Raw genomic sequence first — 72,089 nt, forward strand, 5'->3', positions numbered from 1 at the left:
ACCACACTCTTTTATGATTATGGATACTAAGGCTGTGTGTACATCTGGAAAAGGCAGTGTAAGATGACTGCAGTGTGCCTTGCTGGATTTCTGCTGTTATATCACAATAATCTGTGAATAAGAGGAGATGCAGAATCAGCTCACAGAATCCTGTCAGCACTAACAGCAACACTGTGTGTGCCTCTGTTTAAAGTAAAGGAGATTCATGGTTAAACACCTGGCATTCTTTTGTGGCTCATTTCACAGGCCAATCCACTGAATCTCTCTATCCAGGATTGTGTAGCTGCCTGGAGTTGTAGAACGATACTGCTGGGTGGCTTAACTCTGTGCAGAGTATTAAGTGAAAGAAGAGGCTGAAAATAAGGCATGTGTCACCCACTCATTTATTCTTCAACAGTTTTGCTCTGTGAAGAGTGGTGTGCCAGTCCCTACCCCTAATCACCTGTACAGTTTGGTCTGGGTCTATTTTTAAGGCTTGAAATACAAAGTTCTGCCTCTGTTTTGGCAGATGAACATTACAGCAGAAGTCAAAACAGATGTGTATACAAGTTAATGGTGGCACTCACCAAAGTCAGTTTAAGCCTTCTATAACTCATATAGACCAATGGTTGCCATGTTGAGCAGAGACATCCTGAGAGTGGCAGATTCTGTGTTCCTGTCTGCTTTTAATGATTAGTCAGATTCTGACCTGTATGTCCTGTATCTTTGAGAAACCTCAAAGGTGGCGATTTAAATCCTACGCTAAATATGCCAAGATAAAAATGGTCCTTAACTTTCAGGGTTTTGTACTTTAGAACAGGTTGGACTTAATGCTATAAACTTCTAAAGACACTGAAGAAGTTTTGGGTGAATCTAGGAAGCATGATATTTACTTTTATTACCTACTTCCTTCACTAACTACTCCAGTTACATTTTTGATGTGCCCCTATCCATGCCTTCAGGTTTAGATATTTGCCAAAAAAGAGAGGAAGCGTGATAGAAAAGGAACTTGCTGTGGCATTTCAGGGTTTTTTATTACTGAACTAATTCCTCCTGTTTGAGACATGTCCTTTGTCAGACGCACAGTAATGACAGCATATTTTCTGTTTACATCAAATTCCTAACAGTGAGAGAAGAACTAGTGATGCAGCCCCATTTCTTAATTTAGTTGTAGATTTGGAACACTCCAGACTTCAACATGCCTTACATCTAGGGGCTGGGGTTGATCTGCTTTCAAGATAAAGATTTTTTTCATATAGATGTTTTTCAAGATAAACATCTTTCTTTGCCATGATACCCTTGGGAATTCAAATTTGTTTCTAGTTATTTATAAAAGCTCCAGATAGGTAACAACTGTTGTAGACAAAACTGCACCTGCTTTGTAAATACAGTTCAATGTAATAGCTATGAAAATATTTTGTGGCAATCCACTATTTCATCCTTCTGTAAAAATACAGCAAGTTTACAATCCCTCATGCATTAAAATCTTTTTTTTCAGGGCCCCTCCTTATTGTGATTTTGTAAGAAAATAATCTGTGCTCTCAACAGAGCTGTTCATAAGTGAAAAGGTGCCAGTAAAAGATCAGATGGTTGTTAGAGACACCCAGAATAATTCTTCCCAGCCTTATTAAAAATTACAAAAAACAGGTTTTTGTTTGCTTGGAAAAACAGATCAAACTGTGAATGCAGACAGAAGATCAAACAGATCCTAGGCTGCTCCTTCCCCTAAAGGAGTTAATCCACGTTCTTTCATTAAAAAAGTTAAAAGCAAAAAGGCCTAATTCTTATCTGCAGAGACTCACAGGGTGCTGGTGGGAAAGCAACACCACGTGGCACAGGAAGACATTGCCCCTCTCTGCAAGCTCTGTGCTCTGTGCTGGCAGAGCAGGGGGTGAAACATCTCTAGGTATGGCTTAGGAGAAGATGTAACCTTGTTAGACCTGAGCACTTCTACCTCGGATCCAAAGTGCTCACAGCACATGGAGAGATGCTGAGCCATTAGAGTGGAGGGATCAGTCTGGGCTGTGCCTGCTGCTTCCAGGGCACTGCTGTGGGCAAAAGCTGAATTTGATTTCCAAATCCAGCATTAACACTTCCACATCATAATAGCCAGGGCTGAACACAGATTCAGGCCCTTGCTGGGCCAGTTTTGGTACCTACTGTGAAAGGAGAATTCCAAGTCATTCTCAGACAGGGAAGCTGTAGCTGCTGTTCGTCTTTCTATCCTTGCTAATCACCTTCAGTGTCTCTGTGACCAGAGTCGGGAATTTGGGGAGTTTATCCAATTTCCAAGCAGATGCACAGCAGTCTAGCATTATCTTCCCCAGGGATCTCTTACCTCTAGACATGTCAAATTTAAGTATGTGAGACAATAAGAAAACAACAGCTGCAGACCCCCTTATTAAAGATCCACAACTACCAGATTTTATTATTTTGGCTTGGCTTGGGAGTAGGTGCTTACTGGAAATGTAGGCTATAACTCAAGGGAGAAAATGAAAACAATCCTAGTCTCTCCCCATCTCCCTCTCCTTTTGGACCCCCCACCCCCCAAAAAAAAAAATGTTTGGAAATATTGCCAAGGTTCTGCTTAAAAGGGCTCCATGGTGCTATGAATTTGAATGTCAGCAGATAATTAGTAGATTTAATTACATGCAGAGAACAAATATATCAGAGTAGCACATAAGCAGAGTGAGATTCTGTGTTGCTGATACAGAAAACTGCCTGTGGATGTTATTTGAGGAGGTGGATACTGAGTCAGAAAGGTTTGCAATAGGAATATGAGGAGAGTGGAGAAAACAGGGTGTTGAAATGCTACCCAAAGAGAAAGAGGAATGGAGTTCAGCTTTCACTGACAAAAAAACCAAAATGCTAGAAAAGTCAGATTGTAAGAAGAGGAAGAGGAATCTATGTCCCTTGAAGAGCCCCAAATGCTGAAGTTTTTTAGGAGTGTAAGGAGGGATGGGATCTGTCAGAGCAGAAAAACAAATAGGGTTGGGAAAATATGCTCAGAACTCACTTATACTGGATGGCCCTTTAAAAGTAGTTAATACCTCCTTGTTCTCCCCTTTTTTCTGTCTGATCTGTCTTTTAGATGAAATAGTATATCCCATATTCATTAAAGCCTATTAAATAGCTTGAAGATTAAGGATGTGAATAAGGTGTAGCTGTAATTAACTTTACAGGCATATAAAAGATGCAAGAAGAGAATACATCAAATTGCAGGAGCTGCAGGGAGAAGAAAAAAGTACAGGTTGCAGAACATTTTTCTGCTTCATTATTGACAGCATTTCAATAAAGAATTGCTAAAAAATCTTCTTAAGATTAAAAGCTGGTTCTTCCCTGGATCTTCACAGCCTGAACTTTCTGGAAAATTACTTATAACGAGAAGATAAATTAACAGCACGTAAAGTCTACAGTAAATAAACATTTACCAGTGGCATTATAGTACACTAGATTTACTTTTTTCAAAGTAAACCTGTGGAAAACACTTCAGCTGTTAAGCCAGAGGATAAAAAAGTTAAGCAGTTTAAAGTCTTGAGAAAGCAGCTGTTAAACTCTATAAAGAAGAATTTGTAGGCTAGATATAATTGAAATATTTTTTTTGTGCATGAGGGAAATACCTTAAAAAATTACCCTGCTATAATCAATGGATATTTATATCTCACATAATTCACTTTGCTTTCAATTGAGCTCTTGGAATGGTGTTTCTACAGGTTGGGCAGCTGTACTCTGTTTGGGAAAATGTATGTGAATTATCCAGACACCAAGGCTTTTTGAGAGTTGTTGCTCCCAAATCCTAGTGACATTTCAGCAGTCAGATGTAATTATACACTATGGAAATCCATTCCCTATTTTTAAGGTGCTTTCAAGTAGTGAAATCCAAGAATAATTAATTATGGTCTGTTTGCTTTCCATGTTTCACTAAATTTTTTTCTTCTCTCTTGTAAATTATTGGTTCTCCAGATTTCAGTTTGGAAACAAACACATTCTGTTACCTTAGAAACTTGCAAAGATATTTTAAGGTTATTTGTGGTTATGCCTGTTACAAACATCTAAAACATCCCAAGATTGACTTAATTCATAAATATATATATGGGGGGGAAGATAATATGCATCTTTATAAACACATATATGTGCAAACATATTTAGAATTGAGTTTGAGGATATTTCTGTTTTGGGGCAGAAAGCACCCAATTTTTTTATCACAAATTCCCATGCCCAGTTAAAATGTAGCATCTGAGATAATCATTTAGAAACTCTTTTAAGAGAAATATCACATAGTGATGGGGCTTACAGATTTTAATCTTTGAAAAAACATCAGATGTCCATTCTGATAAAAGGTGTGAGTTGACACAATCCAGGCAGGTGCAATGAAAAATAATGTCCCATGTTGGTGTAAAAGGAAAACCAGAAGGGGGGAAAAAACCTCAACATGTAGATGAGAGAGATATTTTATCAATTTCCTCCTCCTTAGTCATGGATTTAATGTGAAGAACATGTCAACAGGCAAAATACTTTTTTGCAAGAAAAGTGATTTCCCTATCATTTAAATAATAGGGAGAATTTTAAGTAAAGAATGAAATTGTCTAGCTTCAGAGGACATTGTGTATGTGTCTACTATTTATGACAATGAATATAGTGCAGGAAAGGAACACAAGGCCAGGAGAAAATAATGTTCTTTGTACACACAAGAGCTTAGTATTTCTTCTCACACAAAATATAGTACTTCCCTAAAAAGAGAAATTAGCCACTCCACATGTGTGAAAAATGAGTGTACAGATGCACTTAGTGTATAATAAATGATCACACATGGTTTGAATGGCAATACAGAAAAGGAAACCTGCCCAGGAAAAAAAAAGAAAACTCATTTTAAGAACTGTATTCTGGCTATTTTGAATAAAATAATCACTCAGCCTAAGAAAGCAAAAATCATGTATTAAAGCCAGTCAAATGAAACCATTTTAGAGACACTTTAGGAATCTGATAATTTCTGCCTTTGGAAATCAGTACAGAGAAATGTTTGGTCCTTTCTCTGCTGTTCTAAAGGCTCCCCTGCATATATATGTTGGCTGACAGAAAATTGGGCTGTTTCCTTTTTCTACTGATGTTGAGTGGCAAGACCCAACTCAAAGAAGTGTCAGCACTAGCAGAGGCAAGGTACAAGGTCTCATTGCTAAATGACAGCAGACTCCACAGCCCTGGCTGGTGCTTCTTTCACCTTGTACCTCAGACCTCCTGAGACTGGGATGACAGCCTTCTTTTGGTAGCTGGGGACAGCACTGACACCTCCTGTGCATTCACACACTTCTCTATTGTGCTGAACACATGGTGTCTTCATTTCTACTAGCACTGGCCCTCCCAAATGGGGAGCAGATGCTGCAAAGGAAGGTTTAGGAACAGCAGCAAATTACACATATTTTGCTGGCATTAAACAGCAATGCTCCCAAAAGCAGCTTGAAGAAGAAGGTGTAAGAATATGCAATACATGACAGCTCACAGAGTCTGTGATGTAGCCAAAATGTCTCCCTGACTTTGAGGAGAAGAGATAATGTTGCGGTTTGTGGTCAAAATATAAAGCAGTGGTAATATTGCGTCTCATTTCGACCAACAGTGATGTGTTGTGGTACAATGCAGCACTTCCAGAGGAATATTTCACTATAAGTCTGTGGAAATTTGGGTGAGATGTAAAGAGGGCTGGATTTAGCAGGGACAATGAGAACCAGGGTGTGTTTCTGGCTGTGAAGCTGTTAGGCTGGCATTTGTATTTTGCCCTGGGGTTTCATGCAAAATCTGTAATTTGAACAGAAGAAGCTGTTAAGTCTCCTCAGATGTTTGGGATCCTGGTTTGGGATAAACATCTGCTGCTCCATTCCTCTCCGGTTATGCTGATATTATTTCAGTGACTAATAGGATGTTGTCAGCTCTAGTGGCAATAAATCAGCTTCAGATCAGGCTGAGTGGGAAATGCAGGTTCAGCAAAGAGCACCAGAGCAACGGGGCATTTCTGCCTGCTTCAACACCAAGTGTCCTATTCAGTAAAAGAAAAGCAGCCACCTTGACCTAGCAATGTGGATTGGTTGGGAAAGCAGGAGTCCACTCCAAGGATGAAGTTTCCAAGATCAGAGCCTGTGAAATCATGCTAAATCAACATAACTTTATCATGGAAAACTCAGCCTGAGGGTGGGGTTATTTTTTATTGTTCCACTCACTACAAGCTGCTTTTATCAGTTTGCTACACTGAACTTGAAAGAATTTTGACTTCCCCACAAGTTTAATTTCCAGGGGTTTCTCCTGATCTCCACACACATTCCTGGGGCTATGCCTATCTCCCACCAGTAATGATGCACTGTGTGCAATGATAGGCACATTCATGGAGTGCAGGGAGCTCAGGATTCAAAGGGAAGAAAATAGATCTGCTGTTCCCCCCTGCTCCCCCTCCACTCCCTGCCCGTGCTTAATTCCAGCAGCTCAAAGAATGCAACATCAATGACTCCAGTGGTGTTACAGGTCTCTGGTGCACATCCCCTGTCTCAGCTCTAGCAGTTTCTCACCCAGAAGTCTTGATTTATTCTGAAACTAAGGTTTTGGATACTGGTGATATTAGTAAAATTATTTCAGTAAAATTGGATAAAATACCAATCTGTGTTGGTTTTCATGTAATATTTTAACACAGATTTTTATTGTAAATAGCAGGAGAGCTTCTCTCTAAAAAAAATCTATTATCCACAGTCACTGTCCTTGTAAAAAAAAAAAAAAATAAAATTACCAGACTATTCACTGCAATCTAGCAAAGAGTTGGAATACTCTTCCAACAAAGAATGTAATTTATTTGAGAATAAAATAAACAAGTCACAGGCATGTAAAAGATTCAGTAGCAATTTCAGAAGGAAAGACAAAGCACATAATTTCAGCTTTCATGTACCATTCTGATAATGCTAAAATCTTTTCTTTGAATGATTTCATGCAGATGAATGTATGAAAGGATAATTAGACAAATGGTTTGACAGACTTGAAAACATTTTGGTCATCCTAATCCAAGATATGACATTTTAACTTTGAGGAAAAAAATATCATTTTGGCTCCTTTCTCTGATTTGGGATAACAATAGCATTTGGAGGCTGGAATTCCTTGTAGAATGAAAATGTGACTCCCTAATCAGCTCTGATTTTCAAAGGCAAAGTAAATAGTAATTATCTTAATTTAGAGCACAAAAATAATGCTAAATACATGGAAAATCTTACTCCTGACAATGTTGACTGATATGCAGAGATGTGATGGAGTATCTAGTGACAGGAGTTTCTAAAATGAATTTTAAGAAACATATTAGTGAATCCAGATACAGTTAATTTTCTCCCAGATTTAAGAGGACAGTCTATGTGACCTCTTGATGTCCTTGCTTTTTTTCTTTTCTGTGACTAACCATTGCCACTGCCACAATTGTTGCATGACAAAATCAGGTTGGAAGGGAAGTATATGTAACAAAAGCAAAAACAATTGTAAGGATTCAGGGAAGTGCTCTTTAATGACTTTTTTGGGCATAGTTTTTCACTATGCTAATCAAATTAATTGAAGGTTTTGTTGTTGTTGTTGTTGGGTTGGGTTTTTTTTTTCCTTTTTTGTTTATTTGGTTTTGGTTTTTTTTTTCTTGCAATCAGTTAAAGAGCAAGAGAGCAAGGAAAGCAATCAGATTTACAGCGTTGCCTTTCTGGTTAGACATCTGTGTTCCAGCCTCTTTCACATTCAGGATATTGATATTGGTAAAATTGATAATGAATTATGCTCCTTGCAGCTGTAGTTAATTAAATTGGCCACTCTTTTGTCTTCAGCACAGGCAGCTGGGGATTTTAACTACTTAAATTGTTGAATCCTACTTTGAGAAAATTCTGCTGTGAGACAGTCATGCAACTCCTATCACAAAGATCCTGCATTATTTCAAGCTGTTAACCACTCTTCAGATGCGTGGAAAATTTTTAAAATAATTAGAAGTATTTTTAAATACAATCTTTTTGTGGAATATAGAGTGTCACAAAAGCAAATCAGGTCTTCCTCAAGCTGTGTTTCTGGTGAAATAGTGCTAAAAAGGACACATTGTCTCCTCTTATCTGGCAGTCAGGAAGTTCTTGGATCTTTAGGTACTACTGTAAAGCAGTCAGAGCATTAGGCATACTCATGGTCTCACCTTTCCTTGGGAGCAATATGATGGAAATCCAGAGGAGTGTGGTGAGAGGCTGCTGTGACTGAAGCACATTCAGGACTAAGTCTGTCTGACAACCATGCTTGGAGAAAAGCTTTTCTTTCTGCTCTCCTATGTGAGACACAGCCCTGCTCTGAAGGAAAAAGTGCTTCTAAACACATGGGAGAACAGGTAGCAATTGGTGCTCCTCTGTATCTGCTGCCTGCTTTGGAGGTAGCTGAGTAACCCCACTACACAAAACCAAGGCATGCAAAAGAAGTCACTTTCACAGCTCACCCTATTTAATCCTCATCTGTTGCCATAATACCAACCAACATGCAGGGATTCTTCTCAAGAACTACAGTACAACTAAACTGGACGAGAAAAAGACAAAAATGTGATGTGTCCCTCTGGACTTCGCAGACAAGGTAATAAAATGCAGAAAGATTGGAAAGTACAGGAGAGCAGTGAGGCAGCATTGCTGGCTATAATCAAGCCAGGCTAGCAAAGTGACACTGGTTTGATTTGACAGGGGTTGGTCACACAGCATCAAGGCCTTTGCTGCTCCTGGCACTGCCCCAGCAGCAAGTTCCAGCTGTGCCCAGAAAGGTTTGGATGCTTTTAAAAGATACTCCACTGATGGTCCAGCAGCCAGCAGAATGGGTGTGAGCAAGGAGCTGGGAGGTGATGCAGCTGGGACAATGGAACCTAAGGGACATTGCAGACCACATGGCCTCGTGATCAGCAGTCAGAGCTGAGAAGATGAAGTAATGAAGAAAATGAAGTAATGAAGAAGATTAAGTGATGCCATTTGCCTTCCCAAGTAGCCATCATGCATTATAGAGAACCCTGCTTTCCTGGAGATCATGGAAGCTGCCCATGGGAAGTGGGAATGAATTGCTTGTTTTGTTTTATTTGTGTCCACAGCTTTTGCTTTACTTTCTAAACTGTTTATCTCAACACAGAAGGGGTTTTTGCACTTTTACTGCCCTGATTCCCTTCTGCATTCTACTGGGGGGAGTGAGCAAACAGCTGTGTGGATTTAAATTGTCAGCATCCTAGATACATTTAGGGATTTTAAGTTTTTTAAAGAAATGGCAGTTCAGCTCTTCAAAACTCATTAAATAATTTACACTTTTCAATGGCATTTCAGTCAGAATGAAATACTATACATGTAGAAAATGATCCTTTAAAAATTGAATAAAGTATGAAAACCATTTATTTTAAAGTTGCTGCTTATAGGAATAGGAATTTCTTTTCTGACCCTCATTTGGGCATTGATCAGACAAGAAATAGGAGGGTTTTCTGTCATCACTTCAATAACTTTCAATAAAAATAACATTTTCCAAACAAAGTCCAATTTCTACTAAGGTAGACTTATAATTATCCAAAATGAATTTACTACAAAACAAAGCAGTACATTTTTTCCACCAAAATATAAGTACCACTCTACAAAAAAGCAAAATTACAGCATTGCTGACTTTTAAGGTAAGCTTATATAATAATTAGAGATACAACATTCTGTGATGGTATTGCAGTTCTCATAGGGATTTTTATTTGATTAATAAAGACTTACTTAACCTATTTTGCTGTTGCTGCCTATTCTCTCTACATAATTAAATTGTTAGACTCTGCTTTGCAAAATTGGAAATTTTTGCAGTTCCATTCATCTTGGGTAAAGTATGTTTTTCAGGAGTTTTGTCCCAGTTCATCTCCCACTGACAATGTTGCTAGGGCAGTGGACTAGGATTGGGAATGGGGTGAAGTTTTGCCATCCCTGTGGTCAGGACCTCTAAGAATAAACTGAGCCCAAGTGACTGATTTGTTTTCTCCACATGGGGAGACCTCATGTTCTGTTTCTCTAAGTTTAGCTTAGATGAAGGCAGCCTTTCAAATGTGAGATCTACATCTCCTGTGGGAAAAAGCATCACACAGAGTGGCATTTGTTCTGCACCTGTATGTCACACCTCACTGTCTAATTCTACAGTGGTGGGAATACAGAGGAAGAAGGTGTAAGTGGTATGTGTTCCTTTTTCTGTACTTTGTACATCCACAGTGATGGAGACAACCTGTCTCTGTCCTCATCCTGCTCACTCACATGCTGTTTGACAGTTCTCTGCACAGACTTTCCCCATCTCTTTTCTCTTTTAGCCATATGTGATGCTAGAATCCTTCATCTGTTCCATTTACTACTGTTTTATGTGTGTGTGTGTATATATATATATATATATATTTATATATATATATATATATATACACACACACATCTATGTATGTATGCATGTATGTGTGTATATGCACACACATCATCTTTTAAAATTGGAAATCTCTCCACAAACCTCTTAAAATAACTTGACTGGTTACCCAAACCAGCTGTTTTGATCTACTTACCAAAGAATACATATAACAAATTGACAGATAATTTAACTTTTAGCAAATGAACTTTGTATTTTTTGCTTTTCAGGTTTTGCTTTACAGGTTTTGCTGGTAACAGTTTTATGTTAAAATGCTTCAATCAGAAAATAAAATGACAACTAGTTAACTGTTTTCAGTAAGGGTAGAAAATTGGACAGAATTTTCATATTGAATCAGGGCTACTGAACAAAAACTCAGTGTGTATATGCACCAAAGTTAGTCTTCAAATGTATGTTCAATAAGTTGTCTGTAGAGACAGGGACTATCAAATGTCCTTGCCATAAGCTTGTATGAAAACATTCTCCTGAGTGCAAAGAATATGAAGAGCTAAACACTTCTCAAAACACTACCGACAGAGCACAATACTCTGCAAGGAATATTGATAGTCAAATGAGAACTTTAAGCTTCCTGGTGCCAAAAAAATTAAAAATCCAACACCTTTGACACATAGTTCGAGTAATTTTAAAGAGAAGAAAATGCAGGCAAGTTTTATTTTCTACTGAGAGCAAACCTCCCTTTATTTGTTCATTGTAGAGCCTCACTGAATTTTTTCTTTATCACTGTTCCCTCCCAGAACATTTAAACTTATTTCTGCATGGCTCTGCATATGCAACAGATGTAAATGCAGAAGGAAGTCCTTATCAAAATGCACTCTGGGCTCCTTAGCACATTCCTTGAATCTCAGTGCTAACTTCATTTCAGCAGTTTTCAAGTCTATTTTTACAAATTTCAAGTAAGAAAAGCTGAAAGGCTTCTTCTCATGCACATTGAGGATCCTCAGTCCTCTCCTATGGATTAGCATTATTTTCATATGTCTAAAAAAACACTTTTGGACTGGGCAGCAACAACTGTTCATTGCCTCATGGCATAAATTTTTCATTGAGAAGGAAACACATTTTGGCACTTCAAAACTCATTAAATAATTAATGTGTTTCAACTGCACTAAAAAAAAAAGAAACAGAACTAATTACCAATATCTGCCTAGTGAACCTTATACACTTATAAGACTTAGTCTACAAGGACTAATAATTATTTTACAGCAGCCTAGCACCTACCTTCAAATAAGCTAAGATGCAATTGTGAATAGTTTTTAAGGCTTAACTCTTATGTTCAAGCACTGAGAACTCCTACAGTCTCAGTCTTCTCCTGCATCCAGCAATAGCAGTTTAGGATTTCTAATCACCTGGCACTGTTGCCAGGTGTTTTGGTCTCCAGGAAAAGAAGTCAGGTCCAGTGTAGCCAAAAGAGTTTCAATAAACTCAGTCGGTCATAGTAGAAAATGAAAGTGACCACCACAACCCATCATAGATCCAGCCATGCAGAACAGGAGCATTTGCAAGACTAGGAGGAAATAGAAAGTGTGGAGAAAAATCTGCAGGAAGGGCAGAGAAATCTTCTCAGGTGATTATCCACAGAAAATATTTTTTCTTGCCAGCACAGAGCAGGGATGTATTGAGCTTTTGGTACCAAGCTCATATTTCTTGCCAATATCAGTGTTTTTAATCCATGAATCACAGGGAAAATGAGTAGGAAATTCTCCTTGCAAAGAGACATAGCAGACTGAGTTTGAGTTTTCAAGTCTGGGAGGGAATGTTGAAATGTATGCAATGGGTGACTGCTTACAGCTTTTTCTATAAATAAATCCTGCATGATGGCAGATGCTTCAGGCACCTGAAGTATGTTTCTCATTGGCTTGTGGAGTTTTTTTCATTAATGAGAATAAAGGTGTGGAAAAATGAATGAGATACATTCTTTCACATGTATAAAAATATTATTTTAAAGATGGTGCTTAATGCAACCCAGTAAGAAAGCTTGTTTTGCAGAGTCCACCTTGCCACCGTCAATAAAAGCCAGGTCATAACTAACCTGCTGCACCAGAGCTCCTTGGACTTGGATTTCCTGCTTGGGAGAAAGGGGCACAATTACCTAGTGATCTGTAAGAACATAAATGTTTGAAGTCACGGGCACCTAACTTACCACTATCTCCTCACCCCACATAGTTATTTACAGTAGCATAACTTTCAAGATTAAAATTTTAGGTATAATTTCTGGTGAGGTGTTTAGTGTGAGCCAACTTATATCCAGTGCCTTATGCAAATAAAAAAGATGCTATGAGATGGGGCAGACAAATGAACACTGTTTGGACAGGATGCTACAGATCTGTTGAATATCTCAAGGTAATTAACAGTCAAGGGATCATCAGAAAAATACCTTTGAAAATGCCTTCAGGAAAAAGTTGTCACATTTCTGTTTCTTCCCCAAAGTAAGCTTCCTTTTTCTTTTCCTGCTACACCTAAACAAGAGCTGCAGCAACAAGGCCTGCAGTGACAAGCACTGCAATTTTCATTGCAGTGACAATCATGGCACTGGGCTGTAAACTGCTCCAGAGAATCCACACCACCACAGATGGGATAAATGGCCTTGGTTTGTCTCTCAGAAGAGCAAGGAGAAGATGGAAGGGACTTTTCTCAAGAACTGCACCCATCATCACAGTTCCTTTTCAAATAAATCTGGACTGCAGCAGGATTTATAGTGTCCCTGAGAGCTCAGGGAATCAATACAGGCAGCAGGAAAAGGCAAAGGCAAACTGCTGAAGCTTCTTAAATGAGAATTGATTTTTATCCATTGTCCATTCCCATGGCAAAGGAACAAGCTTATCACTTCATACCAATAATAGAAGGGAGACTAATTCTCTGTCTCAGGAAAGGACAGGAGCTCAGTAGAGGTCACCAAGATCAACACAGTATTAAAGAAATCTTTTTTTACTTGACTTCTTGACAAAGCAAGTGGACTTGGTCTACTCAGCTGTCTGTCTTTCCTCCAACTTTGCTGCCAGAGGCTGCAAGGAAACCAGGGTGCATGATCAAGGGAAAAAAACCCAACCACGTTCATGCATTTCTCAGGAACAATGGAAGTTTGCAACATCTTGCAGGGAAAGAGCTCTGTCTCTCCTGGGAGAAGCCCTGGAAGCAGCAACATCTCCATGTTTGGCACCAGGCAACACCATGGGTATCAGAGCTCTGTGGGTTCCCAGATACCCCACCTTGAAACCGCCTCAGCAGCTCCTCTGAAAGATGATTCCTCAGCCAGCTCCCTCTGACTGATTCTGCCATATGATGAGCAGCCTAGATGGGGGAAAAAAATATTTTACTTCTTTAGGGCAGAAAGATGAAGCACAAGCAAGAAACAAGCTCAAGCAAGAAATACACCATTTCATTTGTGCCTTTGAATAAGCACCACACAGACCTAAAACTCATTGTATTTTCCCATAATATCACACCAACTGTTATGACTAAAACAAAAACCATCAGTCCAGCTTTGCTGGTGAACAATTAAAGATGCTTAGTTTCTTTAATGCCTTCTGCAGTAGGAAAAATATATTCAAATACACACATATTTACTTACCAATTTATTCACAAGGGTATTTCACAAGCATGGAAAGGAGCTGATTTCACTACAGCAGAAGGTAACAGGACTAAAATATCTTGTTTATCTCCACTGCATTTGATCTGTGGTGTGGTGTGTGCAGAGAGGCAGGTGGTCCAAGCCGTGCTGATGTGGAACTGAGGCTAAGCAGAAGCTTAATGACATTCCTGAGCCTGCTAAATGTGTGTCAGTCCAAAACTCATCAGAGAAGTCATCTGAAGCCCAGAAGTCAGGTGGTGTTCATTCACAGTCAGTGTGCTGGTGTGCTTCTCTCCTACCACAGCGGTCTTTGGGTGTGGTGAAACTGGGGGTCTCATTCCTGAAGAGACAATGCAAAAGCAGCAAGGGAGAAGGGCACTCTGTCTGTACAGCTGTACTGTAAATATGTAGAGCTGGAAGTGTTGTACATGGTTTCCAGACTGGCTGCAGAAAGCACTTGTTGAGGAGGACAGAAGACACTGTTCTAGTGAAGAGGATTTCTCAACATTTTCAGTAATAGTGTGATTTGTAACACACTTTCAGCCCCACTTTCCTTCTTCATGGTCATCAATATCTTGGTCTGTCAGCTGGGAGCAACCAGCATGTTCAGCCTAACTCTGAGTACTTTGAGGTCTTCCTTTGGAGCTCCCAAATCCCTTTTGTTTTGATTTCTGAGTTTGTTAAATTTTAAAGGAAAGGAAATATGCCGGTGTAAATTGTTCCTTCTCTTAAATCTCTTCTCATTAAAAGGTATGGCTAGGGATGTATTAAAAATCTCATATTTTTTATAACCCATTCCTTTGGCAAAAAAAGCATGTAGACACTACTGTGGGATTTGGTGAGGGGGTTGTTTCTTGGGGGGAAGAATCATCCTGGAAAGCATGTTTCATCAGTACCCATGACAGGGAGAAAAATATTTTGGATGGGAGATAAATTTGTCATGAAGTTGTCACAGCTGACAGATCTTTTTGTTGATATTACTTTATCTAGTCTGGTAGCATCTTGTCACAGAAGTGTGTTTCTCATAGTTGTTTACAAAAAGGTTTTCTGTCCTATAAAATAATTAGAAGCAATCACAGCCTAGCTTTGTGACTACAGGTAAGGAGGAGGATCCAAGACACAGCTTTCATGACAGAAGGAGAAGAAGATAATTAAAATTAACTATAAAATTTCTAAGTTAATTCTACAACTTGATTGTTCTTCCCATATCACAGGAGTAGTATGGACCCAGCAGTTTTGGTCACAGCCTTTTCTTTGCATTTGTTCAATGAACTAATACAATGTCACATAATTGGCAGATTTGATTACATGATGATGATAATTGATATATTCAGCACAAACAGTTCATAAACTGCCAGAAAATCAACCAATTCATTAAAAATCAACATGCCTGCCCCCAGAGATCAAGATACTGGGTTATGTTGACTAAAATAAATACAACTAGTAATTTGATTAGACAACATATTATATGGAATTAAGGAAAAAAAAAAAAAAAAAGAAATGGCTTCAAGTGAGGCATACATATTTAAAGCCAGGAGGAAGAATTTTCATCAGTTAAGCTTAACTGAAAGATAAATGATACTCCTTTGAAGTATGGGATCACAACAAGACATTTCAACACAGGGGAAAGATTTAAATGTTTTATGGGCATAGTACCACACAGTGCCTGATTGGAGATTCCTTTGTTAGCAACAAAACATACATCAATTAATTCCAAATATTTTTAGGGGATGATGAAGTGCTGCTGTATTTCTTTTGATACCTTTGTGGACTCTGCGTGTTCAGATGTCATCTCTGGTAAACACAGAGGCTGGGGGATGAGCCAAACTCAAGAATAAGGATCCCTACACTGCTCATGGGATTGGTGCTGGCAGCATGTTTGAAAAGAGTCAGTTCACGACAACGCCTTTGCAGACTCTTGGCAGAACTGCTCATGGCAGCAGGATCTTGCCCAATGCATTGCTCATTAAATCTCTTATGTTTAAGCCCAAATATGTGTTCAGTATCAAGGGGTACAATTAAAGTCCACTAAAATATAAAATAAAAAGCTGGCACTGTGGGGTCAATGAAATTGCATTTGTCATGGTCCTTAGTATACAGAGGAAGTTGCAAAGTATTCGTCTGCATCACTGCACACACATCTCACTACTACTGCATGAAAACTACTGCATGAAGGACACATTACAGCATGCCATGGTTTCTTTTCGTACCTTAGACAAATTGTTGACCTAAATGTATGCCAGCACTCCATGAGCAGCATTTTTCTTCTGGGGCTGTTCTAACTCTGTACATAGGGAAACATATCAGTTACTCCAAGGGAGGGGAAGAGGTTGTGCCCTATGCCAAAGGATACCAGGGATGAATGGTTTTACTTGCTCACCAACAACCTTCCTAGAATGTAAAACAAGTTTTGAGCACACTTTTGATTTGGGATACAGGTCTGCTTACCAGGATCAAAGTTTTGACACCTGATTGTGCAGCAGTTTGACTGTTCCCCCTTATGCTCTTGGTGCATTCTGAATTAAAGTATTGTATCACTTGTTTTATGCATGAGCTGAGAATTTTGATCCAGTATGCACTGAAAGCCTTTGACTGATCTATCAAATTAATTACTCCTGAAATACTGACATCAGAGGAAGCAGGCCCTGGCACTGCAAGGATAATAGTCACTGCCTTGAAAAGCCAGGAGCAGTATTTGAGTGGGGATTTTTGTCTTTTCTTTTTTTACAACTTTCTGGTTTGCTCTGGTGTCTGTGAGAATGCAAAGAAGCACTGGTTTGCTTAGAAATCATTTATATGAAGACAAATTAATGTACATTGTAACTGAGAGAAGTGAAAGCTTAGGCAAAGTTACAAAAAAGATGATGGCAGTGATAGAGAAGACATCAGAACCACATGCAAAACACCAAATTTTTTCCAATAAACAGATAATTTCTTCCTTCAGAACAAGAATTGGTACTCATTTCTCACTCATCCCTCTCTCTTTTTATGTTAAAATGCTTTTCACAAAGCTAAATTAATAAAGACAAAAATCTGTTTTATGACGACTGTCAGAAATAGGAAATGACACATCACATATATGTTTTCCAGATTTAAACCTGTATGTGCTTCCAGCCTCCTTGATCCAGTTATTTATTGTACTCACAAATCAGGTCTATATATAACTTATATTTGGCTGGACAGCTAACACCTGCTTAGAAAACAAAGATTTATACTTTCTTACCCTTTCAACATTTCCAACAATAAATTCTTCTCTTTATTACAATTCAGAAACCACTGAGAAGACAGGCTATCACAAATTTCAGGCCCCCTGTAGAAATTTAACTTTCTTTGTATGTTCAGTTGTTTTTAAATTGTACAGTCTAAGTGAAAAGGCTCAGCAACTGAAGAGGGAATGTTTGCAATGCAAATAAAACAGGAAAAGTAAAAGTTGCAAATACAATTTTGGTGCTAGAATTTCTGAAAGTAACTGGCTACCTGATTCTAGTAGCATTTATGCATGATAGGGAGCATCTTTTCCAGATGTGATTAGTGATCATTTAAATTTGCATCTGTGTGACTTTCTTTGAATAGCTTGGGCACAGCTGGAAAAAATATTCGTTGTCAATGTCCCCCCTGGCCCTAAATACAAATGTGCAACAGCTCTTCATTAAAGGACACAGAAACATGAATAATCCCTAGAATTTCCCAGTGTATGACATATTTTTGTTCTTACCAAAAACTGCAAAGATTCCTGCAGCACAGGAAAAAGGATGAAAGCTAATTTCCCACTGGAGTCCTACCTTTACCAATTTGGCTTCTGTGAAGTGAAGAGGAAGCAAGGGTCTTGCAGACGGCTTTTCTCTTCTCTGCCCTCCTTCTAAATGTATTTGAGGCTTACCTCCTTGTCAATCTCTTGTCATCCCTTGACATTTTTGTTCTTGGAAAGTACAGCTAAAGTTAATTAACTAGCAATACTGATAACATTATTATAATTGTGCCTACTGTTTAACACCTGCATTGTCACATAAGCAAGAACTATATTGTTCAGGACAGTGCAGAGATACTCCAAAAGATGGTACTCACTTCAAAAATGTATGAGGATGAAAAGGGAAAAAAGAAGGGAGAGGGAAGGTATGCACAGCATTTATAATCTAGCCAGCATGTAGTGCAATTGAAACTATTAAAATGGAAATCATATGAGAACTCACACCACAACACAGAAAGGGTCAGAGGTCAAATTTTGAAAATCCTAATTCAGAAAGGAGACAAGTCTTGCAGACCAGAGGCTTCTGCAGAAGCTGAGCTAAGCTTTTATGGAATGTAATTTTTGTCAGTGTTCAGGAGGGCAGCTGGGTTTAGCAGCTTGGGACATCAATCTTTGGTCCCCCAGCCAGATACACACTGGTGAGAGGGAAACACAGCTTGTGCATTGACAAGTACTCCAAGGTGGTTGACAGTACATGTGGGAATATGCTTCCATTTTAAACACCAGCACTTCTGGCCAAGCAGTGAGAATGCATTCCCCCTCCTATCCCTAACTAGTGAGCTGCAGGACTCCTAGTGCTCCATCACCTCTGTGTGGATACCTGTGGAATCATGATCAGGAGTGCAGTGATCAAGTGATGCCTCTCTAGGAGGGACTGAATAAAGAGCAATGTAGGAAGTGTTTTTGTAAAACCATCAGAAGTGTATTCTTATCCTGAATATGGTAAATACAGCATCTTACAACCAAGTCATAAAAAAAAACCCAAAAACAAATATACGCTTCTTCCATGTGTTGGTACCTTTCTAACAAAATTTTATTTGCACTTCCTGATGCATCTTGATTTGAGTAGCATAAAAATATAAAAACATAAGTGTGAATGAAATTCATGAAGTCCTACAGCATTAGTATCCTTTAAGTTACTTGATACATATTTAATGTGGAAAGATCTTACAATTATTTTTAAGCATTACTTAGATCCATGCACACCTGTCTCTGCAGTTCTTCACCTTCCAGGAAGAATAAAATAAGTTGACATCCTCTATTCAGTCTGTGTTGTTATAGTAAATAATAATAAACTTGAGACCCAGGGACTCCTAGCATAGGAAACAAAAAGAAACTTACCCTGTAAGTTTGGATCATTCCTTGCAGTTAGCAGAGATAACTTTGTATTCTGGGTTCAAGTGCTTTTCTTCTTCTTCAGGACTCCCTTGTAGGAGGACACTGAAGGAGTATGGGATCTGTAAAGACAACATTGATGACATGATTTGAATCAAAATAAGGATATAAGTAAATACCTAAAAGATCCTGGTATCACCAATCCTATCAGCACAAAGGAAAGTTTTTATGGGAGGAGGAGGAGAATGATGCTACTGGGATTTTATGAAGTTTGTGGACATAGAGAATGCATTTGTCCCCCATGTAGCTGTTATGACCCTGCTTGGCAGGCAGGAAGAGTCATTCAGGTGGGAAGAATAAAGAGGGTGCATTCCAAATCCATCTCCAGGGCTGAGGAGGAGGAGATGTGCAGCTGACACTCATCCTGCTCTTGGGGTGACAACAGAGGGGAAGAGAATGGGGGAGAGAGAGGGAACTGGGCACACTCTGAAAAAAGGTGGCACAAGCACTGCAAACTTTTGAGGCTGTTGATATGTTACTGCACAGAGTTAAAATCAAAGCAAAGATGTCAGATCTGTGTACTGACCATTACCATTGTAGAGGTATCATTTTTAAATGCCTTTTTTCCCTACTGGCTTTTCATTTGCAGAGAAGGACCAGAAAAAAGTCTCAGCCACATGTCTGTCAAATCAGCACTTCCTCCCCTTCCCTGTGCAGCTTATCAATATCAATTCTGAGTCTCGTTATCTGTGTGCATTGCTTGAGATAAGGTTTCAAATAGGGACTCAGGTGCTGTAGTCACACAAATCCCTTCCCTGTGGTTTGATCTCCACAGGGAAGTCACCAGGAGCTGTATGAGGACATTAATATGAAATCAAACAGTTTCTGTGCATGTGACAGAAAGATCTGAGAAGTGACTTCCCCCCAAGACAAATGACCAACATTGAGCAGCTGGCTGTATGGGTGAGAAAGCACAATTACCACATATTTGTATACATAACAAAGGTCTCAAATAATTAAAAACACTGCAGACACACCTGCTCACAAGATTGTGGATCACACACCAAATCAACACCAAGCTTCTGGACAAAAAGCTCACAGATTTCTCCATTCTCTACCAGGAGCCTCATGGCCGATTCAGGGATTTTGACATATTTTGAAAGATGTTGCAACACAAAGATTATTCTCAAGCAAGCGGTTCCATAGCAATCTGCTTCTGATGACTTGTACTTAAATATGCATGGTTTTTTTTTCTTTTCCTATCTCATCCTCTTCTGCTTTCCTTCTTCCTACCATGATGCATAGTCTTGTCCTCTAAATTCAAAGTTCTGCAGGTACTGCTGCCTGAAAACAAAGGATAGAGCCCTACATGATAATAACAGCACAACAATGCTGTATTAAGTGAGATGAAAAATTTCTAAAGTGACCTGTTGGAAAATGCTGATAACTCAGAATAAAAATATCCTGCAGGTAAATGCTGTTTTCGTTCAAATTCTCAATGGATAGATATTATTAAGTCTTACTATCAGAATATTGACATGTTCATTGCAAAATGTCAAAATATCTTTTGTTTTTCCTGTTTTTTATGAAATAACAGAATAGGGGTTTAACTGCTCTGAACTTATTGAAATTAGATGCTCTGTATGGCAAAAAGAAAAGATTTCTGCATGTTTTGTTTGCAAGTTATTCTGAGATTTTCATCCCAGTTTAAGGCAATGTAGAATTCTGAAATTTCAGTCTCTCAGATAGCAATTTCTTTTTCCAGCCCCATGTAGATATTGGAGAAAGAAGACAAGGCAGCAGAGCCAAAGGAAAAAAAAAGAAAAAAATAGAAAGAAAGATAAAATACAATCATTGGTAACTATAAAAACAACTGGCTGAGAAACAACTAGTAGCTTTTCTGATGCACTGTGCAAATAAGAAACTTTGTGACAGTAATTTTATTAAATGTAAATTTTGATATATTACCTGATTTGGCTGGCATTACTGTGAGATTCTAAATGTAGCTACTGAATCTCTGTGTTAATTTACTTTTTATTCTTTTAATGCATTGAATATTCCTATTTTAGACCTCACACAATTTTATCATAATTTTTTCAATTGTTAGCATGGTAAGATTTGCATGCTCTTAAATACAGAATTACGGAGCTGGCACTAGCAGAGACTGTTGCAGATGCAAATGTCACTATCAAACCTCTGCTCATAAGCTTTTCCAAACAAGACAGCAAGGAGTAGTTTATTCCTATATCTGAAAGCAAAAGGTCTGAGGAAGACCCTTAGGCTTGGTGGCTAAAAGAGGCAAAAAGTTTTTTTTCCCCTGGATTTGAGTCTGTAATAGTTTATTCACACAGCCAGGCGATGAACCACAGAGACCTGACAGTCACTTGTTCAGTGAATGGAGAATTGCTCCTCTATTTCATACTTCCATTTCTGACAAAATATCCTTCATACTGAACTAAGTGTGAGGAACCAGAGAAATTCCTGTGAATTAAGGGTTTGAAGCTGTTGAAAAGAAACAAAACAGTGATAGTGGGTATAAACCAGTGGCAGAAACTCTCTCTCCCAGCTACTGTCTTTTCATTGCCCATAAAACTGTATTTAAAATTCTAAGAATATGTTCCAATTGTCCTAGGAACTAGAAAACTCAGTGATTAAACCCTAGAGCTAATTGGGTTATTTAATCATGAATATAAACTATTTCTAGTTTCAACTCACAGAACTGAGTAACTATTTTTGGAGAAAATAGGAGAAAGGAAAGGCAGATGAGTTTGTCTTGCTAGACTTGTAAGCTGAGCATAAGCTTCCTTGTGAAGAAATAGGGAAAAATTCTTTCCCTGCTTTTAGCTTCTCAACAATATTCAAAATGTTATATTTAGAATATTAGCTAGAGAAAGGCACAAAAGACAGGGAGCACAGACACTCTGCTGAGAAGCAATAATCACAAATATCAGTATCATCTCATCTCCTGCAAGAAGCCTGGCATGGGCCACCCTTCTCTCCCCAGTCCTTGCCAACACAAAGTTGTACCAGTGCTCAACAGCAAGCACACTGCCACAGCTCCCTCCTTTTATAAATAAACACATCTATGGAAAGTCACAACAAATTAGGAACTTCTTATTTCTGTTCATTGAGCTTGATGGAATCAATAGTCAGCAGGGAACTGGCAATGGATTTATTAAGGCAGCTCTCAAGGACTCAGTCATAGGAGTGAGAAGTCATCCACTGGCCTCATTTCACTGTAAACAGGAAACTGGGCTAAAATAAATCTCATTTCAAGTGAAAATAATGGATAATACTCACCTTACATTGCACTCTTTTGCCACCTAAAGCAGCTGAGCTTTTCCCTAAATAATTCATGAAAGGCTGTTCAATGACCAATGTCTGAAAACTGTATTGTCTTGTCTTGTGGAAAGAAACTAAAATAAAGTCTGTGGCCATTCATGCTTATTTTTTGCCTGTCTGAAGAACATCAATCCATTTAAGTAGATTTTCTTTTGATGGAAACCAGTGTGTTTCATCTAACATATTAAAAATTCAGACACCTGCAAAGAAGGTGTTTGTCCTTTTCTCTTGATGTGTAAGTGCATAACGCTAGAGCTTAATATTTATTAGAAATATTCAATCAGTCTTCTGAGTCTGCAGTTCTCTGGCTATGTCACATATTAACAGGTCTGGGAATAAAAGTCAAACACAGCACCAGATGTGAAATATTATAGTGCTGTAAAATGATAAAGGATAGATAGAACTTCTCACTTTATTACTATCATAACAAACTTTTTTACTGAGGAAGCCACAAACAAACAGAAGAATCTATTGTGCTGGGCACCATTCAGGTTCTTAACTGGGAAATAAATCTTACCCCAAATATTTTTCAATCCATGGCCTTGTAGGAACGCTCTTTCTGACCTTTTTCTTGGAGCAGCTCCACTGACAGCAGTGCTGTCACAATGATAAAGTTGTGCTTGTATGCGCTGCAGAATTGGAGCTTTAAAAGATGAAACAGGAAAAAGGGTCACAGCCTACAGGGATCTGTATTCTCCATCATATTTAATGGTTAGGAAACCAAGGCAGAGTTAACTTTGGACCACCATGGTCAGAGGTCATCATTAGCCCCGGCAATAACTGGCAGACATTTTTTGGCATTTTTGGCAGGGAGACCAAAGGGTTTGGTAGACAAAATGCTGCTTTGGTAATCCTATAAATTTTTTAATTATTATAAAAATAATTAAATTTTGTATTAATGCCTCATTAGGTTTTAGTCATAAAAGCAAATTAAGGCAATTTCTCAGCAGAAATGTGAGTACTTTACTGGAAAGGTAATAATCCAAATGTTGTTCTCAATAACTAACAATCACTTGAAGCTGCTATTCCCACACCAACAGACTTTGGGATAAGAAAAAAATAATCTAAATAGAATCATTTTAACTATGAAATGTCACCCAATCTCCAGGTTGTCCAAAGGCATTTTTTAACAGGATAATAATAATAGTACAATTTAAACTACATTCTAGAAACAGAGTAAATTACTAGTTTTTGTCTGAGTGTTTAAATTACGAATTTGAAACATTAAAAATTAACCAGTGAAGGCAATGTAAATAACTGAATGGAGCATTTGAAGGGGTTAAGGAACTTGAACTCTGGTCCCAGCTCACTGATGTATTTAATCTTCCTGTGGCACCTGAGTGAACAGCTCTTGAATTTAGAAGGTATTTTCTGAAGCTTCCACATCACTGTGGCTTGAACCAGGCAGGAATAAAAATTAGTGTCTAGGAAAACCCAGAACCAAGAGAAAACATCTGTGTCATCATTTTTTGTTTTGTCTCTAATAATGGCATCTGATAATTAAGGTCTGCTAGGTCCAGTAGAGTTGGTCTCCAAAATAGGAAGGCTTTAGTGGGAAATGCAATGGGGCATCACTGTAAGGTCATAGTGAAGTTCATGCCCATGGGAAGAGCAGGAAGGATTGTCTCACTGAGGTACCATGAAACACCTTATTTAGACATGAGTCTGGGCATAAGTTTCATGTTGTTTGAAACCATCTACCAGAATCAGTAGAAAAGGTCTTTGATGGGGTCCATTCTTTAATGGCTGAGACACTTTTTAGGTCAAAATGTCCTACATGGTAGCATGTAGGTCAGAGGAGGATATTTTCCCCGGTTCCTGTCTCCTTTTAGGGATTCCAATGCCTTGCAATGGGAAGGGGCTGCCCCCTCACACAACTCTTTCCCCATTAATTGCAGGCATGGAGACATGCTGGAGACAAAATTTTTCAGAAAGCATGAATCCTTCATTAACAGCTTTCACAGCCACACCTCCTGAGAAAGCTACATTCCCTTGCCAGCTTGTGCTTGCATCTTGCAATTAGACTGACTGGAATTCTCTCCATTAAAAGAATATGCAAATGGCACCAGGCACAAAGATAGAATGACAGTGGATTCCTCATTCTATCTGGAAATGAGTCTGAATGGCAGTGACAGGTAATTCCAGAAGTGGGAGGATTTGAATTAAATGAAAAGTGAAAATGAGCAATCCAGTCAGAGCAATGTCAATAGTGTTACATAATTTCATAGTTGGTTTATCCTAGTCTGCCCCTAGTTTGCATGGACCCACTAAAAGGCTAAATCTAAAGGCCTGTCCCTGCACTGTGGAATTACTGGAGACACAAGAACGTTCTCTGTTGCTGCTGTTTTTCACTGCTCTCTGCATAGTGCAATGTCTTACATGTGGTTCAAGAATTATAGATTAGGTGTCAGTAAATGGGGTAAAAAATGGTTTTGAATTGAACATTTCTTTTATAAATGTGATTTCAGATGAAGGTATATTGCAAGCTGCCACACAACACATTCAGCAAGTACTGCCTTGCTATCATAATACATTATTCTGCCTCCAAATTTGATTTGTGTGAGGAGGGAACCAGGAGAGACTCTCCTAAAATATATTGTTGACTCATTTTGCCATTGAATTCCAACATACCAAGGTTGCATCACTAAACAATGTTTATTTGCATAACCTTTTAGAGGTTATGCAACTATTATGTTTCATTGCACAGACTCTACTTCTTCCAGCAAAGTTTATATTTATTCAAATTTTATTGTATCAATGTTTTGTCTTCTAAGAAAAATGTTCACAGTACAATCTCGGACTCCTGATTTCACATTTCACATTAAGTTATGCTGTTTTAAGAGCATTTCCATTTCTCTGGCTTCTTATCAAATACTTAGTGCCTCATTCCATAATGCCTTTGAAAACTCTGCACCTTGGATTCTTAAATTTATTTACTCTGATCCTTTATAATTTGCACTGCACAATACTGGAGTCAAAACTGGTAAAAGCAGAAAAGAGGGGTACTTCACTCATCTTTTTTTTTTTTGTATGTATGTTATAATTACTCATTGTTAGGTCAAGCAGTGCACAGTATAGAAACACAGGATGATAACATAGACTCATAAAATGGATTGGGTTGCAATAGATCTTAAATACCAGTCAGATCCAACCCCCAGCCATGGGCAGGGACATGCTCCACTAGATCAGGTTGCTCAAAGCCCCATTCAACCGAGTCCTGAACACTGCCAGGGATGGGGCATGCACAGCTTCTCTGGGCAACCTGTGCCAGTGCCTCAGCAGCCTGACAGCAAAGATTTTTTTCTTACAACTAATCTAAACCTACCCACTTTCAGCTTGAATCCATTCCTCCCTCCTCCTGTCACTTGTAAAAAGCCCCTCTTTGTTTTTCTTGTAGGCTCCCTTCAAGTACTGGAAAGCTGCAGTTATATCACCCCAAAACCTTCTCTTCTCCAGAATGAACAATTCCAATTCTTTCAGCCTTTCCTGTCCATCTCTCTGAGCATGTCCATGTCCATTCTCTGGACTTACTCCAATAGATCCATGTCCTTCCTGTGCTGGGACCCCAGAGCTGAATGCAGCCCTGCAGGTGAGGTGTCAGCAGAGCAGAGGAGCACAATCTCCTCCCTGGCCCTGCTGGCCACTCCCGGCTTTGAATGTAACCCAGGATGCAATTTGCTTTCTGGGCTCTATATACATATGTATATATCTATAATGTATCTTTGTAGGCAATTCTTCTGTAGTTCTTGAACTATTTTCTTATCTAAATAGGCTTCTGATGAGATATACACAGTAACTCTATTTTATGGAATGCTTAGCAATGCTTGGTATTTCATTCCCAGAGGGAAGGGGAAGAAGATGCATTCAAAATTTTAAAGGCCTCTGGGAGCTAAGATTATTTAAAACATAATCTCTAGGAACACAAGCTTTTCTGAGTGCAGAAATCCATAATGGTGGGCTCAGAATTACTGGACTGAAACATCCATTTTCGACTTTTTGGATTCCATTAATATTTCTTATTTATTGTATATTGACCCTGTTTTGAATTCAATTTATTTGTGTTTATTTTATTGAATGGCTTTGAAAAGTTAAACAGATAATGATACTGTTACAGCTTAACAATGAGTTCTGCACAGAAAATAAAACTTTAAATTTCACTTGTCACTTGTTTTACAGTGTTTATCTCAGACCTACTACCCTTGACCTTCCTGCCACATATTTCCTTGTGTTTGCTTTAAGCAAAAAGCATTCAAGAGCTCATGAAGATGTGTGCTTGGTGAGTTGATTATAAAGAATTTCAAGTATGTCCAATGAAGCTCTTGCATTCAGCCTGTGTCAGGGCTATGGGCAGGATTAAATAGAGGGAAGAAATGGGAAAAAAAAAAAAAAAAACAAACAAACAGAGAATCTCAAATCTACTTTAGCTTAAGCACTTAGCCTGCAGAGTACTTAAAGGCCAATGTTTACATGTTATTCATTGCAGAAGCAGAGGTTTAGAGCTTTACAAAGACAATTGTATACACTATGTTCCGATTCAGGAAAAAAAAGGGTTATTAATGTTTAGAAGATACTTATTCATCTCTGTGTGAATCATCAGATGGCTTGATTCTGCAGTTCTTATCCTTGCCTAGCAGGAGACTCAACGTACAAAGTCTAGAAGGTGGATTGAATCAAATGGAACTAATTGTGCTCTGAAAATGGATGTTTATTGAACTTTTTTGGTCTGCCTCACAGCTTCAGACAAACAGGAATTCTTGGCTATGAATAACAAACTTACCTTATGAAGGAGGCATTCAAAACACTAAGTTGCTTTTTGGGAAGAACTTTGGAAACAGTGAAAAATATTTAGGTTGATATTTCCTGCAATAAGTTATTAAGTGATTGACTTGAGGATCCAAAGCAAACGCTCGTTGATAGCTGGGATTAAAAAAAAAATCATTTTTAAATAACTGCATTTCTCCTTTCTATCCAAAATGTTGTTAATGCTTCAGTCCAGTCCTGATTTGGCAGGAATTGAGGGATGACTATATTCTTTGAAGGAAAACTTAGGACTTCCACTGATGATATACTATAAATACATTAACAGCTCTTTCTAATCCTAGGCCCAAAAGCACAATTGTAACCCCCTCCTGCAGGTTTTTCTCTGGATGTCTTCCTGGTTTTTTTCCTGGAAGCTGATCAATGTGACCTTGCCAAATTGGACACAACCTAGACATTGTTGAAGCCTGGATTGTCAATACATGAATTTCACTACACATTCCATGCAGTCAAACCACACAAGCTCCATGCCTGTTTGTCCTAAATTTCTACCATTCCTAATCTATCTGGGCCACCAGATACCTGTAAATCCTCCAGACCAGTGCCCCGCATGGATTGCATGAGGATTAATATTAAAGTCCTGTAGTCCTCCAAAATTCATGCATTGCATGCCTCTCTGTTACACAAATAATTCTTAAGTCTGACAACTTTGTTTATTCTCTCAGGGCAAAATTGACAAGGAGATCAAACAAGGGGCTGTATGAACTTGTTCTGCTAATTCAGATACAAGGCACTCAGCTAACATTTCTGTAATGCTTTTTTTGTTTAAAAGTATTTGTGAAAGAAGAGAAAACCAAGTTTGCATAGCCTTCAAAAGATCAGAGCTTAATTTAGATACAAGATCAGATTAAATTCAAATGGCAAAATTCATATTGACAAAAACAGAGAATGTATTCCAAGGAAATAAATGTTGACTTCTCCCCACCACACACACCTTTGTAAGACACAATTTTGTTGAAACTAAGCTTCTAAATTCTCTAATTCATTTGCAGCCACATTTCAATTTGTACATATTAAGAAATATGTTTTATTAAGATTTGTATATTATGAAATGTATTGGGTATAACTAGGATGGGGGTCAACCTTCCTCACAGTTCCTTTGCAGTGCTGTGCTGTGTATTTGCAGCTAGCAAAGTCTTGATAACACACCAATGTTTTGGCTATTGCTAAGCATTTCTCCCACATCTTCATGGTTGTTTCTCCAAAGCCCCCCAGCCCCCAGCTCCAACACCTGGGGCTGGGCAAGAGGCTGGGAAGGGGCACAGCCAAGAGAGTCGTCCTAAACTGACCAAAGGGATATTCAACACCATTTAACTGTTCTGAGACATTTTGAGAAATATCACTGAAGGAAGATGAAAGAGGGTTTTTGAATAGAGTAGACAGAGAGAGGAGGGAAGTAGCCACTGAAGCCAGCAGAGGAAAAGCTGCTCGCAAAGAGTCACAGGCTCTGGTGCTGGGCATTATTTGAGTGCAGCTGCATTCTGTGTGGTTTTGTATGTGTTCCTTGTTCAACACAGTAAGATCATCCACTCCTTTCCTCATGGTGCTGCCAGAATTAAATTTTTTGCTGCTGATGATGTTTGAGCATGCTGAGCTTTTGTGTACCCAAAATAATCCAAATCTCTGGGACAAAATCCGTGAAAAAGGAGCTTATCAACTAACAAAGAAATGAAATTTTTAGTCTGTTACTTTTGAAAATTCAACTTGAGTCATCTTCAGCAACCAAGTTTGGTCTTTGTCAACAGAACTTTTCATGCAATTCCTCTGTACTCCAGACACAGTATTCATCTCCAGCTTGGAGGCTGATTTTTAGCATTTTTTAGTATTGTCTAAAAAGCTGTCATATTCTGTGAAAGCAGCAGCTTTTAAAGCTGCTTCTTTATCCAAGAGGATCTTTTATGCAGGAAAAAGACTCTTTCTTTCTGCCATGAATTGCATTGGTGCTATGCCCTGCTTTCTCCCAGCTGCTTAGGATATAAATACTTATTAGTAGCTCCATTTTAATGAAACACAAGTAGGAACCTTCTTTCGTGCCAGAATTTAAAAAGCTCATTTATCATGGTTAATCTCAGCAGGTGGAAAGCAGTGCTTGTGCTCTGTAACTCTTGCCACAACTTGAGTCATGGTGTTGGGCAGGTGAGCAACCTGTCTTTGAAGATCACCATTTGCAGTAGATGGTGTCAAACATGTGGATGGGCAAAGCCAGCCAAGCCCTAAAGGTCCAGGCAGTTGTTGGGAAAACAGTGCTTTTGCAAAGCACTTCTATCGATAAACCCTGAAAGAGTTTTTTCTCAGTTCTTGGCTTTCAGCATATTTCTCTGTCTCCCTGGATTGTAGCTCCACTTCAAGGCTGTTTGAACCCAACAGCTGGGCTTTTTTGTGTTTGGGGATTTTTTCTGCATTTTTTGCCCCTCTGTGTAATTCCAACAGGCTGGTTTCAAAGAAAGGCATCTGTTACCTTCAGTGCAGAGCTGTTGCAAAGCAAAATAACTGCCATTCTGTGCCTTTGGAATAGTTTTTCTTTGGATTACCTGCGACTTTTATGAGTCAGGATATGGGACTTGCCATATCCCAGCTGCTCATGAGGCTTCCATTTCTTCTGCTGCAAGATTAGCTGAAATAAAATAAACTTAAACTCAGCCTGACTGCAGAGGAATATGCACATCAGAATTAGGAGCTGCAGTGTCATGTAATGCCTGATGGTTCCCTATACCATTTCTCATTGTGGAAGTACTTAACTGGGAAAATGCAGGAATGTTGGCAGGGCTGGACAGAGAGAGGTCATTAAAACATTTCTACTTTACAAAAGAATGCTAACATACCATCCTTGGCATACATGGCTAAATTTTTTTCACTCAGACTGAATTTAAAATATCCATTTTCTTTGCAGTTTTCAATGCAGGAACTGAAATTTATTTCTCATTTGATTATTTTCTTTTTTACTTAGATACAGGTATTTGCTAGCTATGGTCCATGGTTCACCTAGTCAGTCTCTGGAGAATGTCTGGTCCATCTGTTTGGGCTTATGGCTCTAAGTGTAATTTTTCTGAGGCCGAGAAATATAATTTGTATCGTATCCTGCACAATAGAGACTTTTCTCTATGCCTGAAGTCATCAAATGTGAGAGCAAAATAAATGTATAAATATTCAGTATGTTCCTAAAAATATGTGCTGTGAAGAAACCTGTGAGGGACATATTCCACCTTGAGCCTGCTCTGAGCAGTCTTTCTTCCACCCTTGACAGGTTTTAACACTTCCCTTTAAGCTCCTTCATCTACCTTCCAGTCACTGAGTAAACACCTGCAACCTCAGCTGTCACTCAGGGAAAGCCCTTCATGGGACAGGTGAGAAAAATAATTTCTGCTTCTGAGCACTGTTGTTCTTCACATTGCAATGGTAGAGAAATGATTGCTGTAGGTGTTGCCCTACTTGTCAGAGCTGCTACTTTGCCCACTTTATTGGGCAAGTTGAAAACTGAATTGGGAACATAAGAAGGAGCAGTAGCTGGGTGAGAGCTTCTTCAGGTCTGGCTTGAGTGCTGAAGGAGCTCTGTTTGTGAGGTTGGTCTTTGTGCATCAGATATATGGAGAAACAGTGCAAGATTTGCACAAAGGGTCTTTTACACATTTTAATCTCTAAAATACCAGCTTGTGTGCAGTGCACTGAGGTGTCTTTATCTGTTAATATAGTCTCATGCAGTTCACAGCTGTTTGATCAAAGCAGTGTCTCAATACAGCTGAGCAAAATGAGCCAACGCCAGAACAGAGAGGAGCAATCTATATTATTGAACTCTGTCTTTTGTAGTAACAGAGGAAGGGCAACCCAGTAGTACCACTCCTTCCCAATGGCCTCCCTCCATTCTTCAATTCCCAGCCACAAAAACATTTTGGTTTCTTTAGCTTTTTTCTCAGTCCTATTCACTCTATTAATTCTTCATGCCCTTCTGCATGGATATATAAGGGAAAATGTACTATTGAGTTTCATTTTATCCTCTCATATTTCATGTTTCAGTTTCTTCTCTTGGGAAGATCCTAATGTTTGATGCTAGAGGGAGCTCAAAACCAGTATGAAATCTCATCTGGGTTAGTGGATAAGAATCTAAATAGGTTGACAGAGTATGGAATGTTACACAGAAAATTTGTTCTTTTCTGTTCTGGTTTTTTTTTGTTGTTGTTGGGTTTTTTGTGGGGTTGTTTTTTTTTTTTTTTGGGGGGGTGGCTTTTTGGGGTTTTTTTTTCTGCATCTCTTACAAGGAGGGAAAAAGAAGTCTAACCTTGATGGGATTTTTTTTTTCCAGTAATTAATTTTCCCTGATACTTGTATGATGTACATCAAGCTTTTGTTATTTTCAAGTGAAATGTTTGGATTTAAGTTTCTGGACCATCTCACAGTGAATAATTTCCAGCTCAATTTCTGATCTTTTTGCACTAGTACAGGCAGTCTTAAACTTACCATAAAGATATAAATGAGCAAACATTTCATTAAAAATGAAGAGGCTTATGACAATACCTATTCTCCCAAAATGGAACCACCTGAGCTTTTCTAATAGCTGGTGACATCCATTAGCACTTCTCTCAGAAATTGAAAACATTTTCCATCTGTTCATACACACTCATTACAAAGTAGTTAAGAGCCTATGGGATCACACAGACACATTTTTGCAAATTAAAAAATATCAAGATGAGTTATTGAAGAAGCAGGGATGACTTTGTAACAAGCATCTAGGCCTTAAACTTTCTCTTTCCTCAGACACTGCAGACACCTCATTAGCTGAAACCTGTTTAGTCTTGTAACCTTTCAGAATATGACATTTTGAAACTCTATGCTAAAGATCCTGTGAAAAGTCTAGCCAGCTCTGCCTATTTACACTATTCTAACAAAGAGCAGAAATCAGTAATTTTTTGGCAAACATCCCTGAGGTCAAGTAGCTAAGAGAACTCAAATAAAAATGGAGCATTTACATAGATAATGAGATCAGACAGTATTATATTAATATGCAATAAACTTCATTAATAGTGTGCTTGCATGTCTGAAATTATCTCTAACCATTAAGTTTGGAGTTGTCTTTTCTGAAGGGAAATTTATTGGGAATGGACATTTTAAACTGTTTAAATTTATTAGAAATGGACATCATCTTAAATTCCTTAAGATGATAGAAGATCAGTGAAAGGCTTTTACAAGCAGGGTTTCTAGAATGAGAGAAAAAGTTTGGTTAGAGACACAAGACAAAAAAAACACAATTTGCATTCAACTTACATATGTTTACAGGTCTTCCTCAAAAATCAGTCTCCTTGGGAGTGATTCCGGTACCCTCTCACTCTATGTATGTTTCCTCACAAAACCAACCTCTTGGTCAGACCTCCAGTTTGTACACGTGTCTAATCGATTACTGAGTACAAATTGAGGGTTACCATATTTTACATTGTTGGGTCCTAAGCTTGATTCAGACCTCCAAGAGCTTCTGATTTTTTTTTTTTTTTACGTAAAGTGATTGCTACATGTCTTGGTCTTGTGGACACCTCAAGAAATTAGATTGCTGAGCAATCACCAGCTCTATGAGGTTTAACAAGGGCAAGTGACTGATTCTGCACCTGAGATGGGGTAACCCTGGACGTAGGTACAGAAAGGGGAGAAAGTGGCTGGACAGCTTGCTCAACAAGGAAATATTGTCTGGGGAGACATAAAAGTAACTGTGAAGGAAATATAGAAAGAAAGAAAGAAGAAACATTTAGTGTGGGAACCTGGGATTATCCATTAGTGGTGCACATGCTATGCCCATGTTTCAGTCCAAAGTTGGTGTCAGCGAACTCCAGGCTGTAGAAAAAAGACTGTATTAGTTCACTCAATAAAACAAATGTTTTTGAATGTTGCACAAATATACTTAAGCATGAACAAAGAAGGCAGCATAGAACAGTGGTGAATCACCTGCAAAACAAGATTAAATAGGGTCCATATGTTCCTAGGACTCATAAAGAAAAAGGCTCACTAAGATATTTCTCTGCACCCTTCCAATAGTTTCTATTAAACTGTGTGATGATGTCACACCTTCCAGCTCCAGGATTTTCTGTATTACCATACCAAATACTGCTTGCAAAATGATTGGCTTGTTGTATTACATAAACACTGAGCTTACTAAAATCTTAACCTAAGCCAACATTAGAGCAGTCAATTCTGTACTTCCATTTTACATATCAGATTTTCTCAGTCTCTCTCACAAATGAGGAGTTAGTCAGCAGGAAGCTTCTTTTTTTAATATCATTTACAATATTTCTTCTTAGTGGCCAACAAAGAAAACGAAAAACCATGCATTACATAAAACTCTTAGAAGGTGGGCTGTAACAAAAAACTAAATCCTTGCTAAATGTTGACACATTGCCAGCAGCATACAGTAACAATGGAGGCAGTCAGAGTTAAGGGCACAATTTGACATTGTGTGCAAGCAACAGCAACTGCAGTTGTTAGAAGATATCTTTCAGCTGGTTGGCTTTATGAGGACAGAATGAAGACTGAATTATGAGAGGAATGAGACTCCTCCTGTCAGCTGTGATGTATGAGGAAACCTTCTGTATCTTAACAATGAAATCCTTTTCAACCATTACAGACACGTAAAGTAAGATGAGTCAAAGAGAGGTGATGTCATCCATTAGAGAAGTGATAATGTAATAAATCACTATGGGGGATTATGGTCAATATTCCCTAAAACTTATTCTCTCTGCTCTGTATTTAATCACTGAATGATCTTAGCCAAGATGTTTAAACATAAACACATGAAGTAAGTCTTTAATGATAGAGTTTTTATAAATGCCCAAAAATGTTTCTGTTTCATTGAAAAAATGAATTGTACTTTCATTGCCTTTTGATGACATTCTTGTGTACATAATGGGGTGAACAGATTTGAAAATTTCTCTCCTACATTTGTGATCAGGCTTCCAAATATGTATGATATTGGTAAAAACATGAAGTGTGAATCCAGCATGCATAATCAAGGCATGATGTTTTTTAAAGGCCTGTTGGATCCTGGTGTTTTTGCTAACATCACTGCTGTAGCCAGCAGAACAGACAGGCCATGTGCTCTGGGTCCTGGGAACAGGCAGAGTGAGGAGACACTTTGGGAGAATTCTGCATGGATATTTCTACCAGAACCTGTCTGTGCTGGGGCTGTGCCCTCAGCTTTCACAGCTTTTTGCCACTGTTGACATTTTGTCATTAAAAGCTTCCATGTTTCATACCAATACCTGAGCAGCCCTATTTTTCAATGCCAACCAACTGCCAGTTTCCTGGATCAATAACTGTGAGTAGCCTAAGAAACCTGCCGGTCCGGGTCTTCATTTATTACAACTCAATGTATTTACAGTGACTTTATTTGATCTGTCATAATTTTTATCATCTGATGATAGATCTTCCTGTTTAAGCAGATACACATTTCTACCATGCCCATGAAATCCAGAGCCTGCATTACTTTCAATGTATGCAGTAACAGGGGACCTTCAGGGAAACTGCATTTCTTTCTACATGATTTTGTATTTAAAGGGAAAAAAATAACAAGTCAGCTACTTTGGAGCAAATAGTGCTGTGAACTTAATGAGACCACACTGTCAAATTTACTCCAGGATGATACATTTGTTCATTAATTATGATATTTTAGGTGAATGTCATACTTTTCTTTATCTGCATGCTTAACTACACTTCAACCTTTTCAGCAGGATTTCCACTGAATCGTTTTCTCGCATAAAAGTATTGGAGCCATGCCTCCCCTTTCTTTAGAAATCCCTCTGCAGTTTTCCTGACCCTACTACGAGCTGGGAGAATAGATTAAAACTTCTGAGCTGTGAGTTACATTAGTGCTATCTATGGTTATCAGTGATAAAGCAAAGTGTTGGCATGTCACATGAGGAACAGATCTTTTCCTATATTAAATAACCTTTTCTTATGGATGATGAAAAAGCCCTGCTAGAATCATAGAAAGATTTGTGTGGGAAGGGTCCTCTGGAGGCTTGTTGTTAGATCAGACTTCTGAGAGGCTCGTCCAGGCAAGTGCTGAAGATATCAAAGGCTCTGGATTTAATTGCAAAATAGTATCCATTGCAGGATTGTCATTCCACAGCTGAATCACATAACAAGCAAAAGCACAGCAGGGCCACCATTAATTGAAAGTGAAAGCAGAATCCAAATGAACCCCGCTCTACTTCAAATGAAGCCAAAGGTTTGCAGTCCTACTCACAGTGGACCAGTGCTTTCATCAACTATTTTGCACCCAGTATTCAAGTTATTCCATTGTTGCCTTCAAAGGAAAATCACAGTGATAGCAGGCAGGCAAAGAGGGAAGACCCTAAGTCCATAAGCCGAGTGTAAGCCTCACTGTGTTGATATGCTGGTCCTGCTAGACCATGCAAGAATCCTTTGTTTGATAGCCATGATACTGATTTCAGATCTGGAAAACTGCTTTACAGGGAATCGTAGAATACTTTGGGTTCTGTAGAAGGGACCATTACACGTCTCCCAGTACAACCCCCAAGAAAAACGACATAAAGAATCCACCTTAATTAATGTACAACAAAGCCAATGTTTTTAAAAGGAGTTAGAGTGGTTAGGTAGGAGATAGCAGGTTATGTATTACAGTCCTAGGCAGGAACTGCAGTCAAGAGCCACATTTTCCCAAAACCTTTGCACCCAGCAACACCCCATGCAGAGAGGGAATCAGCAGTCATGAATCAGTTTTATCCATGCCAGATAAAACACAGAGACCTTCAACTCAGGCATGGAGACAGAACAATATATATGTCTGAGCAATATAATTAAATAAAAAAGGAAGCCAGAAGGTTGGCTGAGCTTATGTAAATATATATTCATATCTTTGCTAGGAAAAGACTGTTAAAGATGTGTTCTTTTTCTTTCTAAATGTCAGTTTTCACTGAGCAATCCATACTGCTGTCCAATGACTTATTAAAAAGAGAGGGACTTTGAAGACCAAGGTCCCAGAAAGCTGCTCATATCTGTTTGTTTATTTACCCACACTTCTTGTGTGGCCAGCTTAGCTCCTGCCTAAGTGAGCAAACAAACTGCAGATGCAGAGCTGATGGCATTGGGCCTAATAGAACCCTCAAAATAAAGCCATAAATTTTGTCTTTGAATTGCCAAGAAATTAGACTTTCCAAGTCTAAGTTCAGAATAGGTCCTAAAATCACATCTCATATTTCTTGTTGGTCTTTACAAAGTAAGATAATGCTAGATGAGATACTGCCATCACATTTTTTTGTATGTGTGTATTGTGCTACTTATAAGAAAGAATTACAATTTATATTTTAAAATAAAAGAAAAAAAAAAACCACTCATGTAATCTTGTAAATTTGGGAGCCGTTTCTGAACTGATGTTTCAAGTATGCAAAGTTCTTTTACAAAAACGACGAATCCACACTGTAAGAGTGTTTCCCAACTCCTTGGTTCCATAATACAAGCAATATATTTTTAAGCTGTTTGAGTTTGAACTGTAAGTTTTATCTAATTATATCAGAAATTGTTACCAATATCAGGTTGTTAGTTACTTTCTCTGTACCGTGAAACAATTTGCTAAAGGTAGTATTACATCTATAGATATACTAATAACATGTGCTTGTTCATTTTTTTCCTTTAGGATTAGGAGAACTGGAATAAAAAATGTATTTCATAGTAGTCTTTAATTCAGTTGTTAACCTAACAATGAAAGCAAAGAGTAAAATTACTGTAACTGTAATGAATTGGCCAGTGGCAGAAGGAAACTCATTCATAACATGCTGCATGCAAAAATTCATCATGTATGGTCTTTGTACACACAGTTTTATATTTAATTGTTCTGCCATGGTTACAGAGGCTCAGATCCATGGGAGTGGTTGGTGATGACCAGAGAAGGAGTAAGGATGGAGAGGTTCAGTTTGGATTTTGCCCTCTTTATTCCAACCCTCTTTTTCTCAGGCAGCATGAGAAAATGAGCATGAGGCTTTCTTCTGGTTCCAGAGTCCTTCAGAGCACAGGAAGGCTGGGCTTGCAGCTCCAACACCAGGATTTCACTCCATGTCCACTGAGGCCTGATGTCATAGGGAGACTCAGAAAGAACTTTTGGGACTCATCTCTTTGGCATTACTACTCTTACATTCCTCCTTGGAATTGCTTTTCACCATTGGTAGGAAGAAGGATGGGAGGGAAGGTTTTTGGGACATGTCAGTGCTTCTAAAAACTCATGCCAGTCTCCCTCTTGCCCAGAGTGAGGAGCAGCACCTCAGCAACTGTCTTGCTTTGTTCCAAGGACCTTGGTGCATATACTGAATCTTCTCAGGAGTATATCCTCTTTTTGTCTTCTAAAACAGAGAAATCTCTGTTCTGTGTTTGTGTTTTGCACTTGTTGTTTTCCAGCCTCCAAAATTACTGTGCAGCAGAGTGAACCAAGAGTCCTAGGCTGAACTTCACTCACCTCCTGATATCTAGACATATTCAGGATCTTAATTAAAATGCAGGAAGCACCTGTTTCCTGTGGGTATTTCTTCCTTTTAAAAATCCAAAGTCAAGTTGAATGAAAATATTTTTGTCATTATTTTAATGAACAATTAGAACACTTGTTTAATAGTATAAAAAGCCATAACACTTTGATGTTGGAAGGAAATTCTTTACTTTAAATGTTGTGAGGCACAGGAACAGATTTCCCAGGCAAGCTGTGGTTCTCCCATGCCTGGAAGTGTTCAAGACCAGGTTGTATGGGGGTTTTAGAAACCTGGACAAGTGAAAGGTGTTCCTGATGGTCAGAGGTCTGGAACTTAAAGATCAGATGATTTTAACATCCCTTTCCAACCCAAGCAATTCTGTGACTCTATGATTTATGCTTTGCTACAGGAAGTTAATTTCTGTCACTTTAATTTGGTTGCTATGTAACAGGACTTTTATATGCATCAACAATACACTTGGGTTTTTTTCCACTAGCAAGCACTTCCCAAGGGCAGGTGTAGGAAGTCAGGAAGCGCAGTGGTAAATTCAGTAAACGCATGTGAGAAGATATTGATGGCTGTAAGCTTTTGACTACAGCATGAAAGAGCCAACAGCAGCAGTCCTACAGGTCTCTGGAATATTAGAACATAGAATGCCAAGAGCACAAGCTTATGGGATTAATGAGACATTATTAAAAGAAATTAAGTGTTTGCATAATATTTTCCAGGAGCACCATTTTTTGACATCACTAAGAGCAGAGTAGCTGAATGTTCTTAGAGCACACTCAGTCAGAATCTGTGATTGTGAAGAAAATTGTATATTACAAGGGATGGGCTGGCAGACATTCTAAATCTTTTTGAGCATAATGTGGCCATTTTTATCTGAAAATTATTAGAATTAATCACAAATCATATATTTAAGAAAGATGAGTGCTACTATTATAAAATAATAGATGCATATTATACTTCATACAAAGTCATGACTTCAGCACATCTCTGAGTCACTGGCAAAGGGCCCTGTGAGCACTCACTAGAACAAGTTCATAGAAGAAATTCATAGAAGAAAGTCCATCAGGGTTATTTAACAGTATAATACTACTATTTGCTCAGATGCACATTGCTGGTAGCTAGGAAGGTGGAACTAGGAAAGTACTAACACATAACCTGCCATAATATTTTTCCCCCCAGGCACCCACTACAGTACATTATTAGATGCATAACGCAGACTTAATGGAATCCATTCAGCTATGGTTGAGATACAAGGCTTATGAGTACACAGAATAGGTTTATGGGTTATTTATTTTATTCTGTCACTAACATGCCAAAGTTAAGCAGATTTTCTTTGAAGAAAATGGAATGGAAATTCATTCAGGATAGACTCCAGATTCAAAAAAGTCTGAAAAAGGTGGGTCTAAAGTCAGGGCAATAATTCAACCTTGACTGTAATCTTTGCTCTGTCTACCACTGTAATCATTCACTCCCAACTCTTGGATGTTGGCCCTAGACTGACCACAGTATAAGAGCTCCCACTGAGCCCATGAGGGTCACTAAGATGAACAGTGATAAATCAACACGTTTTGCTCCTACCAGCCGTGATAGAATAATTGCTTTGAACATTGTCGTTATTAAAATCACATTTTTCATGGGAAAAAAAAAAAAAAGGAAAGATATAGAGGAGTCAAAGGATCTTTTCATGTTTTTATATAGTGTATCCTATTTTCTTTTTTTTAAAAGATAACTCCATTGCATTGGACTCAGAGAGGAGGAAGAAAGACACGTGGGAGAACTACCAAAACAAATTCCAATTTGTGGCATTAGTTGCTCTCTCCCAGTGCCAGTAGCTAATTGTCATAATGGGGCATGCTGAGACACTGAAAATAGCTCAAATGGTAGCAAATTACTATTACATTGTTTAGATATGCAGGCTCCCTCCACCCTGCTTGGCTTGTTTATCTGTTTGCAAATAGTTTTCTTGGGGATCAGGTTTTGAACAATTTTTTTGTGTGTATTAAATTCTTTGGCAGGTTACATAGAAATGAGGAAGGAAAAGGAAACCAATGAAGAAAAGGAAAACCAATATTTCTAAAATCTTTCCCCCAGGTAACTTGCTTATGAGCAAAGGCCAAACTGTGTCCAGGGGATATCTTCTAATTCTCTCTGATGATGAAGAAACCTAGTTGAATGAAGTGTGGACACTCACCTGTAGGCTCGTTTGTATATACCCATATCAGTAATATTTTCAAACATGACAAAGGTACAGAAAAGATAGGAGATATTTCCTGTATTCATAATACAGAACAGCTTTCAGACTGCTCTGAATTACTCCAAGGATTGAAAGCTTTCAGACTGCTCTGACTTTCAGACTGCTCTGAATTATTCTAAGGAGTGAAAGGATGGAGAGGTAAAGCTGATGTCAGAGAAGTTAAAAAAACAATATAACAAAAACTTCACAGCAACTGTGAGACAGTCTTGGACCTGTGACAACAGGGTGCTGGAACAATAGAATGGTGAAGAGTCCCCAGGAACAGAATGACATGTGAAGAGGCCCTAGGAATATGATAATGTAAAACCTTATTTCTTTGACAACTAATTGTTCAAATAGGTTTAATCAGAAAGTTTACTAGAGTATAAGGTTAAATAATCACCATGTGGTGTCTCCTGGAGTGGGTCCACTTGAAGATGGCAAAGCTGATTAAGGCACTGGAGCACCTCTTTTGCAAGAAAATGCCAAAGGAGCTGGGTCTGTTCAGCCTTGAGAAGAGATGACTGAGAAGCAACCTCATCAATGTCTATGAGTATTTGAGGGGAGGTGTCAAGAGGAGTGAGCCAGGATCTTCAAGCAATAGGAAAAGAGGCAATGGGCAGAAGAAACTGAGGTACAGGAAGTTCCCCCTGAACATGAGGAAGAACTTCTTTCTTTACTGTGCTGATGACTCAGCACTGGAATAGATTGACCAGAAAGGTTGAGGAATCTCCCTCACTGGAGATATTCAAGAACTGCCTGGACACAATCCTGTGCCATGTGCTCTAGGATGACCCTGCTTGAGCAGACAGGTTGGACCAGGAGACCTGCTGTTGTCCATGCCAACCTAACCTATTCTGTGATTCTGTGATTAGCTGATTTTTTCCAGGGTGAATAACACAAAAGCATGATTGTTTTTCAACATCCAGAATAGACTGAAAGAATAAATAAATGCTTTCTGCCCACTGCATGTCACATCATATATCCTGCACTCCAGCAATATTAAATTCTTCTTTTAGGATCATAGTTACTTTCCTCTACATGAATCCTTGTTTATCACAAGGCTTTTTCAGGTGAAAGTTAAATTGCCATTTCCTAAGAACTGGAAAATGAGAAATATATTACATTATTATATAAGCAGGGAGATTTTTAGGTGGGATCTTTTTTCCCTCTGGGTCTACAAAGATTATTAAGGGCATTAAGGTCAATCCCAACTTGGAGGAATTAAAAATTTTTAAATTCTTATTTACAGAGCTCTAATCATCATTTCTGGAAGGATGAGTCTTGTATTGTGCTAAATTAAAGTATGAAATCTGAACCTGTTGAAAAATACAATCATTTCAGGTAGGGATTTCTCATTTTCAATGCAGGATTGATACCAAATAAAGATAAATAGGAAATTAGATTTTTTCTCCTACAAGACAACTGTTAGAAAAGTTAAAAGAGCAAAATCCACTTATTTCTGCATGGAAAGGAAAAGGGTTACTATCTATGCAAAATTATACAGCCAGTATACAAGTCTTTTATTCCTAAAGGACAGCAGTTTTTTCTAAAACCTCAACATCTACTTCAAGTAAAGTTTGATGTGAAAAGGTGATTGAGGTGCCCTTTAACTCAGAAAAATATTAGAAACTGAAGAACTGCTTCTCTACATGGGAAAGGCATAGCAAAGAACTCAGATCAGGAGACAGACAACATTCAGCTGACAAATAAAAATGGATTTTATGACATAAGAATGAGTGAGGAACAAACTCTTCAGGGATGTTTTATCCTGATTATCTGCAGAGATGCCTTTCTGGAAGGCAGGATTAACACCAGCACAGAAGATATTGCTTGATGCAAGAGTGATGTACATGAGATTCTCTGCCTTGAAGTAAGATTGGATAATCAAAAGGAGCCTTGTTTTTAAATAGCATGACTGATTTTTCCCAGGCATGCACAGCTCTGAAGTGGAGTCTGTTTAGACTGTTTAATCTACACAGATTTTTAGGCTGGATTTGTGGAAAATGAGTGAAGAAATATATTTTAATTATGCCTTACTGTGGGAATACCACGCCCCAGCACGGTGTTGATGAATGGAGGCAGAGATGTCTGAAGTTTGCTCTTGGGGAAGAGGTTTATTGGGGGTGCAGAAGGTCCTGCCTCGTGCTCCCAGACACAGCACGTGGCCGGGCCTGAGAGGGCGGGGGAGGTGAGAGAAAAAAGGAGGGTTTGGGAGAGGGGAAGCTCCAGGAGGGGAGGAAGTTCCAGGAGGGGGGAAGAGGCTCCAAGAGGGCACGTGGCCCCTCGAAGCCCCCTTATCAGGGGCTCCTAGGTGGGTTGGGATGAGGCATATCCAATGGGGTTGCAGACACTGATGTTTTAGGGGAGGGTACAGAGGTGTGAGATGAGCCATACATCTTTTGGGGGGTGGGATGGAACAGTCCATTTCACCCCAGGACTCATCCAAGGGCAGAAGTGACATCCGGCCAGCTGGGAGAACTGTTCTCATCCTAGCTGTATTATTTATGAACAATCATATTTATCTATCATCTGCAACACCTTACAACTATGTGGAAGAGAGCATGGAAAATATTGTACCATGCTAGATAAGACACTCTCCTGTGTATAAAGATCCTATTATTGTGAGATACTTCTACCCAAAAAAAAAGGTGTGAACAAGACCATATGCCAAAATCAATAGTGTGGATTTTATTTAACAGTAAAATGTGAGGTAGAGAAAGGGAAAAAAATAGAAAAGGGGGAGGGGTAAGAGAAGAAGAGTGAGAAAGAAATAGATTAACTATGACTCTCTTAAGGGTCTAGTTACAACTGGGCTTAGCTGGGGAAGTCGTGCCTCCTAGTGGCCCCGCTGGATGCCCATGTGGTAACTGAGGCGACTTCTCCCCCAGTGTGAGTGGGGGCGGCCATCCACTCTCCCTGTTGTTGGCCTCACAACCCAGCAGAAGTTTCACAACTGGCGAAACACCTGCAGCCGCCAACCAGTTCGTGAACTGGTTGTCCAAAGCCTTGTCCACGGGCAAAGTTGGACAACGTTGGCAGATTGGGGAGAGGGCCCAACTACCGGACTGACAAGGGGAGCCCCGGAGGCCCTCCAGCCCAAGGCCTCTCTACAGCGAGGCTAGAGAGGTTCCAACAGGTCATGGCTTTCGGGGATCCAGCCTCCTAGTTGGTGAGCCCTTCCTGGCAGTGGTGGCTGGACAGTGGAAATTGGTCCAGGGCGGGAGGGGCTTATCCTTCATAACCATGTCCAGCCCAAGTTTGGGCAGCAAATTCCAACCTGGCAGGTGGACGGGCCACCGTTACTTAACCTGGAAAAGGGACATATTCTTGTATGTGTTCGAAAAATAGAAAGGTATTCACCATGCCTGTGGATGTCCTTCACCATGGTCTTCTCTGTGGTGGAATTCCTCCAGTCCCTCATAATTTCTCATCCTTTATATATTTTAGCAAACAAAGGAATCAATGCCCATGGGCTACATTATTTTCTCAATTCCAATGCTAGTTAGGCTAATGTTCAGTCTTTCTATTCCTTTGAGTTGGCAGATTTCTTATATGGTTCCCCTCTCCCAGACCAGTCAGAGCTGATTTTCAGCACAGTTACTGTGCTGGCTTTCTTTGTGTATTCTTTATGACCATTATCAGCACTCCCCCAGCTTATCTACCTCTTCCTAGTTTGAGATAATCAGACAATACTACCACCTCTACCTTATCTCTGGTTCCAGTCAGGTGCTTATCTAACTGTCCAAACTTCCAGGAATTTATGAAGGCATATTTGGGTAGAGGGGAGGATGTGTTCAGAGGTCACAGGTGATTGAGCAGGTTCTTCTTTCTGCAGTTTGCCATAGTGGCCACAGTCCTTCAGGGATCTTAACAGTGTGTGAGGGTATTATGTCTCTTACATAAAAATAAGTCTCTTACACTGTGGAGCCAATGACCATCCAAGTCTCACCCTTTATATCCTGACTTTGGAAAACTGAGTGCAGAGGAATATGTAATACTCTCTGTTTCCATTCAGCAGCATAACATTAATGTGTTAGGGATTATCTGACACTCCCTTATGCTGCTCCTTATGCTCCACTGAAAAATTCACCTTTCATGTCAAGAGAAAGGGTACTGAACTTGTTTACAACATATAGAAAGACATTATGAAATTAAGACTTTTTAAAAATTAACTCAAGAATTGATTCTTGTTAAAGACCTTCTGCCTTTCTGCCCTCATAGTAATGAGAAATATCTGCAGGCAGCCCTCAGAGAAGTTTGCAACTTATTGTGCTTTGAACTTATATGCTAGAGGGAGGAACAACTGCCAAAGGTACATCCTTGTGCTTCCTTTTAGCGGACAAGAATAACCTAGAAGTGTGGTTCATCTTTAAGAGAATGTGTCCTCAAATATTTGTATTAGCAACTCACTTACCTAATCCAGAGTTAATTGGAAGAAAATAACTCTTCCATGACTGAGAGTCATACATGACCTTTCAAATCATGCCTCTCTCATTATTTGGATAAAGATTTGATGGATTTACCTATATAATCTTGCACTAAATTCCTATTTTACAGGGATGAGAAAGTGTACTTTGTACTCATATTGTAATATTCAAATAACCTGTATATGGTTATACATATCTATCTGTAGGACTTATAAAGAACAGCCTAGAATCAGGCTACTAAATCCATACTCAACCACTATAACTGATTTAATAACTGAGCTGTTTAATTTAAAGTCAGAGATTTTCCCTACTACTCATTAGTACTCATTACCTGCATAGCAATCCTGGGAATGTTGATTGCATGGAGGAAGAAGCCAGAGAAATGGGCAAATCAAACAATTAGGATTCCAAAATACACTTTTAATGATTTAGTTTTATAATGGTGATGGAAGAGCCTTGTTTATATTAACAGCTGCATCTTATTTTCTATTGTAAGTCCAACATTGTTTTCTGATTTTATTACATAAATTGTTGATAACACTGAGAATTAGATTTTAATCAAGAAAAGATTACTCCTGGGCACTAAATCTCTGATTAATGCACCAGTCCAGGAGACCACTGTAGCATGTAATTTTATCCCTGCTTAGTAGAGTACATAAAGTCATGCTTAATTTGAAGCCTGTGAAAACTCCCATTGACTGTTAAAATAAGCAGGTTTATGAGAATCCAGAAGAATCCAGAGCACAAATTCAGTAGTAAATAAAATAAAAACAAGAACAGAAGACAGAAAAAGTTGCTGATTTATTCTCTCCCATTCACCTCCCACGCGGCAGTTATTCTGCTGTCACATTAACATCATTTATGATTTGTCAAGAAGGATTTTTACCATGACGCTTCTTGTGTGTACAAGATGCTGTACAAGTCCCAAAAGATAATAAGCTCATCCCAAGTGCTTTGCAGTCCATTTCTAGCTGATGCAGTATCAGCTAGATACCTTACCTAAAGGACATTGAAACTCAAAGTTTCTTTGAGGTTTGTGTTTCTTGCGCTTTTGCATTTTTATTAATGACACATGGTTTTGCACAAAAGCTGAATTTGTATGTCAGACTGTGTTCTTAACATTGCCCAAAACCCAAACATGGAGCTGAATTCATATACAGTGTCTTACAGAACTGATTTTAAAAATTAACATGAATTGCTAAGTACTGCCCAAATTAACACAAATCAGAGTTCATTACATAGCATTAGGAGGCAATTTATTGCAATCATTATGCCTGCTGTTACAGAGAACCATATGCCAACTCCAGAAATAACAAGCATTCTGAATCAGGGTCATTGCTGTCATATTTGCATGTGAAACACATTAATTGATCTTCTGTGCACATTAAAATTTAAATCCATGCTTTTTTGCTGCTGAATGCTCTATCATAACATTGTTGTGAAAAGGGACAGACTCAGTGGAGAGAGAAATTATGTTTTAGAGTAATACTTGTCCCAAACTGTGATAGATTATTTAGTTAAATACATTCTGCTTAACTAAATGAGGACCTGAATATCTTTTAGTTTCCACAGTAGGAGTACATGCAGTCTTACATGTCAGACATGTGAAATAAAATGGTCTTACCCATGTCATCTTGTTCTGGTGGTCTTCCTCAGGGGGCTGTATCTGTAAGATCTAAAGGGTGAGCAACACAGTGTTTAGGGAAGTCTCTTCTGTAAAGGTTGTTGTGCAATGGAAAAAGGATAATAAATCTCATTGTTCAGTCACTAAGAGTGACAATGTTAGCATGGTCTTCAACCATAACCCCCAGTAGACACTGATGCAGCACAAATTACAACAGCTTGGAAATCAAGGTATGCATTTTGCTATTTCAGGTTGTATCCAAAATTTCCATGTTGACTACAGATAAATAAAAGGTGAAAAGAAAACCCTTATTTAACAAAAATAAATGTAACAGTACTTTCCTTTCCCCTAAGCACTTTTGATGAATCCTGGACAAAGGCAATGAGAAACTTCACTTAAAAAATATAAATGGGTATCTTTCCAAGGCAGGGGGAGATTATGGGAATGGGAGAGAAGTTGGATGTGAAGTAACATGGTGGAAAAGTCTTCACTATAAGATAGGTCATGGGGTTGATGTTAGAGAGTTGACTTTTGGAAATGGAGTCAGTGAAGGAGGAGGAGATGAAATATTTTGAGAAGAGCAAAGAGATTATTAAATTAGACAAGCCCAACATTGAAATTGGACATGAGGGGTGACAAAACACCTGAGAGAATTGGGGGCTGCGAAATGGGTTTGTCAGTAACCATTTAAGGCAAGATAGGAGCATTAAGTAGGAGCAGAAATAAGAGCATAGGGAGCATAAGAGGAGCAGAAATATTTCCTGTTCTAGATTGTTTGTTCTGCAGTTGATACCAAGTCATTGAGCATTAGGAAAATCTTTCCCTCTTGCCCCTTGAAAAGCAAGATGCATCTCTCAAGCTGCCTGCTGGTATAGTAGTCCATAAGGACTTGCTGTCTGGATAAAGTTTACCCTGTCAAGTCACATGGCTTTCACTAATCTGTATTTTCCTTGATTCCTATGGGCCAGAGAAAATATGGTTTGAAAATGCAGTATGAGTATGGATTGCTTTGTTCCACTTTGCTTTATGTGAGAGTAGATTTTCTGGAGCACATTCTCCAGGGTTTACAGCACCAGCACAAAATTGTCCTGCCCTGTAAAAATAAATCACATGCCAGCTATATATCCTTTACCAAGTGAATGCAGCATTTCTGTTGTAGTGTGTGTCTGTCACCCTTAACAATAAAAATGAAAGTAAATTAGAAAATAGTAACTTAAACAAACAAAATCATTTTACTAGAATGAGCAAAATAGCCCAGAAAACGTTAAACTTTTCTCAGTTAATGTGCAAATAATGGCATTTCAATGTTAGTAGGCAAACAGCTGTTGTGCTTACCTAGACAGAGGGCAACTTCTCTGTAATGATGTGGGTTATTTAAATCTTCGGAGATAACATTATCAGGAGCAGCACACAATGCTACAGCATTTATCATTCCCCTACTCTGTTCTTGTCAGTGCAGAGAACATAAACACACTGCTTTCCAAGCAGCAAGTCAGATAGGCCAAAGCATGAATTTGAGAGCTGAGTGCTATTAACCTTCAGCAAATGTGAAGATAGCAGATATGCTTCAGGGATTGCATAAGGAAAATAAGTCTGTGCAAGCATGTTGTTTTGCACTTAGTACCAGTAAATGTGGGTACTGAACTCAGCACTGCACAGGCACCTGCCATCCCAAAAAAGCAAGACTGATGCATTATGATTCCTGTTGGGAAATCCAAGGGATAAGGGATTATAGTCAGTGAAGCATTCTGCCATCGCCATGACACCCGGAGTGCTCTGTGACCATTCAGCTTCCCTGTAAATATGTTAGTTCACTGGGCAGCTCTGGCTGGGATACACATCAGCTTTCATGCTGAGCAGGGAGTCACCCACAGACAGAACTAAAGGAAGGGCTGCAGGGAAGGAAAGGGCTGAAGCCCTAAATCCAGAATGCTGAACTACCTTTGCTACATCCTTAACATACACAGCATAAGACACTGCTTATGGAGTGTTAGACAAAGAGAAACATTGCTTTGGGATCTGCTTTGGATTGAGCTGGGAAAGAGCAGAGTGGGGGCAAAGGCTGCTTTTCCAATAGATTTAAAAACTAAGAGAGATGCCTTGTGCCTTGTAAACCAGCCTTATGAGTTCCCAGAGAGTAGTGGTGCAAACAGAGCCTTGATTACGTCTGGATCTATGTCTGAAATGTCTCTTTTCTCATCTTTTCCAAAGTGTTTATGGATAGGGTTACAGGTAAAGCAGTGATGATGTTTCCTGTAGTGTCCATCTGTGTCCCAGGATGGTGGCATGCAGGTTCCCGTGAAGTATTTTCTCTTCCAGACAAAGGGAAGTCTAATAAGGTCAACATGGTGATAAGGGAGTTTACAATTTGCCTTTAGCTCTCCTTAGCCCATATTGCAATCTATTCTTGAAAAATGCTCTTTGTCTCTATATATACAGAGATCAAAATCAAAACATGCTTCAGATGAGTCAGTGTTCATTTCCTTGCTGATTTCATAGTCTGAGATTTTCTGTTAGTTTACAGAAAAATTCAAGGAAGCAGAAGAACTTACAGCTCCTTTAAGTTTAATGTCTTCTCAAAACCTTATTAATACTATCTCTGTCCCATAACAATGAAAATAATTATTTAATACAGTCCAAGATAGTCTTCTCATATCTGTCCAGTCTGAGAGTGAAAGATATATATTGGCAGCTTTGTGGTGATGGGAAAAGAGTAATGCCTGTCTATCAATATTGTAGGGACTTCTGAAAGATTCAATAGATCCAAAAACCATTGGATTAGCGGAGAATGGTGGTTTAACCCCAGTCAGCCCAGTACATAAAGGAGATTCCTTACTCCAGAGTTGATCTTTCTGTAGAAAATGAAATATTAAATTCCTGGCAAAAATGCTCCATCCCTTGCATCATTATTTGTTTGGAGTCCATGTTAATCTGGGCTCAGAACATAGCCAAAAAGTTTTGTGTTTTTAACCTCTGTCTACTCTCAGACATGCTTCCGTACAGTTCCACAAGCTCTGGCAGTGCTGAGAGAGGTGTGAACTGCAGCAGCAGGAGGGGGGCAAGCTGCTGCCAGAGAAAGTGAGACCTTCCAGCCTGCTTTGCTTTGGGTAAATCTCTCATTTTTTCCTCCTTAATTGGAAACATGTGTTTACCTGCAAGGAAAAGAGAATGTGGATATAAAAGCTCAGCATCCTCACACTCCAGTTTTTTCAGCCAGCTATTCATAAGCAGAAAAAAGATTCTCAGGGATAAGTAGAAACTTTTAAATTCCAATATGGCTGTTATTATTTCAACTTTTTTTTTTTTTTTAAATCTTAGCAGGGATTCTTTATCCCTTTTTTTTTAAGTCTATAAACATGCAGAGAAATTAATAGCTGTTTTGTGTAATAGAAAAGCAGCAACGTGCTCCAAAGAGCAAACATATTTTGTTTGGACTTTTGCTATAGGAAATGTAAAAGACAATCTTTTTAAAAGCACAGTGAAACCTTAGCTTTACGTCTCTGACTTTGAAACTAGATTGGAGCCTGCACTGCCTTTTTGAAGGAGCTTATAATGGAAGTGTTGAGATATCCTTAACTGCAGCAGATCAAGTGATTTCCCTCACAATGCAGCCCAGCGTGGCAAAGCATCAGCAGTTAAGGAGACTAAAGGAAAGTGTGAACTGCCCCCAGAAGCCATTACATTAGTGAAGTTTATCTCAGCTGGGTAATTCGCCTCAGTCAGGAGCAGAATTAAACTATTGGACAGCAGCTGCATAGCAGTGCTATTTGTGTGCTCTTTATCTAAGGTGCTATATATTGTGCTCAGAGATAAAAGGTCATCTTTTTTTTTTCTGAAGGAGACAAATTAGATATTAGCAATCATAAGAAAGTGTTTCTCACCGTGCAGATAACTTCTTGTATTCGTCTTTGCATTTATTTTCATGACCCTTAGCCTAACAGCTCCTTGGAAAGACTGCAAGCAGGAATCTCTTTCCCCAGCTTAGTAGGAAAGAAACACATGGGCAAGACATCGTGGTCATCTCACTAGAAAGGAAAGTGCTGTCTGCAGAAGTGCAAGAGGATGTTATGTGTAATAAATATAATTCGCGGCGCCATTCCTTGTATGAAATATGTAATATTGGACACTTGTTAGATGATGCCCGTTTGTATTAGTTCCCCCCCACTTTGCAGGCGAGACCGGGTGTATATTGGAAACTGATTTACAAATAAAAGGATGTGGCTCGGCTAGGAGATGGGCCATGTCCGGACTCCCAGCGGGACCCCAGGTGCTGATCATCACGTAAAAGGCCCAAGACGGATATCATGGAAATCCTCAGACAGATCCATGTGAATGCAGCCTTCCCGTAAAAACTCATCAGGAATTCACCTACTCAGGACACTGAATTATTTCTCCTCATCACCAAAAAAGAAAATCTTATTAACCTATGGACTCTGAATAGAAGAAAAGACTGATTGCTGAAATCTTGGCCTCAGGCGGAATTTTCCCTATAAAAACCGCTTGTGCCAGGATGGAGGCATGTGGGCATAGGGGAAAACCTCTCCTGAGGCTAACTCCTTGTTGCACACCCAGGGCCGACCCCAGGCTCGGCTCTGTTCTTTCCTTGTGGCTGGCTAGATAAAATTTGATTGCAAAATAAATATTTTATTTTTTTATATTAATTTGGCTGGAAAAATTTTCATTTATAACAAGATCAAAGATATCATTCTAAGCAGATGGGTTTTCAAAATTCTGTCTTTTTTGGGAAGACTCTAATTTCTAATTTCTGGAGAAACCAAGTATTTATCCACTCTCAACATAAATGTCCCAGATTTGTAGTGTTCCAGGAGTAAGGCACTCCTTAAGAGAAGACAAACTGCAAGATTATAGAGGAGCATTTCTTAAACCCCTCCGTTTAACCAAGGCAAACTGACAGCAACTTTCATGTCAACTCCTTGGTTTCAGCCCTCAAGCCAGACCATGGCTTATCGTGTCCTGGGCACCAGAGATTTTAGAGTCAACCCAACCATACTGCAGCAACAGGCAATCCATTTTCATCATAGGGGCCCTGTGTGGCTGGAGCTTATTTATTCCTGGTGTGGAGCCACTGGAAGGGCACCGGGTGTTTGTGAGATTGCTGGTCCAAAGGCCCATCAGGCTAATGAAACATTTCCTGCTGCAATGGAAGCACTCATTTCTTTTTCTCAGAGGGCTTTCAGGTGTACACAGAGCTCTCAAAATACTCTGAGACACTTTCAAGAGGTAAGAAAGCACCCAGGCTTTTAGGCCAGATACTCGCTTGAATTCTGTGAACCAACACTCCCTCATGTGGCTTCCAAAAACTGAGAGGAAAGAAAGGTGCACTTATAATCTTCATTCAAAGTGAAAATACTGCCAGTGGAGCCCATCAATGTAATAATTCAGAGCAATACTGCCAGGAAGGCAATGGATCTTTAGCAATGTGACCATGCTGGGCTAGACTCACTTCTGTTGTCCACCACAAATTGATATAATCACAATGAATCTATTTAAAGGACTTTATTTCCTGTTTGAAAATGTAGCCTCGAAGATATTCTGCTCCTTCTAGCCTAAGGTACGTATTTCACCTCCTGCAATTAATGCACTTTCTGGAGATTCCCATTTTGTCATGGCAATTTTAAACATCATAATTTTATTAAAAGTTTTCAATCATCTCAGGTGATGAAAATATGTTCATGTGCTTTTTAAAGGTAGTGAGGGTTTCTTCCCTTTTCTTGGCAGAGTTGTTTGTGCATGTGTCCAGAAAATTGCCATTCGCCTAAATGAATGAGAGTATGGGAGAAAGGATTTGCATAATTGATGGGAAGAATGAATTACTTCTAGCCACCCAGCAGCACAGTAATTGATGTCTGGGAGGCAGCTGCAAGTGCCACATAATAGCTGTCAGTGTCACAGATGGTCTGAGTGCTTTGGTGTGGAGATAACACTGTGACAAAGGGATTGGCATGGTGTGAACACACCACCACCATCCTTGGCTGGCCACCTGCGGCAGCGCTGGCAGCACTGTTGTGCTGTCCTGCACGGAAGATGTCTGACTATTTCCTGCATATGAAAAGATGATGATGTCTCTAGACATATCCTTTCTCATTCCTAGAGGATGAGGGTTTTTTGGTTTGTTTTTTTTTCTTATTATTCTTCTTTTTTTAAAAAAAATTTGCTGCTCTGGAATCATCTTGGAGAGAGTTTCTTTCTGAAGATTGAGAGAATTTTCTAAGGTTCTCACAAGGTATTGAAAGGTAAAACTACCTCACGAGTTTATCACTTAACTCCCACATCATCCCTAGAAAGCACTTTCAGATAGAAAAACATCTTACCTAGTAGTATGACTGGGATTATTGCATCATACCCTTTAGTTTCTGCACTCCCCTGGCATTGGAAAAGGTTCCCCAGGGAAGTGGTCATAGCATCAAGCCTGACAGAGTTCACTCAAGAAGCATTTGAACACCACTCTTGGGCACATAGAGTGATTTTTGGGTTGTCCTGTGCAGGGTCAGGAGTTGCACTCAATGATCCTTGTGGGTCCCTTTCAATTCGGGATATTCTACAGTTCTTTGATGATGTGATTCCATAATGAGTACTGTGATTCCAGAGAGCAAAGCTCTGACTGTATTCGCAAGTGACTGACTCAGGCATTTGTTTAGATGTGGCTCTCAATCACTCCTTATGCCTGTCCTGCATGATTGTTTATTTAATTCCTATTTATCTTGTCTTGTCTGAGATTGTGGGTTCACCATGTGGAACAGTCCATCTTTTTTATTCTCAAACCTATGGATGGAAATCTTAAATGCTTAGATCCTGTTTTTTTCTTGAAACCTGACTTGCACTCCTGCATATTTTAGAGATGTGTTTAGTTGTAATTTTTGACATTATATCAAACAGATCTGTAATCCTTCATTAAGGATGACACTTTTTGAGGCAGAGTTTAGATTAAAACAGATTTTTATCCTAATTCTGGCTTAATTCTTTCCTGATCTTTACTTTAGCCATGGAGGGGTCAGTCTAGTTTGATAAGGTCTGGGAAAACACCATTTACAAAACAAAGCAGTATATCTGGATGCCTCTACCCTTAGACAAAATTTGTTTGCTTATAAAACCAAATATTTATTTAACACTTATTTAAGGTTAATGGAAAATTATTTTTAGATATAATAATTTATGACATGAACCAAATACAAGTAAAGAAGAATTAAATTATTAAATAGATGCATGAAACTGATCTGTTAACATTCCTTTAACATGAATAAGCAAAACTGGTATTAAAAGTGGGACTGCACTTGTAGAATACTAATTATGAGCTGAACAACAAGGTAAATATTACCTCCCTCTTTTGATACATCTCTTTTAGAAAACAAATCACTCAAGATGCTTACATGTGTTAATTGCCAAAACCATTTTGAAAAACATCTCTGAATACTGACTTCACTTGGTGGGAACTGCTAGGTCCTACCTTTACAGAAGGTGATACTCCCTTCCAAGTGACAGAGTTGCCCCAGCACAGAAAGGTTGTCTTGGAGTGGGGATCCAATACAGCCAATAGATATAATTTCTCACCTAGTAGAAACTCTCTGCATGATGTTGAAATATAGACCATTGGGATGTTTTGCAAAAAATGAAAGCTTGGCCCTGAGGCTTGTTATTTCTGAAAAGAAATGGAAGAATAGTCTACAGCTGAACATTTCCAATGTAAGCAGAGAATTTCCTTCAGAATGCAGAGAAGCCAACTTGTGTAACCAATGCACCAAAGCAGAATGTGACTAATTATTCCAAATGGCAGTTAAAAGGAAGATAAAACCTTGGTTTTCAAGGCTCCTGGACAAGAAAAGTCATTATTCCAAAGTCTTGGTTAGCTGCTCTTAATGTGAAGCAAATTTTGTTGAGAGACAAAAGCTGAGCAAAGTATATTTCAGTACATAATCTACTATCTCATTCACGCGTTTTTCATCTCACTCATTAAAGCAATAGAGTCTTGGCACATCTATGATCTCACATTCTAAAACACAGAAACCATTCCGTTTTGATTACTAGGTGATATTAGAGAAATGTTGTAAAACACATCAATTAAACAAACATGCATTTCACAAAATCTGTTTCAATACCTCCACTTAGAGTCTAAGTTTTAAAAAGAGCTTTTCATCCATTAGTGAGAGATGAAAAGAATTGGCACATAGATTATTCACAAGGTACATTTTGAGGAAAATTTAATTAAAGACAACAGCAAGCAAATAATAATAGCTCATGGTTCAGCATAATGATGAACATGGTGAAGTAATTTATGTTCTGCTTTCATTATGTTTGTCTTCCAGACAAGCTGCTCATCTCCAAGCAAGAGTGCTGTGGCTGTGAACTGCTAAATCACGATCTCCCACATTCTTTTGAAAAAAAGGAGGAGCACACAGCAGGGACAGTGAGGCCAGTGGTTCTGGAACTTACTGCACCACAGAGTAGTAGTAAGCACTATTAGTAATTAGTTGCCTTGGTAGTAGGCACTACCAAGAGAGCAGCAAGAAAATCATAATGAGGCATGAAACCCCTGCCTCTGTGCACTGTTGGATTTTTGGCATTACACAGCCATGGGTTTGAGTTTCCAGCTGGAGAATGAAGTAATTATGTATGTGTCCCTGGAGGCTAAGGACTGGGAAGTTAGCAAAAATGCTCCTTTATAGGTAGCTTAGGGGAACTGCTTGCTGGATAGTGGTTGATTAGCTTTGCAGATATAGTTACCAGAAGGGCGTTTAGTTACTGAAAGAATGGTTCAGGACAAGGATGTCTGGTTCCATGGATTTTGATGGCTCCACTGGGATAGGGTATTGATTTTAGTGGTGGTGGATCTGCTCTGCCATGTTTGCTTTTGCTCTTTGATTTTTTTCAGTTTTAGCCATTCTTGTTCTGTGAGAATATTTTCTCTAGTGATGGATTTTGTGAGTTTAGGGATATTTGCAAGTCAGCAGGAAGAGTTCTGAAGACATTTCTTTTGAGCCATGAACTTCTTTTAACACACATAATGATTTTTTAATGACTTTGAAAATTTCAATACACACTAGTTAAGGCCTGTGCAATGTTAGCAGATTTCTTTTTGTTTTGTGATGCCTGGTATTCAAGGTAATTCTTCAAAAATTCAATCTGTTTCTGAGAAGCAACATTCTTTACAGGTTTGTGGTTGACTTTACATTAGTGAGGTGAATGTCAGAGGGGATTTCCATAGAGCATTTACAACATTATTGAAAGGTTTTTCTATACATAACAGCTTTCAGAAAGAAGATTAAAGAATATTGGTATTCCACTTAAACCCTCTCAAATGTCAGCATGTGAAGGAAACCATCTTTGCATAAGTGAGGATACTGCCAGTGCTCTAGAGCATAGTAGTGAGACTTCATGCACTTGCACGTCAGTGTTACCCTCTGCCCCTTACCTAAGAGAATGCCATCACACTTGCCTCCTTTTGCCAAAAACTTTTCCAAGATCAGACAAATTGCTCTCTGTCTCCCCTTCTTTCCCTCTTCCTCATACCCAGGCCAGTCCTCATAGACCTTGAGTTAGATATGCCCTAATTTTTAAATGGCTCCACTTTAACTTTTCTACATTAAATGACTGAAGGGCAAATATTGCATCACAGCCTGTTCAAGAAGGACACGACATGCCGGCATGATCCACCATCAGAGGTTAAAGAGGACTGGCCTTTTCATTCCTACCTTTCTGGTTTTGTGCTGGCTACTGACACAGTGGAATGGTGGTGTAGAGCATCTTGAGAAGCATTTTCTGAGAACATCAATATCCATGAATGTAGAATGCAACAATGCAAGAAACTTGTAAAGGCACAAACAACAGCAAGAAGAATTTGCTTAATCACCTTGATATGAGCAATATCCTTCTCCTGTACCTGTATTGTCAGGGTTTTTCCCTCAATCCAAAGCCCACTGATGCCAATGGAAAACTTTTCACAGGTTTCAGAGCTTCAGACTGGGGCCACAGAGATGATGTCTCCAAGCAAGGAGACAACTTTGGCCTCCTTTCTGCTGTCAGTTATTTAGGTTCAGAGAGTAAGAAGTGTCCTAGTGTTCTTGGCCAGGCACTCAGCTAGGTCTCTTCTTTGACACATATATAAAGTTTACTTCAATAGTTTTGATGGCAATTGCATCCTCTATAGCACAAAATTATGGGAAATGTAAATGCTTTTCTTTTACAGTGATTTTTTAAATCAGAGCTAGGTTTTAAATGTGTAAGCTCTCCTATCAAGCTAGATAAAATGGATCCATCTTTCTAAAACTTCAGAGAATTCCTGCTACATATCTTATTCAACAATTTGCAAGGTGCATATCTTGAGTCTGATTTTTATTTATAATTATGTTTCTATGCTGGCGGCTGACTGCAGACTATACTTAGAAAAAGGCATTAATTGTTGCCAGATTTTTTGTAAAAGACCTAACTGAAGCTAAGAATATGGTTGTTCCAGTTAATCCCTGGACAAATTGCTAAAGAATTGTTTAATGCATGGCCTTCATCAAAAGAAGGTTGGAAAAGAAGGATTCACTTTGAAAAAATTATATTTCTGGTTTCTGTTGTTTTTACCCTGCAAGTCATCTTATGATTTCATATTAGACATAAATGAGTGCAATCCTTCCCCTCAAGGAAAAAATCACAATTTTCACCTTGAGTTAGCAATGCTGATAACTTAAGGATAATTAGATTAAAAAGAAGGAAGGACATTGTTAACAAAAGCACCTTGCAGTGAGTCTTCCCTGTGTTTTATATGAAGTACAATACAAAAGGAAAGTGTGGTGGAAGTAAAGATCATGACATTTAGAGGTAAATTTTAGCCAACTGCTGATTTTTGTGTTATATGGATGTATGATGGGTTGCACATAAATGTGCTCCAGAAGCAAAGACCTCCTGAAAAATGGCTATACTATAAACTTCCACTACCAGTACAAGATTGCACCCTTTGGACAGTAAAAGTCTCAATTCTGAAACCTTCTTGCCTTTAGCATCAGGAAACCATAAGCAGCTACAGAAAATGGTGAGCAAGTTTTATAGTTTTTATCTATGGTTTAAAGTTTTTGTCTTTCTCCTTGGCTCCTTCCACAACAATCTGACTGACTACAGCATCACCCTATGCCTCATGAATGTCAAAAAGCAAAATTCCAAGGACTCTGGTTTCTCAGACTCCTTTTTTATTTATTTTCTCCTTCCTTTCTATGAAACATTTTTGAGGGTCTCATGCACTAGACCTTTCTTTATGTTCTAATTTTTCCAGGGTTTTTTTTCTTTTACTTTCCTGTGTACTTACACCCTTGGTATTGACAGGTATTTTCCACTCAGGGATACATATCAGGCTGTATCTCACTTATAAGGAGATATTGCAATTTTTTTTCCACATTCATTTTTTGCTAGTATGTCTGGTAACAACCTAGAAATCTCAAAATCAGCAGTGCCTTTACAATATAGCAGCATTTCCCACAGACAAAATACTACACATGACTTTGCTGTTTAATTCAGAGAGTGCTTGCTGATACTTTTTCCATTACCTGGGTGAAGACTTCATATTGCATAGATTTGTTTTTAACCTGAGACAGTAGGCAATAAGATAAAAACAGTCCCCAGCTCTCAGCAGATTTTGCTATAAAAAGCATATGAGAGAAAACTGTGCTACACTTTTTGCCCAACACTTACATAAAAGGACAGGATACTCTTCTAAGACCATGAAACCAAATGCCATAAGCTAGAAGGCATAACATCTTCCAGGGTTTGTAATCAATGCATCAAACCCTGTTTACTACTGTAGCCCTTTTCAGTCAAATTTTGGTTAGTTTTCTCCTATGGCTTCCAATCCGTGAAAATGTTTAAAAGCACAGAGGTGCAAGCTGATATGTAAAATATCTGCCTTGACATAGAAATTCAGTGAATGGCAATGTCACCTTTGGAAATGTTTTGGTTAATTTTCATTAATAAGAATGAGTAAGCCTATTTTACTACCAAAAGGATACAGCTGCTCACTGGTTTGGCATCTTGGTGTTGAGGTGACAGACTGAAATACGTTGTTTTGGAGATACAGTTGAGCAAGATTTAAATAAAAAGCATTCAGGGGAGCATCTTCTCCATAAAATTGATACACTTCTTTCACCTTCAGGAAACAAAAACAACTGATTAATGCTGCATTTTATGCAAGGCACACAATGCAATTTTCATGCTTGTTCAATTCCAATAAGAAACATGAATGTCCACCTTTTAGGGGACAAATTGTAAATGTGTCAGCTGAGGCCTTGAGAACATCAGTGAATTACAGTAGCATGAAATACTTGCTTTAAAATATTTCTTTATATTCATCCATCCCTTCTTGGATTTTTGGGTGTGTGACTGTAAATTGTCCTGCATATTAAGTACAGATTTCTGGAAGTAACACCTCTTCCTTAAATAAATACAGAGAGGATCACAAACACAAAATGCATACCTGGTGTAAAAGAATACAGTTATAATTCTTTGAAAGATAAAAATGGGGCTTATTTTGCTTTTTTATGTATTCTGGTCTGATCTCCAGAAGTAGATTTGTTTCTGAGTAAAGGTGTAACTGGCAGATTGACCTGCTTACTGACACTGAACATCGCACAGGGACAATCATTTTACCTAGAGGTTACCCAATGTGTATTTCTTTCTATCTCTAGTGTCTGCCATTTTTGGAAGCCTTCTTTTGACTAATAGATTGTGAACTGTTCTCCTCGGAATTCAAAAATGCATTTCAAGTCAGGAGAGAAAATCTTGTAGTGGACCATTTAGGGGGTCAGACTCAAATGACAGACATTAATTATTTCACCTAAGATTTTTGAAGTGCCCTGCAAATTACTGGCCACAATTCTCCCAGGATGAAGAGCTTCATAGTATATCAGTCTTAGTAAGAAACTAGAAACCATAAGAATCCCATTAGGAACCAAAATACCTCTTAAAATCTATCCCTGTTGGTCTTTTCACTCCTTTGTTCTGCTCTCCTGCAGTACACATGACACATGAGGGTAGCTAGCAATGATGCTACTGATAAAAACCAAGTGTCTCTAATTTTTAATATGTCTGACAGTGGCTTTTTTTATTGTGTACTCTCTAAATTTTAAGCTTTGCTTCTAAACAAAATGTGATGATACTTGCACATGCCACTTGAAAGAGTTAGAAAATCTCCTTTCCTTCCTAATCCTTCTAGGTCCACAGAGATATATTACCTGGCTTCTAAGCAACCCTAGCCTAGTTTATGAAGACAATTTGACTGTTTCTTCTATTGTTCCCTCATTTTTTTCTTTTTCTTTTACTCTACCTCCAAAAATATCAATGCAATTTATTTTTGTATGCCTGAAGAAACTGTTAGAGATTTGTTCACATTCTCTTTTTGTATAAGGAGAAGTATGTACATCTTTGAACAGTACCGTAAAGAGAACACTTGCTAGGAAGAGAAAGTTAAAGAAGCTGCACATAGAAAACTTCTGCATGATTTAAAATCACACAAACATAGCATGAACCTCAAGATTGAAGTGATGTCAGTACCATACAAAAGAAAATGGAAATAAAGAGGCAAAGCTGCCACTCTATTTTAAAAAACAAAATAAAATTGTACACAACCTTTCCCACAATACTTCACTGTCTTGGAAGCACCAAGTCTTTTGTAGCTTTATGATAAAAACTTCTGGTAATAAAAACAAAGACTGGAACAGGTTGCCCAGGGAAGTTGTGGATGCCCCATCCCTGGAAGTGTTCAAGGACAATTTGGATGGGGCTTTGAGCAAACTGGTATTGTGGAAGATGTCCCTGCCCATAGCAAGGAGGTTGGAATGAAATGGTCTTTAATGTCCCTTCCAACCCAGGCCATTCTGTGACTCCATGACTTTGTCATGACAAGCATCAATATGAAAGAATGTAGAGAAGGTGGGAAAAGGATCATTGATGGCTTTTGTCTAGGTTTGTGTCTGTCAAAAGCTACTGCAGTCCTCACTCTGGCTGCTCAGGGTCAAGTCATTCTGAAACTGTTCACTGGCATAATTGCTGTCACACAAAACACACAGAGTTCATGTTAACCACAGCTTTGAACATGATAGTAAGGACCCTTACAAAGACCTTTCTGGCACTGTTTATGCTGACATTAAATTTCCTATGTATATTTTCGCAGTAAAAGCACCACATTTTTTGTTTTTGTTTTCTTTCCCATATTGTTCATAAATTTAATGCTTGTCAGAGAGGTGTGTGACAGCCAAGAGAAAAGGGCAAGAAGATAGAAGCAATATGAAAAGTTACAAACCTATGTCAAAATTGCTTCTTTATATAACATCAGTGCTACTGCTGTCATGCTTTTAGAGGCCACCCTTAAATGTCACACTGAGAGGTGAGGGGTACGGTAGAAGGGGCAGTGAAAATTGCTGCCAATAAAATGCAGTTTTCCTTAAGGACAACAGCAGGGCCTCAAAAGGTGACATACACAAAGTTACTATTATATTTATCTTTTTATTAAAACCCTTCACACTCTCAAAACCTCCAGTCCCGCATGTGTGGATAAAATAAGTAATTATTGTAAAGGATTGTGATTAGTCCTTTGGGCAGAAACTATGATGTTTAAACTAAGTCTAGAGGTCAACATTTGTGTATGTGTCTGTAACATGGAGCAGAGCAGGATATGGTGCCCAGGCAATTCTCTGGGCATAACATTGAGATATAGTGGTGCTGAGTTTAGTGATCTGTAGGTAATAGTTTCTTTTTGAAGGACAAATAACCTTGGAATATTTGATTTTTCTCATTGCATCTGGGTAAGATACTGATAACTCCCAGCAGCACTGTGGAGGAAGATCTTCCAGGTGCCAGCTCTAGATCCTGGTTTAGACCCTCTGCCAGGAATTATTTCCCTGTCATAGCACAGCCTGCTCTGTATCCTGATCAATTTTCATTTAATGTCTATGTAATAATTTGGCTTCTCCTGCTACATCCATGACAAGACAGATATCACCTCTGAATAAAAAAACTGCATATCCTGGCCTATGCTTCAGATTCTATTTTTGGATATTAGCTTCAAGATGGACCATGTTGTTTCCATTTTAAAATTATCTACATTTTACCAAGTTCATGATTTCATATGGTGGTGTAGATTTGAAATTAAGATATGCAGTGAAAACATAGGACCTAATGAAAACATAATGAAAATACATTTTCATCAGCAGAATGGAAATTATGGCATTTTTGTGTAGCTTTCAAACATGCAAAGTGACAGGACCAACATTATTTTCGTAGTTTGGTTTTCTTTTACCCAGTGTGCACCGCTTACGCAGAGAATGAGAGTTTTGTTCCTGGTTGGTTTAAAATTGGGCTTGATTCAGTTAGGTTTGACACAAGAACCCTCTGAGAAGCAGTAAGAAATATATCTTTGTTTTCCTAGTGTTAAATACACATTCACAGTGAGGGAGAGAGATGAAAAGAATTTGAAAGAACTTTTGTCCCCTGAGAGCTGAAATATCTGATCTAAATCTTTTCTTATTTTAAATATATTAGATTATCTTGTCTCCACTAGAAAATGAAGGATCTGTTACATGCCCTTACTATATTGTCTAAGTAAATGAGCTCTCTAAATCATCAGGAAAATCCACTTCATGTTGTGCTGACATGAGTTAAACTGAGATATTAGGGCTGTATTGCCCTGACTTTTATATCTGTGCAGAAGATTGATGCAAGGGGTAGCTTCAGAGAAGTTAAAGGTCTCTCAGCACAAGATCCCAAATACCTCTTAGGATCTGGACCAAATACCATTCCAGAAGAAATTCCACATTGATATGAAGGAAAACATAGCATCCTAGGTAGCTGTGTTCTCTGTCTGGAGCCCACAGATATAAAAGTGAGAAAATCAGATTATGCCTTTTCTTGTTTCTGGATAGAACTTTAATACTAATGCAGACTAATTTTCAATTTAGGGAAAAAATGTTCAAATGATTTCACAAAAGATTCTTGTTTTCTGTGGAAAATGCAAAGAAATCTGTTTCTGATCATGGCCATAATATTATCATGACCATAAATATTATCTGCCTTTTTATAGTAAAATGTGGTAGAAGAAAACTTTGAAGAGTGTCACAGGGAGTTCTATACTTATGTGTATAGTTGTCCTCGCAAACCAGCAGTACCTCCTTGTGAGATACAGAGTTGATGGGAAAAGAGAGATGCCATGAGAATCAAAATCTAACCTTTGGGACAAAAACTCATGGGAGGCTCCTTATAGTACTTCAGAAAAGATCTATATAGAAGTTAGCTGAAACAATCAATGTTTTCTCAGCCTTATGACTGTGGGGAGGGTGCTTAGAAATGAGCAGGGCTGGGAACAAGATCTGCTGTGCATTTCAACCATCCTGCTAACACAGAGGACCTCTGAAATATCCAAGTCATTAAAGACAGCCAGGAATGATATACCAGTGAAGGGATCACATCACTTGATAAAGATCAAAGCCTTCTGTCACTGTCATAATTTTCATTTAAATGGGCATGGCTGAATTTAATCCTTATGAGTTTCCCCACTCCTCAGTTCTAAGTTGCCTTTTTTGCCTTCCCTGTTAAAGCTAAAGGCACACTGAACCTTGTGCTTTGTGCAGTGAGTTATGAGACATTTTAAATTATGGTGAATTGAGGAATAGTTTACCTCTGGCTCTCACAGATTTGATCTGAGATTTGTTCTGTAAACTGCAGTAGAGTGAGAAATTTGCAGCTTAAAAGGATTGAGTTGTATTTATGTTCTGACTTATCCTCAACTGTAATAGAGTGAGGAATGTTTTATCTCTAACACTTGCACTTTGCTCTGAGATTTGCACCTTTTAAAGGGGACTGAAAATGTGCTTGTGCCTTCTCTCTCTCTGATAAATGGCTTGAGTTTCTGAGATCTTAAATGAGTGCCACAGTGAAGAAATGTTAAAAATTAATAGCATGTAATTCTCTCAGGCACAAATAAGATGCTGACCTCTTTTCATTCAATATGCATTGATAGAAGGAGTAATTTGGAAAGGGAAATGCAGAGTGACCTTAATTTGAGGGATGGTGTGCTGGCAAGGTCCCTCTATCTGCCCTCTCAGTGGCGATAGGGGATGGAGATGGATGCTGCAGCAAAGATACAAGAATGATTGATGTGTTAGAAACTGCAGAAGAACCTGAGAACAGCCACATAGGAATTCAGATTTCTCTTCCCTAAGGGGTGGCAGGATTTGGAGTGCCTCTACACCAATGCACACAGCATGAGCAACAGACAGGGGGAGTTCCAAGCCATTGTGGAGTGGGAGAACTTGGATAAGCACACAATCACAGAAAGGTGGGGGGGTGACTCACACAACAGGAGTGCTCAGGGGGTGGTTATAAACCCTTCAGGAAGGATATGCAAGGAGGAAGAGGAGGTGGGGTAACCCTGGACATTTTGACTGTCCAGAGCTCAATGATGGCCATGAAAATTTGAGTATTTATGGGTAAGAATCAGGAGGAAGGCCAACAAGGCAGCGTGGTGGGAGTCTGTGTGGGGTTGCGTTATTTGTATGTTTTATTATCCCTGTATTATGTATTGGTTTATTCCTTTGTACCCCCATGTACAACTTGGTTTATCCCCAGTTTTCCCGCCTTGTCCTCCCTTCCCGCCTTTCCAGTATCTATCCATCACCCTGGAAGAGGCACAGTCTTTCCCTTTACCCCTCCCTGGTGCCTTGTCTGTCACTCGGTGTCCCTTCCCATCCATCCAGAAGCTTCTACTCAGGGCACCGGGTGATTGGGCGAGGACCTGGGGCCCCTCTCATATCCTTCCCCCATTAGACCACGTTGTATCACCCCATCCCGGGGCCACTCCCTACCTCTATCCCCATTGGTTACCGGTCTTCCCCTCCCTTACAGTTTATAAGCCGGTGCAAGCACCTTGTGCTCGTTCCTGTTGGCAGGCACCGTTCTGGAATATTTGGCCCCGTTGGGCTACAATAAACTTGGACTTAGCCCCCAATAGGATCCGCTCTTCATTTATCGCCGCGAGGCTTGCCAGCGCTGCCCAGGACCCACGAAGGCACTCTCCAAACCCCAGCTGGGAGCAGCGGAGGGTGCCTCCATCGCCCCTCTCGCCCCAGAGCTAGCCGGGGCTGAGAGCACAGGGATCTGGGGCGGGAGCGCGGCAAGTCTGGTACAGACCACCCAGCCAGGACAAAGAGGCAGACAAAGCATTCAACCACAGAAGATGATAAATGACCCTCAGAACTTGTTGATGTCTTTCTGCCACAACATGGAAGACTAGAAAATTGTGAGAATTTTCTTCTTGCTTGGTCTGCACATAGTAACTGATGTGACTTCTTTTTACACATACAACATTTAGAGGTCAATGTAGTGCTTAATGGAGAATGTAACTGAAGATAAATCACGTAAGTCAGCAGTGTTGGTTGCTTGTGTGCACCTTGAAGCTCTGACAAAATTGCACATGTAAGTCCCTCACTTTTCCCTGTGCTTTCAGGAGCTTAAAATAGCTCTGACCACCATTTTATGACTGGAAGGATGATGCAGGGATACATACAAGTGCCTTACAATCCACGCTTTTGAGCATTTGTTTTGTTCAACCTACAGCTGCATTTGCAAAAAATTTGTACCTGTTAAGAGCAAAGAGTGAACTTTCTGTCTAGATTAAAACTGTTAGCATAATACAGAGACTCTGCCTTGGCAAGTATGTGTAGTATTTATGAATGAGCATAAGTTACACTTCAGATTTAGCCATTTGCCCTGATTCTCTTTCTATGTTCAAATAAATACAAAAAGCTGTGATAATTAGGTGTTTTATCCCCACTATTGCTGCAAGTCTGGGTCAGCTGGGTCTGTGGGCTAACAGACCACATGACCAGAAATGGTGACAAGGTCTTCGCTGTCACTTTGCTAATGAGCGCCACAGTTATCTCCAGAAGATAAGAAACCTCATGAAAGAGGAGGCAGAAGTGAAAAGGCCAAAGAAGAAGCCCCATGAGAATCTCAATTAAATCTTGCCCACATTAAACATTTACATAGCAACAATACTGCAAAGGTAAGGCATGGAAATGAAAGGATTTGCAAGCCTCCTTGACAGTGACAGGTTATCTGAGAAGTGTTGTCATCTGATCAAGCATTATCATACTGTCCTAAAAAATACCTTTAACATTTTAACAGCAAATCCTTTTGCCTCTTTCTTGTTTCAGGTTTTGCACATGTAAAATCATGGAGTCCATCATGTGTCATGCTACGATGTGAAGGATTATTAAAGTTTTACAAAGACAGCCCTAGGCTTTGAAAGGAATTCCAGTTCCCTGGAAGTGGTCAGGGCACCAAAATATGCTGGCTTTTGGCCTAAGGTAGAAAATACCTCCAAAATGTGGACTGGCAGTGATGTCAGTGGTCTGGGTCAACCAACAACAAGCTGCTCAATAGAACAAGTGGTCAGAAGGCAAGGAGGTCAATGACCATCCTACCTCTATTGCACACAGCAAATGCTCTTCAGCCTTGCCTTGTGTTTCCAAGTTGCTGAAGGCTTTTGGGAACCAGCTCCAATTGTAAATCAATGGGATTGATGATTCCATCTCAGTGAGTGACTCTAGGTAATGGGGGATTTGCTTGATTTTAGGGAAGCAGAACAAAATGCAAAAAAATTGGTCAAGATTATGCTCTCCCTTTCTAGGGAGAGCAGGGAAGACAGAGGGACAGCTGGAGAGACATTTATGCACAGATGCCAGGAGAAAAAAGGGAGAGGAAGAACCTTACTTGGGCGGGAACGTGGCACTTACTGAAGGGAAGTTTTTGTATATGAAAATGCTGAGAAATTTACTTAGACAAGACAGTGTATTCTTTACTTGAAAGGAAAATTTAATTAATCTTGGTATCTTAGGAAAAGACCTGCTTGATATTTGTATTTGTATAGACTTTCTAGGGAACTTGTGCCATCACAGACCTTTGTGAGTCCTTGGCTAGTGTGGTTTTGGAAGGTAGAAATTTCCAAGTGAAATGGCTGCTTTAGAGTTTGATACTAATTTACAGGGAGGAATTTTCTGTGAATCCAAAAAGAACAGGTAGGTGGAATGAAAGCCAGCATGGAGATTTATTTTATTTCATTTAAGAGGAGAAATGCAGGATAATTAAAGTTAATATTGATCATTTGGGATGATGTTAGGAAAAGCTATTCAAATATGAAGGGATCACAGCAGAAAAGTGTAGCACAGAAAAAAGTGTCCTGTAGCAAGGGTCAGTAAAGGAAAGGGGAAAAGTTATGCAGACATACTGGGAATGAGATAAGTGCAAGCTCAAATATGGGGCAGGAAGACTTCTAAGGTTTTTGGGAACTGTTTTTTGTAATCAGAAATGGACTGAGAGTGCTTCACCTTGTCTCAAAAGAGGATTGGACTTAGAAGACCCTTCCTATTTCTATTACAGTTTGCCCTTCTCTAATCTATGCAAAAAATCAGGATTTTTGCCATTAAATCAAAAAGCAGCAATTAATCGTTGTTCTTCTAACAAATTAAGTATTTATTGACTTTTAATAACATGTATTTGATTCTGAAGATAGCTATCCTTGACTGAAGAGTGAATTTCTGAAAGTATAAACCAGTAAAAAGTACATATTTTTGAGGGAGGACAGGACTCATTGTTTTGAACAGAAAATACTTACCAAGTCAGATGGGAGTGAAAATTGATGCCTGTTGCTCCTTATCAGCAGTTGTGTGGCAGCTAGCTGCCATTCACCCATTTCCAAATGGAAATACTTTTCAAAGTGGGAATGCAAAGTGATGATGGTGCCCAGCTTGAATTCACAGTAGGAGCAATTGTGCTCCAAACCTTGAGTTCTTCCTGCTGAGATCACTGAGTTATTTAATTATGCTGCTGCACACATTGCTTCAGCATTTGATCTTTTCCATGACATCCTTTAACAACTAAATTTTCTCAGTCAATGAGAAGGCAAATAAACACTGGAATGCCTTTCATGTGTTTTGCCACTTTCAGTCATCTATATCATACTCAATTATGTCTCTATTAGCCTTCCTCTCTGTGCCTATTTTCCTGCTTTGAAGAAGCATCTTTCCTGTCTTCTTGGATGCCTTTGGGTCTAAATGTCTAAATATGTCTAATCTCATAATCACATGAACTAGATTTTCATTCATAAGTAGTCATAACATTAGAGTGTCTTACAAAATGTGAACTTGATTTTGGATCTTTCTCCCCATGTAGATGCCAGCTTAGGATTTCATTTCACAGGATTTCATTTTGAAGGCTCATGTTTAAACAATCCCTCTTTAGCGCTAATTCTGGCCAACAGAATATCCCTTTTATAAACAAAAGACAAACAGCAACATTTCACAAGTGGTGCCTCTGTAAGGCAGTTTCAGTCCTGCTGCAGTTCCCTCTTGTAAACCTCTTGTTTGATGCTCATCCTTCCCTTCTTCCTACAACAAGATACGAAGGAGTATGACCTCACTCTCAAAGCTCTGTTATCTTGTGATTTTCTTAATGACTTTGGGGTCTTGTGTTTACTTTTTTTTTTTTTTAAAGAAAACTGCCTGTCAGGTGTTGGCCTTCATATTTCACCAGAAAATCATCATTTGAATATTTTTCTTCTAAAATGTCCAGGCCTGGGAAGCTAAAATAACTGAACCTGTACTACAAACAGGATTAAATGAAATTATTTGTTGGGGGATGGGCTAATGGGATATGGAATTTGGAATATGGTCTGTAAGTGCAGAATCATCTAAGTATTTCTGTTCCAAGACTGAAGAGCTGCCTGAAATAGCTGCAATCATCATATCAGCTTAATTATTTGAGATTTGTAGTAATTTCAATGCACCTGTACATGTTTAGACATGCAGACACATGCACACACAGAGTAATATTTTACTCAATTTTTTAGAACATAGACACTGATATCAACATGGAACATTCTAAGAACAGACTTAATTCTTCCCTTCAATGCATGAAAATTGTTATTGTCATTTCACTACAACTGGTTCTTTCCCCAGGTAGAGTCTACATCTGTGTTTCATTGTGGTTTAAGTATGAGAAGATTGAAGTGTTTTAATCTGTTAAAGTAATTTGAATCAAAGGAAAGGTAAAGAATATCTTCAAAGATATTTCATGTGCTTTAATTTAGAGTCCAACTAGCAAGCTGACTTGGAAATTTTTCCTAGTGAAATTCCCATGGAAGTAGGTTTTTATGAGTGTCCAGCAGACGTTTTGCATTACTAGATACAGTCAATTTCTATCCTCCCAATCAGTGCCAGGTTTGTGTTTGAACCACATGAGTTTACAGACTCTTATTTTGTATCCAATTACTTCAGATTCTTTGGACATTCTTAGTCCTGTGGAATTTACTTTACAAATTAAATTCCAACTACAGATTCTGCAAAGGCTGCACCAGCATTACAAATTTCTGATTGTAGCTCTTCTTCTACAGCTTGCCACATTCTTCTCCCACCAGTATCTCCTGCTCAGTCTCCCATCACAGATTAATTAATTTCCTACTTTTTAGTAAGCCCTCCCAAATGTCTTCAATTCCAAATGTTATTTCATCTGGAATTATTGCTACTGTAACTACACTAATATAGTATGCTTTAGCTCAAAATAATATCCTGGAGCTGTCAGGCTAAGATCTGTCAAAAACTGGTATTGGACACCACCCTTTTCGCTACCAACAGTTGCCCAGCAAAAGACACAACCTGCATTTTAGTTTTGAAGTGAGCTATATATCAGATTTACTGAAACAATCCTGCCTTTTTCTGCCAAAGCTATGTGAAAATGTTTGGCCAGGCAACTTTAAGAGACAAAGCTTTTTACATGCTGGCTTTTCAGTTGCTCACTGCTGGGAGAGGCAGCTCTGTTCAGAAGTTCAGCAATTATCCATCACGCTCTTTACTCTTTGAATTGAGGTTGGAGGTTTTATTTTACTTGTAGCAACACAACTGTTTTATCTCAGCCTCTTCTGAGCTTTTTAAACTGTGTTTGTTGTCCTCTGGTGGGCTAAGGGTATCTCTTCTTGTGCTCTGAATAACAGCATTTGCTCCAAGCAGGCTTGTCCAAAGGAACATGGTGCTGGTTCTTTATTGTTAATTGGACAGAGTTCATGTTGCTGTAATTGGGGTTTCTCTCAAAGCCTACTAATGCTGAAAAGGATTATTGATCATAGATTTCAGCCAGGTTTTGACCAGGTGTTCTGTCATTTTCTCACAGATTTGCAACCTGTATTATTATCAAACACTTAAATTAGAACAACACATTCTCAACAGCTTTTAAAATCACAGACATAGTAAAAGGGGGTCAGAGGAAATATGGTGAAAAAGACAATGTGACTTTTATGATTAGACAAGTTGCAAACAGCAGTTGCCATTCATAATGACAGGCAATCATACCACATTTTATGCTAGTTACACACATCAATTTCTTCCAGTTCATTGTGGATTTTAATGCTTAATTAGATCAGCAATTAATTATTCATTAAAGAAGATGGAAATTCCAAATTTTTATCTTTTGAGAAATCTCTATGTTTTAGTGTGGATTTTTATGCCAAATTGATATGAAAGGATCATATTACTCAGAGATGGGGCACCAGGTTTGTGCAATGAGTCCTTGGGAGACAGTCAGAGTGATATGTCCAAACCCACAACTAATGCTTTGCTACACAGTGGAGTCTGGATGTTGTACCAATATCAGTCTGAAAAATTATTACTGTGGAAGCTAAGGAGGAACATTTTGCTCCCTATGAACAGGGCATTTTACTTCTGAGATTGTGTATTATTTTACCCCATCTGAAGTCCTCTAGTCTGATTGTGGCTGTGACAGAAAGCAGACAGTGTTCCTAGGTGTCACCAGCTGTCCAGTGATTGTCCAGTGGCAATATCTCACTTCTGTGTGGTCCTTTCCTCTGGTGTACTATGACTGAGACTTTTCAGCATGATGTTTGATGGTTTTCCAAGTTGTCTGACATGCTGTGTCTGAAGGGGCTGGATAAACCAATGGGCCTGAAAAATGTGCAAACTGAAGCTTACAAATAGCCTCTAACAGATGCAGATGGACAACCCAGGAAATGGGGTAAAAAGAATCCTTCATCCTGGTGACTATTGAGTCTTGCTATGAATGTTCATAAGGAATAACATGATGTATGCAGCCATTGCCAGTCCTTTTCCTGTACTCATGAAGTTGTTTTGAATGAAAAAACCTCAAAACTCTGAAAAATCCAGAAAAATTGAAGTTACCTTTGGCAGTCTAACAAGGCCTACAGTCTTAAAAACTCCTAAAGGTCTCAAAACTATGTAAGTTTTAAGATCCTGAAGCAAGATCAGTGTGCAATTTTGACTTGGATTATTGCAACATGTCCAGCTATTGTTTCACACTGCTAGCAGATTCCTACTAAGGTCAGTAGGCCTTGTGCATCTAGTTCAGGAATTCAGCTGCAGGTACACTGGAGTATCAGAGCAAATAATCAACAATGAAACAATTGTATATAAATTTCCACTGAAAATCAGCTTCTTCCCCTTCACATACTTCCTCCTGCCCCTCAGAAGATTTTGTATTCTTTAAGAGAGAGGGGGGAATGAAGGGAATGAAACTACTTCAAGAAACAAAGTTGATGGGCCTATAGGAAAAAAAAAAAAAAAAAAAAAAAAAAAAAAAAAAAAAAGTAGAAAATCTTGTCTCTTTGTTAGGGCAATTAAATTCTAATTGGAGGAAGTGCCTCCATTTTCTACTTTAGGAGCCCTGTACCCAGTAAGCAAAATTGAATAATGGGGAGGGCTGACAAGGTTATGATTCCTGTTCTCTCACTATTTCTAAACAATAGCAGATACCCCTGAGGTGTGAATAACACTCCTGAGGTGTCCCCTGATTTTCCATTCCTTACAGCTCCTGGGCAGGCAGTTAGCTCCCTTTCATCCAGCACTACTTATTTCAACCACAGAAATTTCACCCTTAGTTAACCCCTTTTCCTAGGGGATAGGGAAGCATTTTGGAGGTTTCTCTCAGGTCTACAACTTCATGGAAACAGACCCAATACAGGCTAACCTGGAGTGGTATCTGTACTGCCTAATCTACTCTAATCTGAGCAGTGGGAGAGGAGTAGGGATGGATTTAGCCGGGCAACCAAGCAATTTGCTAACTGAACTAGAAACACTGCAGATCTCACTTGCCAGCTCAGTTCCTTCCCACCTCTACCATGCCACCAGTCCCTTCACTGGGCCACCATGTTAGGAGAAAGCAAAGATCTGAAATTTGGGAAAGTTTTCCATTTTTAACAGTATAGTCACTTGTGGATAACTGCACAGAAAATATCCACCATGCAAAAATGCTTCCCACAAAACCTTCCACCACAAGTACTGAGAGGAGAAGATGGTTAGGATGGGGAATGATGTCAGCTCCCCAGCACAGCTGTGACTACAACATGTAGAATCAGATCATCAAATCCTCTTGCAGTCTCTGTTAAATAAGAAGACTTGAATATCAACACTTATGATCACTTAAGCTCCAGAGGTGCTAATGTTTTAAGAGGCCAAAAACTTCTGCTCCTTTCTTCTGATAGAAAATGGGCCTATGTAGACAACTGCTCACTTTGCAAGATGTTCCAGTAAACAAACGTGATGGATTGAGGTGGCAAGATTTAATTTAAGGGCAGACATAGAAAGGTGTGCAATTATTAGTCAATTACTCATCCATTAATAGGCTACTGCACTGAACTATTAATCATGCTTGAACTTAATTCTTTCCCCTCTTGTTCTTTAAAGGGCAGCTAACCCTTTTAAAGAGGGAGAAATGCAGTACTTCAGGGCAGTGGCAGTCGTGTCAGCAGTAGGGATATATTTTGAATTCCCACATACAGAGGCATTTATGGATTACTGTTTCTCAAGGGAGAACTATAGTGCACTGCATTATAATTTGTCATGTTCATGCCCTCAGCTTTTAGGAACTGTGAAGGAACTGTGGAGTGGCTGTCTGGAGTACTGGTTTTTGTTACAGTTTTTTATGCTTTTGATAATGACAGTCAGATGGCTCACAGAGTGCACAGAATTGCTGGTTCTTTAGGATATCTCTGTGTCCTGGAGGAAAGACCCACGAAGTTCCTGGTAGATGTATTTCCATACTTTAGCCCTTTGACATATATTTCTA

Source organism: Lonchura striata, chromosome 4 (assembly GCF_046129695.1).
Source record: "Lonchura striata isolate bLonStr1 chromosome 4, bLonStr1.mat, whole genome shotgun sequence".
NCBI lineage: Eukaryota > Metazoa > Chordata > Aves > Passeriformes > Estrildidae > Lonchura > Lonchura striata.